The sequence below is a fragment of the Mugil cephalus genome, chromosome 20, assembly GCF_022458985.1.
Source record: "Mugil cephalus isolate CIBA_MC_2020 chromosome 20, CIBA_Mcephalus_1.1, whole genome shotgun sequence".
In the NCBI taxonomy this organism is placed as follows: Eukaryota; Metazoa; Chordata; class Actinopteri; order Mugiliformes; family Mugilidae; genus Mugil; species Mugil cephalus.
The window spans coordinates 10,745,127-10,802,660 of NC_061789.1; the positions used below are offsets into that span (position 1 = coordinate 10,745,127).

The following is a 57,534-nucleotide window of genomic DNA, read 5'->3' on the forward strand; positions in this document are numbered from 1 at the left end:
CAGGGGATTTTATTGTGCCTCTGTGAAGTTTGGTATCTTAATAAAGACAGATTTTTAAAAAAAGGAATGGATGAGACTGAAGCAAAAGTGAAACAAAAGAATTTTCCAGTGAGAAGAGTATTTCAGTACTGTTTCAGGAATGATCGTTTACACTGGTTTACACATTGAAATTGTGGGGTACAGGGTCAGAAACGAAAATTATTTTTCTTTGTTCATGCTGAATTCAAAAGTCAAGAAAATCCTTTTCTTCTGGAGAAGGGTCACATGGCATGGGCAGGGAAATTCAGGGAAAAGCTGGTGGTCGTGTTGTTTCTAAACGTTTCAGTTTTTTTTCCTCAAAACTAAAACTAAAAACATTCTCAGCTGAAAAGTGAAACAGGTGTGCCAAAAAACGCAGTTCTCAAAACGGCCACTAGAGGCTGTTCCAAATTACAGACCACCGGGTTGAATGTGCCAACTTTACGGCTGAAATAGACATGTTTACTGCACGGTTCAGAACATTGTTTTGGTTTTTGTAGCTAGTTTCCCTACAACCCTGGCTCCACTCGTGATCAAAATCTTTGCCTTGTTTTGAATTTGGTGCCAAGAGCCTAGGCAACAGCAGCAACCGCCATATTGACCCTAAACGCTGCACCACAGAAATTCGTCAGTGGTCCAGTCGAAGCTGCAAACCCAAACTGAATAGGAACAACACGTCTTTGCTAAAAGCCACTAACTTTAGCTGCCTCGCTTTTATTCTGTGCTGTGTGACAAGACAGGGCAAACAGTGGATATTTCACTAGAAGGAACCATGTTTTGCCTTTCCCCGTCCATCTCCTACATCAACTGCTACGATGGGCAAAATTATAGAAAAGCAGTAACCAAAATTCTAGCCTCCAAAATGACCATAAAGAGCTTTGCGGTACCTAGAAACAGTTTCTCATAAAGTCCATTCTTTAAATAAATTCTTGCATTTTGTGCAAATCCCAGTCAACTTCATCAAGGCTCGAATCTCCTGGATTCTAATAGTTTTGCTGTGTTACACTGATTCCTGTACTTTGCTTTGTAGGAAATTCACCTGCAGCACCGCCACCTCTTCTACGGGAGCATGTTGTTGTTACAATTGTGCTGGAAATTCATACATCTGAACATTTTTTTTTTTATAAGATCATGGGTGCTTCGGGTTGAAATGCAGCCTTAAATGAACTATCATTTGGAAAACACCTTCATGAGCACAGGATTTGTTTCAGGACTGATGTGTTAGGCTCCATTTCTTCTAGTTATACCTGCTTATTGAGTAATAGGTACTGTAATCAGCTCAAGTTTGCACAACACTCAATTTCTTCTTTGTACATTTGCAGGTTTCTCAGGCCGCTGCAGAACTGAAGAACTTTTGTTTGCAAAATGCCCACAAAGACCCGCTTCTCACAGGGGTTCCCTCCAGCGATAACCCGTTCAGGCCTCCCAAATCATGTGTCCTCCTCTGAGGTGTGAGGGTTAAAAGTTTCCGAAAATATCTTCTTTTCTTTCCTTGTGATGTTTGTTTCGATATCGTTTTCTGTTACTGCGCTGCTGCTTTGGGAAGCACAAAGACATCCCTGACAGAAAACAAAAAAAAAAAACTGTTCTTGTCTTTGTAGGTTTGTGAAGAAATGCAAAACACTCGAGCAGAAACCTGATCGCCGCAGTGTGGATTTCCGTCATGTGCACTGCTGCTGTTGAAGATGAAGAAGACCAAACTTTTACAAATGTTGCTCATAAACTATTCAAAACCCCGTTATTTCATGTATGTTTCTTTAACATAGGTTTGCAACACATGAAGAGAGCTTGAAAGATCTTTATAGTTCATCACGCCGGTATTTCCATCCAAGACAGCAAGCACAATCATCAAACCCTGTTTACCAACATCTGATTTTGAAACACACAGGAGCCTTAAATGACTGTGATCATCCCTTGTTATTTTCTTTATCAGCTGTTTCTGGCTTGGATCTTGCATCTTGTTTTTAATGTAACAAACTATATTAAGCTGCAACAGTGAGATATTATTTGTAAATTAGCAAAAGTGGTAACTAGTATGTTAATGGCTTCATCTCTTCAGTGCAAAAACTGCTTTAGTGTAAAGATTTGCTGTTTTTATGACTATAAACCTGAACGCTGGACTCGGGTTTGGATTGTTGGTTGAATGAAAAAAAGATGGGAAGCTATTACGTCATCCAGATTTTCATTTTGCATAATAAAAAAAAAGATATTTGACTTCCTGTTATATAATATAAAAACAATAAAATACACATTGTTACCAAATGTGCCACATAGCTTCTCTTGCACTTGTATCACATTATTGACGTGTTGCTTTACATGCGTTTTATTTGAACACATTAAATTATTCTCGCCGTGTTTTTGTTGTGTTTTTTAATCTCCTAGTGTTTATTTTTATGTACGTGTGTTTGTAGGAGGCCGTGACGTAGTCTATTGCGTACTTGTGTTTACGCCATAGCCGCTCTACGTCGGCAGGGGGCGCTGCTGCCGCGGCTTATCACGCTGATGCCCCGGTCTGCCTCTTCCAACAGAGAGCGGTGCGTGTGGATGTGAGCGCCTCCGACCTGTCTCTACTTCCAGATCGAAGATGGCGGTCTCGGTGTTCCCAGGCGTGCGGCTCCTCTCCATTGGAGACGCGAATGGAGACATACAGCGACACTCAGAGCAGCAGCCCTTGCGGTTAGAGGTGAAAACCTCACAGGACGCTGCCCTAATCAATCTCTCCAATGGTGAGTTCTCTCCGCGGCGGCCCCCTCGCATGGTCGGCCTCTCTCTTATCCGTTGATGCTATGCAGTGCTAACCTGGTTAGCCGCTAAAGGAGCTGATGCTATGCAGTGCTAACCTGGTTAGCCGCTGAGGATCTGATGCTATGCAGTGCTGATCCGGTCAGCCGCTAAGGAGCTAATGCTATGCAGTGCTAACCTGGTTAGCCGCTAAGGAGCTAGCTCATCTCGAGAGACCACGTCGCCTCCCCCTGTTTGTCACGAGGGAGACGTTAAAACCCGATTTTTCATTCGTACGTTGGTTAGCTTTTTTCCCCCCGGGTTTGCTAACTTCACGTTAACTGTATATGTTTTGGAGACCGCAACATAAATACGACTAAACCCAAACAACGTAGTTGGTTGCACCAGTGAGCATCGCAGCTAACTAATGTGTACTTTAATGCTAGTTAAACAATGCCAGGCTTCGGCAGTGATGCGCTAACGTGCGGCACCCGCTCACATCCAGCGAGTTTTTGCCCTTGAATGTTTAACTAACGTCTTATATTTCGTGTCTGTGAATAAAAACATCAGTACCGCGTAGTCTCATTTATGCGTCCAGCTTTTATAGTAGCTTTAATGAATTGTTTTGGAGCTCCGGAGCAGAGGGCATCCCTCCTGACCCGCCGCTGAAGCGCTGCGGTCCGGCCGGCGGCCGCCGCTCCGTGTGTTTAGCCTTTCACCGGTTTCAATGAAATAAAAACACTTTTTTAAAACTTTTAAAGCTTTTTTTGTTTTAATGAAAGGGGGAGTATACCATGTCTTGGGGTTTGGGGTGCCGTAGCGAGGCCGGGCCCTCATTACTTATGCATTCATCTTTGTTATCATTGGAACAAAGGCCGGGTCCCCGCCGCCCCTTCCCCTCATCAGAGCCGCTCCTCCGCGTCTTTTCACCGCGTTCAATGGGATGTCCCGCTGAATGGGGACGACCGCGCTGCTGGTCTCCTCCACTGTGATGCTAAAGTTAAAGAAAAGCGCACGTTTTTTTGAAAAGAATTCATTGCGGACTTTTGAAGTTTTTAGTGTATAATGCAGAGAGGAGGGGGGCGGGGGAAGCTATTAAACTGTACATTTAATACTCGTATTGGAGGGAATGGATTAGAGATGTGTTAAAATACTTAATCCACATCATATTGTGGGATCTTAAGAATCTGTACAAACTCAATTGCCAGTTTATTCAGATACACTATTAACTAAATCTTAGCTTCACGGTGGTCGGTATTTGTTTCAATGCTTTTCCAACATAAACTGAGCACAAGAACCTTCTTAAAGGGGGATTTAGTGCGTGATTGTTATATTAAAATGCATTTGTTTCCCCCAGTCTTTGTAATATTTTGGTAAGTGGTTGTATTTGCATTTTGTTTTTCCTTCCTGCAAATCTGTGTGGCGATTTCTGCGTTAGCCCCAACTGATTAAAGTCCCCAAATTTAAGTTCTTCTGTAACCAAGTTTGGTTGGTGTTTTTGTGTAAATGGCCGCTATGTTTGTTCCACAGATATTAGTATTATTTCTGTTTTTACAGCAGTGAACTGCATTATTCACACATCGAATATGTGGATGGTTTGGATGTTTGTACTCTCACAAACGCCACCAGACAATGTGTAAGAATGTGCTCCCATCTTCCCAGGTGTCAGAAAGAATTGCTGCATATGTGGAAGTCTAATAATTTCCTCAGATTATGTTACTTAAGTGTAAATTTCTAATGGAGGAATAATTCAAGAACATTCAAACTTGGTAACTCTAATCCCAGACATTTGCATTTCATGCCTTTTGTTATTCAGCACGTCGGTGCCCAAACAATCAGATCCTTCTTTTGTCATTTGTGAGGAAATAAAAAGAATTGTCCTGAAGGAAATCCAGCTTCCAGCTTATGTCTCTGAATAGTTGGAGTTTTTGCAGCGTTACTTCCTCGGCCGTAGTGATTTATAGACACGTGTGAGATTTCCTACGCCCGTACAACTTATTTCCAGCATGTTTTAAACTGGCTGTCATTTGAGATCCCAGCAGTGTTGCAGGAGCACAATCCTAAATCAGTGTTGTACGGTTTTCACAGAAGATGTGACTTCTTAATGCCTTGTCTTACACTTCTGTGCTTCTCAAGACTTCAAGTGATCAGTCTCTTCCAATTAGTTTCCCGATCTGTGCCGGACTAATCTTTGCAGCCCACTAGAATGACTTTCCACTCAACAATAAGGAAGTTAACATTAAGGACATACTCTGATGCTGCTTATACAACGTCAGATTCCAAGGTCAAAATGAATTATTTATCAGCGTGCGTTCGTTCTATAGACAGACCCCGTCAAATCATGAGCGCGCTGTGTGTAGGTGATGTCGAACCCCTTTTGTTGCATTTTCCCTGTTTGTCAACTGAGCTGCTGAAGTGAGGAAACAGCGGGAAAAAAAAACAAAAAAACAAACAAGTAATGATGATTTTGTTCAAAGACGACAGCTGCACTGAGTCATTTAGTTTGGGCTCCAGATATTGTTGGGACAGAAGGCTCATTTCTCTCATGGAAATGCAGAAGTAAAGGAGGAAGAGGGAAATGTGTGCAGGCCGATGTGTTAAATCTGTTACATTTTAGCTCGATCTAATGGCATTTAATAGAGATGTTTTTATTGTAATTGGATCAACTTGAAAATAAAGAATCCCACGTTGTCATTAAAGGGAAAGTCCACAGATTTTACATATGTTGGCCACTTGGTGTAATAGAACTGACATGTGACATGTTACCTTAGATTGGGCTTAAGATGACAGATTTATATCAGAAAGGCTGTGTTACAAACTAAAGGTGTGGGGATGTGAAAAACAACCTTATGCACACAGAGCAATTAACATTGGAGTCTACTATTTCCTTATTACACAGATAAATGTTAAAGTTTAATTGAAAAACTCTGCACCCATCTTAGTTTCTTTTCAAGCCTCCGTATAGTATTTTGTAATTATAATAATTTATACATCAGCAGCGACGAGGAAAACCCCATCCCTTTGTTTCTTCCCCTTTTGTCACACGTGATGAATAAATACGTCTGAAGAAGGCTTTTCTGGTTTGCGGCCCGTCGGGAAGCCTCAAGGTGTTAAGTCTGGCCCCCGGCTCGCTTAAACGTTCGCATGCGCGCTGAAATTCCTCGCGTTTTCGCTGGGATATTCACGGCGCGACCATAAAAGGCATAGCCCCCTTCTGGAAAGGGGGGGGGGGGCACCTCATTTAGAGCTACAGACGTCCAAACACCCCCCCATTTGGAACGGCGCTAAAACCTTTCACCATACTGGCGCGGTAAAAAACGGACCATCTGTTCCTTGTTTCGAGCTTAAACTTGAAAGACACATTATGGCGACACGTGAGACTTGCATTGAGTGGTTGAAAAAGCGTATAACGCCGCGCCTTTAACGCCCACCCTCCCGCAGTAAATCACCTGCCAGGATCATCGGCGTCTTCAATCGGGATAGATGTTTGGCCTTCATTGTTACGAATTGTCTTGTCACCTGTCCAGCAGCGTGTGGCTCGGAGGAGAACCCCGCTCGAGGTGCACGGTTGGCTTTCCTCCCAGAAGATGCATCTATCTAAATCTGAAAGCGCTGCTCTCAATCCCTTAATAGATGCTGGATTAGCTCGGGCTGCTTTATGAGCGCGCCGGGCCCGCTGCACGACCAGGATGTTTTCACTGCCTGGAGAAATATTTGCATAGCGCAGTTTTTCCCAAATGGGATTCTGTGAGATATGTTTAGGTGATATTTCCGTGTTCCGAGTTTTATTCCTCGGCCTTTCCTGTTATATTTGCTTTTTTTTTGTACGTATGGAATTTATAAAAAGATGACATAAGTGTTTTTTAAACTAAGGTTATATATATAGCTGTTATATCCGCTGCAGTTACTCACAGTCGTATATACTCCGAGCAAAATATTCCATCCCACTGAGCCCTTTTTATTTAATGCAGCAGAGTAGCTGACTTCTTCTGTTGGGTTTTCCTGTATAATTTTGCGCAATTCATGGCTGATTTTTCTTTGAGTTTGCTCTTTTATGTTCACACTGTGAGTCAATATCTCATCTTCTGCGAAACCTAGTCTTCTAGTATATATAGCGCCAGGTAGCGCACTAACTTGCTGAACAGCTGGTTAAGGACTGAGAGCCACAGATAGGGTTGGATTTAGACAACGTATATGCAAAGCAGTAACGGAAATCCGGACACTGAGCAGGTGCAGACTGATCTCACATAGACGTTTGAAGGACTTTATTTATAATTATCATATCATTGCATATGGATTCCTGTTAATTTGCCATTAATCAAGGTTTTTATGAGGCCACGTTACAGCGTGTGTTGAGGTCCCTCTGCAGCCTGCGCGACGAGCGGAGGGACATAAAGAAACCGAAGCCGCATTGTGTTCAGCTCTCCTACGCGGGAGGAGGCCGCGTTAAAGCAGAATTATCGGCTAAACGTGTGAATGGGGGCTGAAAAACACTCACTTTGGCTGTCATGCAAAAACGCCGGCAGGCATTAATCATTTAAAAATCATTTGTGTCCATTAATTAGCTCCCGCTAATGATTTCGCTCAAGGCACTGAAACGTTGTAATCCTCAGTGATTTTATCCATGAAAGCGCACTTTTATCAGCAGCAGCAGCAGCAGCAGCAGTAGCACACTGGGGTTTATTTTTGTTCATTTCTTTTTTTAATTTTTTTTTGTTGAGAAGCGCAAGTGTATTCTAACTCTTTCCATGATCTCCCTTTCTTTCCAGGAGAGGAGGCGAGTGTGTTCAAGTGTTCGGTTTCCAGGGATACGGAGTGCAGCCGCGTGGGGAAGCAGTCATTCATCATCACACTGGGCTGCAACAGCGTCCTGCTGCAGTTCTCATCACCTGCAGGTACAACACAGACACCCAAACACAATAAGACTGTTGCAAGCTGCAAAAAAAAGAAAAAAAAAAAAGAAAGACCTGTTCTCTTTGCAAAAACTGGAACTGGTCTTTATCCACAAACATGCAAATACACAAGCACAATGCACTTAAAGTAATAACACATGAAGAATTTGAATCTTTGTCTTTTGCTGAGCGCACACGTTAAACATTCACATTGCCGGTGGGAAGAGCAAGTGAAGCCTTTGAAATACGTGTGCCAACGGACGTTTGAACACTTTTAACAAGCGTTTCTGCTGATTCGGTTGGAAGCTGAGTCAGTTCAGCCATTATCTGAAGATTTCCTTTAAGCCCTTTGCTGCCACTCTGGGCTTTTTCAAAACCTCACTGAGAGAGTTCTGTGTATTACTCTCTTAGGATACCAGAGGTTTCTGTTTCTGGCTTTACACAAATCAATCATTCATAATGGGAAATTTTGTGGGTTCTCTTTCTTTCTTTTTTTTTTAAACAAGCTTCTGCTTCTTGTAAAGTGGAAACTCAGAATTACTAATGCTCCTTTTACTTTTTGTCAGGTCATTTACAAGCGGTTAAATTTCCATGAGGGTTTTTATACACTCGTGAAGCCGAGCCTGATTGTTTATAAGGCAGGCGTAGTCTCACTCACTCAGACGTTTTATCTCAAACAAACGGCCCGTCTTCTACATCTTCTTTTGTGTTCATCGGTGACTAAACGCGCCGGTGAACAGTGTGTCTTAAAAGATGCAGAGCCGTATCAAACTGTCAACAATTATAAAAAGCCTAGTACCTGCTGTTTGGAGCACACCTCAATTCACAAATGTCACCTGCTTATCCCAGGGGGCTATCAGCAACAACTCGTTTTTTAAAAAAAATTGCAAACAAATCAGTTAATGGTTAAAATAATTTACGCTTAAATTGTTAAAAGTGACCAATACTGTTGGAAACATATTAGCAATGCGACTTGTACTCTATATAAAGGCATTGGTTGCTAAAAACTTAAGGTGACATTTGATGACAGAAAAATCAATACAGACCCCAGGATTCAACAAAATCCACTTGAATTGAAGCCAAAACACTAAGAGTTTGTTTGTGTTCTGCTTTAGACTTTCAGTCCTTTTATAACCTCCTGAAGAACTGTCGTGGACATCTTAATGAGCACTCGGTCTTCAGCGAGAGGACAGAGGAGTCCTCTGCTGTACAGTATTTCCAGGTAAGACGAGCACATGCACACAAACCGGTCCGAGTCTCCACGATCCTCAAGGAAATAGTTTGTCTCTTCATGATCGAATCATTTTTGTCCGATAAAAATAGTTCTATTTAAAACTTCAAGGAGGCACTAGAAGAGAAATAAAACATGACCAAAATGATGTTCAATTTGAAGAAATGTATGCAGAGGTATCATCACTTTCTAATTCCCAGCACTGGTTTATTTGAATCTCACGTCGACTGTGCTTTTGCTGGATCATCTGTTAAATACTAGCCTCCTCCAAATCAGAGGCTCAGATTAGGTTTTCACAAGTAATTAACTTAGATTATTTTGATTGTAACGTTTCACATTGACTTTGAAACGTCTGAAACGCCCTCCTGTACTCATTACCTTATTGGCTTGCACAATATTGACTTCGTATAAATGCATGACAGATTTCTTTTATTGTGCCTCTATAGTTTTATGGCTACCTCTCCCAGCAACAAAACATGATGCAGGACTACGTTCGGACAGGGACTTACCAACGCGCTATTCTCCAGAACCACACTGACTTCAAGGACAAGGTAACCTCCTGCCGTACGCGTGCGCCCTTACATAAAGGTTCAGGTATGCCTGAAATTCCAAATCAGTTCTGCTGCGATGCTTGTTGGGTTAATGACGCAGCCGACCGTGACGCCAAACGGGGGAATACATTTAAAATTGACACACGTGCTCTTGATTTGTTCTTTATTACAAACAGAAACATCCCTCTTTAAGTTGATGCTCGGCATTTAAATGGAAACGGCGCTGACGGTGTGCTTCCTTCCTCTCTGTTCCCCAGGTGGTACTGGATGTGGGTTGTGGCTCGGGGATCCTCTCTTTCTTTGCAGCCCAAGCTGGAGCCAGGAAGGTCTACGCTGTGGAGGCCAGTACCATGGCGCAGCACGCCGAGGTACGCACAGCCTTTTTTTTACCGTTCATATTCATTCACAGTCGGAGCAGTGTGGTTGTCTGTTGTCTGCATAGACAGCTGTATAAAGGCAGAACTGCTCCTCAAAAGTGAAGCCAACGCATTGACTGTATACACAATGGACAACCCATTGGACCACCATTGGATTCTGAACCTCAAAAATGAAGCCCAAAGTGCCCACACTTAGATAGTTCAAATATGGACATGTTGGGGCGGAGCTTAAGCAGCCTGGATGTTGAGTCCCGCCCACCCAACTTTCTGCTATCTGTCACTCAAAGTGGGAACGCCCCTAATAAATAAAAAATGCTTTAAAGTTGGGCTTTTTAACATGGGGGTCTATAGGGTTTTGCTCCCGTTTGGAGCCAGCCCCAAGTGGCCACTCGATGAACTGCAGTTTTTGCCCTATTAATTAAAAAAAAAAATACGAGCAAGTCAATAACCCAACTCAAAAGATGGACCTCCCTGTTGTGTCCCCAGGAAAATACAGTCAGTTTGGATAATGCAAAGAAGTGGTGACACGTTGCCCGCATTAGTCTCTGCTTATAGGCAGTAAATGCACCTAGTAAATGTATCCTCTGCCTTGCAGGTGCTGGTAAACAGTAACCGTCTAGGGGAGCGTGTAGTTGTCATCCCAGGGAAAGTGGAGGAGGTGACGCTGCCTGAGCAGGTTGACATTATCATCTCGGAGCCCATGGGCTACATGCTGTTCAACGAGCGCATGCTGGAGAGCTACCTGCACGCCAAGAAGTTCCTCAAACCCAACGGTGAGTTGGAGATCAGCGAATGGGACTGTGCAATGTTTTAAATGTTCAGAGAGGAGGCGAAGCTGCTGAATCCCACGGAGCTAAGATTTGATGTCAGTGGAAGCGGAAGTTGTTGGCAGTGAATTAGTTTTATTGATTTTCCTCTTCTGTGTGGGTGCTTCAGGTAAAATGTTCCCCACTATCGGAGACGTCCACCTGGCCCCCTTCACAGACGAGCAGCTCTACATGGAGCAGTTCACCAAGGCCAACTTCTGGTAAGGATGGAAATGTTTCATGCAAATGTGTTACCAACAATCTTAAAATAGATTTGTGTTAACTTTATTTAAAACTCTTGAGAAATGAAAACTACTTAAATTTATGTGAATCAGTATTACAATGATGGTTATAAAATGCTTCTGTATGTGATTGTGGGGAGATGTCATTCTCGTATTCATTAAAAAGGGAGCTGAGAAGTCTCAAAATAGAAAAACAGACAAAGCTGGAATCATTAACAGAAGAACTGAAAAGCTAAATGAGCAAACTCCAACATAGAAACAACAGGAAGCATGAACCGGGGTATTTATTTATTAATATAAAAACATTTGAGCTCAGTTCTTCAGTCACTTGACAGCAGAAAAGCTAAAAATAGCTTCCTTTGTTAATGTTTCAGTTCTGCTGGAGCACACAAACATTTGAGGCCTTTAACCAAAAACAACGCAGCAACTCAGATGTACCTGCACTGATCCATTGAGACACAGTTTACAGGGCTTCACACTTTTTCACCAACACCAAATCACGTACTCGGGTCATGGATACTCGCCCAACACTCCCCCCGACAAGAACCCTCACACACATTCTCGGTTCTCATGTTCAGTTCTTATGTTGTCGAATACAGATTGAAAGCAGAGTCTCTTCTGCTGCATTTCAAACCTGTTTAGTCTTTCTGCTTATCGCCGGTTGACGGACTGGTTCCGTAACGTTACAAGCGGCTGAAATACTTTCGGCTCCGAGCAGTCGGCGTAAGGTGTGTTGCTTTACAACTTTGGGTGTATGCTGGTGTATGCAAACGCTGCCAGTCAGGCTCTTTGTCCCTCTGCTGTGTTTTGTGGACGTGGCTTTCAATGGTAACATGAACTACTGTGTGACCTGTTGAAGACGGGCCAAGTCGCGGGTGCCAACTTTATAACCTTAAGGACCAGATGAAGTGCATTTGCGGTGAGCGACAATGGAGAAAACACTGCCTCTAGATGGAGCGTATTAAGCTTCAGCTGTTCGGCTTCATCTGGTCATTTTATGTACGTGAACTTCCTGAGTTGGACTCGGTCAGAGCTCAAATGAACCACGCTAAATATAAGTGTGATTGACCAACGTGACGGACTGTAATTCACTTACTTAACCTACTTGCCAAGGTGGTCCGGGACACATTTGACACTATTCTGTAGCATAAATCCTCGAGTGCTTACATTGCGCCGATACAAGTACACACACACACGTACAACAGTGTTGCCAAGGCAGAGTTCAGTCCATTTCCCTAAAGTTATATTTGTGTTTTTGCCTAATATAGTAACAATAATGCAAGCAGCATGAACTTTAATTTGGCACCACTGCTAGCCAGCAAGTCTGTCAGTTTCAAAAAGGGAAGTATGCATGTAAATGATCTTGATGACTTTTATTTATAAATAAGTGTATTCACTTTCCTATTTGCCACTAAACTCGGCTTTTTTTTGTTTCTTTCTTTTGGAGTCAGTAAAAATGTACATTTGTGGCAGAAAGTTTGGTGCTTTTTTTTTTTTTTTTTTTTAACTGAAGATGCACATTTTTTTAGTTTTGTGTGCTGTTATTAAGAACAGCAGCTCTTCTCTGGAGGTGGAGCTAGTGTTGCTTCTCTACCACCGACGGCTTCCACTTATTATATTTATTATTATCTCAGTTATTGAGATTAGGTGAACATGTGTATTTGCAGAGACGATACAGAACACAGAAGCTAAATCTGACTTTCTTCTTCCCACAGGTATCAGCCCTCCTTCCATGGCGTGGACCTCTCTGCCCTACGGGGGGCAGCAGTGGACGAGTATTTCCGTCAGCCAATTGTGGTACATACTCCACCACACATGCATACATTCGTTTCTTATTAATTAATTACATATTTGAATGGTTGACAGCCTGACTGTAATGTTGGGTTCTCACGTTAGTACTGATTTTCCTTTCTAATTAGCACTGTAGTAGCAGGACCCGAGTGATGATTGATCTGAGTCGTGTGAAACGTTCTTTCCCCCCTGCAGGACACTTTTGATATCCGTATTCTGATGGCCAAGTCGGTCAAACACACAGTGAACTTCCTGGAGGCCAAAGAAGAGGATCTTTACAGGTGCGTGTAAACATTTTGTTGTACATCAGCAAGAATATGAGTATTTATGTCTTTATGTCTTAACGAGTGTTTTGCTTTTCGGTTGCAGGATAGAGATTCCCTTTAAGTTCCACATGATGCATTCGGGCCTGGTGCACGGCTTGGCTTTCTGGTTTGACGTGGCGTTTATGGGATCAGTGTAAGTCGTCCGAGATCTCTGATTTTTTAGATCTACGAACACGCCGCATGTTAAACTGTTACCAGGCAGTTGTCTCCCCCTCATTCACCCCCCCTCCTCCTCGCGCGCTCTCTGCAGGATGACGGTATGGCTGTCCACGGCGCCCACAGAGCCTCTCACCCACTGGTACCAGGTGCGCTGTCTGCTGCAGTCTCCCCTCTTCACCAAGGCCGGGGACACGCTGTCTGGCACTGCAGTGCTGGTGGCCAACAAGAGGTACGCAATGTGTTGTGAGGCAAGGCGCGAACTGATGGAATCGAATAGAAAAGAGCGAAGGAAGCAAAGCATTTATGCATCATCCAGCTTTACAGTTTAGTTTTTAGTTGAATTTGGAGCCTATTTGTTGTTCTGATGATGATGTAGAGTCTTTAGTTATAGTAGCTCTATTATAAGCTCTATTCTAACTCTTTATATTTTGTAATTTAATTCATTTATGTGTTGTTGTTTTTTACAAGTTTAAAAGCTTGTTTTGCAGCAACACGTCAGTCAGAGTTTTGAGATAAAGGAAGTGATTAATTGGAATCTTTCAATGTTCAAATCTCTCAAAATAAAGTATCACCTTTAGGTCTTTGTTTCATTGTTAAAATAAAACTACTACTACTGTATCGCCAGGTCAACCTTTAGCTGATAAAGGCTGCAGGTCTCACATGTCAGAATATCCAAATCAAAGTAATCATCATAATAATAATAAGTATTAACATCTGCTTCCCAACAGACAAAGCTACGACATCAGTATTGTTGCCCAGGTGGACCAGACGGGGTCAAAGTCCAGCAATCTCCTGGACTTGAAGAACCCCTTTTTCAGGTGAGCTTACGCCTCGACCGCAGCGAACACGTCCAGGAAACCGCGTCGCCGTTAAAAATGCGTGCTGTTGAGCGCTGTCTATCCGCCCTAAATTCCAATGTGCTTTAATGTACTTGCAGGTACACAGGCACCACCCCCAACCCCCCTCCTGGCTCACACTACACTTCCCCATCTGAGAATATGTGGAACACGGGGGCCTACAGCATGAGTCAGGGGATGGCTGTATCAGGTGAACACACAGTGACACCGGGAGATGAAATCCTCCGAGTATGAGGGATTTCCAGTTTCAGACTAGAAACGGCATGAAATCGGATTGTTAAAGTTGGAGATAGGTGGTTTCATAGACTAGATGTCCTTTTGACTGAATATAAATGTAAAGAGGGGAAGGATATTTTCAGGTAAGAACATGGAGTCTTTGTGGTTGTTTTTGCGCTCGAGTCTGGAGCCTGTAGCCAGAGGAGTCTTGATTTGTCTTTAGGAATATTTTTGGGGCATTTTTATTCTGTTATGATAGTGGTGATGGAGAGAGACGGATAAAAAGTCTAGAAAGAACTAGAAATTCCCTGCGCGGGGTATTTTCACCGCTGATCCCTCTGACCCAACGTTAGCTCTCCTCCACTGTGGAACTAGTAACGTGATAATGCCCATAAGTCTGAGCTTTGCAAAAACCTGTTAGATCTGGGGTCTTGGTTCTGCAGTGTTATGATTTAGAGTTCTCTATTGTCTGGCTCATTTTGTGAATGCGAAATCTCAGGACAGTCTCAAGGTCATTTTTTTAATTGTGCTATAAACGTCCACCTGAAGCCAAGGATGAACTGGTTAGATATAGGAGGTCAAAGGTCCCTGTCCTGTTCGGTTCAATGTGAACTCAACACCATGAGGGAGTTCCTTCAGAGTTGGCACAAACTTCTACCTGGACACAAGTAACTGGGAAATTAGGTTGTTGTGAATCAAGGCCGCTGTGTTCTCTCTAGTTATAACTAACAAATATCTACGATCGAATCATCACATTGTACGTCCAGTACGTCATCCTACCCCCCCAAAAACAAGAAGATGATGGATAACGTGTACATTTAATCCATACTGATCTTAACAGCCTCCAGGCTTCTGCTTAATTTAACGGTTGGTTTCCTCTGTTAGAGCGCTGTTAGCCGCTGCTAATGATGATCGCAGCTAACCCGAGAGTTTTGTATCCGCTTCCCCCTTCATACAGCCGTATAATGTCCCTTTAATTCCTTCATCTTCTCTCATTTAATGTGCTGCTAATGTGTGTGCTACTTGCCTCGAGCGTGTAGGTCTGACAAACCACTCATATCACATTGCAAACATTTAATTAAGTTCAAACTTGTGACCGCATAAAATACGTTTCCACTTGTCATTTCCTTTTTTTCTAACACTCAGTCTGTTATGCAGCTACCAGTGCTTTGATCATGACAGTGATGTTTTGAGGTTGCCCCCTCGCGTATGACTGTGAAGTGCTCACCTCCCTCCTAAACGCTGCTAACGTTCCCATTGACCCGAGCTGCAGAGCGCATGTGAGATGCATGAGGAACGGTCTGGGTTTACTGTAAGCGCTGATTGATCTGTTTCCTGTGTTCCTCCCCTTCAGGGATGCCTGCAGCTTATGACCTCAGCACAGTCATAGGCAGCGGTCCGTCAGTGTCTCACAACAACCTCATCCCCCTGGGTACGTATCGGCGCTTCTCAGAAGATATTAGATGCTCCGTTTATATTTACTGGCTTCCCAGCTGCATTAACTGCATCTTTTATTTATACCTCGGCCGACGTTTTACACTCTAATGGAGCTCGGAAGACTTAACCACTCTGAAGAGTTTTTGACAGATAGTTTTTGTGTGGTAGTTTATAGCTACTAGCCGAAGCTAAATGCTAAAATGTGTTGTAGTCACACGCAGTAACACCTCCCTTGACTGTGTTTTCCTCTGTGATCACAGTGAACACAGGGATTGTAAACCACACCCACTCCAGGATGGGCTCCATAATGAGCACAGGAATTGTCCAGGGTAAGTCCACCCGTAGAGAAACACAGACTTATCGAAAATCAGATGTCGCGTTAGCATGGTCAGCACGGATGTAACTCTGCCTCCCCCTCTTCCAGGAGCCACCACCGGCCAGTCGGGTCCCAGCAGCAGCGGTACTTACTATCCCGTCACCAACCAGTTCACCATGGGGGGTGCAGCCATCTCCATGGCCTCACCGATGGTCATCCCCAGCAACACCATGCATTATGGCAGTTAAGATGAAGACCTCGCAAAGACCTATTTGACCTCCCAAGCCCCCGCATGACAAGAGATCCCCCCACCCCCCCACCCCGAACCCTTTCGCCCTAACCCCCCCCAGCCCCGACCGACTCACTCAACTGCAGCCAAAACCAGTATACCAAAACCAGTGCCGCGCCGGCGCTCCCCTTCCCCTCGTCCGTCGCCCTCTTTCTACTCTGTGCAGCCCATCGCCCGACGAACGGTCGAAAACGCTCTCGCATCCGTCCAGACTCTTGTCTCGCCGAAAGCCGGTGAAAGCCCCCGTGAACCCCCTCCCCCTCGGATTCATCGGGACCGCGCCACACCCGAGACGCACAGCAGTCGTCGCCCCCCCCACCTCCCCTGGGTGTCTACCCTCCTTCGTTAACATGTATCTCAATCCCTCCACTCTCTTTTTCTTTTTTTTTCTTTTTTCTTTTTAAGTGTCATGACCCCTCCAAGTGTTTGTCCTTTCCTAAGACTCAGCTCTTTGCCAGATACCAGCATCGGTCCATTCCTGCAATCCTCCACACCTCCTTACCAGACGGACACTGAAGCTTTACATTTGTACAGAAGGACACTATTATTATCATCGTCGTCGTCGTCATCATCATCAGCGCTCTCGCCCGAGCTGTCTCCTTCGTTTTTCATATCGCATCCAGTCCTCTGCGCTTCTCTCAAGAGACAGACTCACGCCAGACAAAACATCTTCCAATCACAAAAAAAAAAAACACACACACACACACTTCACCAACTTACTTCTAGTTGGTGTGCTCATGCGCTCTGGTTTTTAGGCGAGGGAGGATATATCAGCGAATCAAAACATGGCTAAGGAGCACGTGGAAACTGTGCTTTCTTAAACGACACGGACAAACGCATCCTCTCCTCTTCTGCCCGTCGGCTGACGTGTGGCGTCGCTGTATTCCGCTAGAGTTCACGCAAACTTACGTTTTGGGGAGAGCGGCACAGGCGGGGTCACCTTCTATGCTGAGCGGTGAGACAAACGGGGCACCACACGGCGACCTGCCCGGCAACAGAGGGGCCGTTGGGCTCCGGTGGGTTTTGATGGTGGCTGCTCCTCTGCGTAATCATCGAGCGACGGTCGCGCGAAGCTTTACGTCGTCTGCCTTTTTAAAGTTGCTTGAATTTATATTTCTGTGGAAATCAATCTGGAAAAACAAAGCCGGTTGTGTCACCTCGTAGAGTCGTTAAGCCGACATATTCCTTCCTGTAGTGCGGTGTTTTAGCTACCGAACACTCAAGACGTTCACCAGGTAGTCGCTTACTTTGTTTGTTGCTGCAAAACCGGTAGAGCGCAGAGGGTTTATCCGAGCCTATTTACTAAGATCACTGCCTGCTGGGAAAAAAAAACATCCAAACAAACAAAACCCCATAGCCATGAAGGGAATTCATATGTACAATGGTAGGGTGCAGCATCTGCATGCATCATTTAACGAGCAACATCCAAAGAGAACCAACAAAACAATTAGAGTTGCTTGTTCTTGTCTAAAGTTCACGTCCTGTTTGCCAGTTTTAGCTCACACGTTGATATCGGTAACAATTCATGTGTCTTTTAATCTGAGTGTAACGGTGAACCAGTGTGTTTCCTGCAGCGTGAAGCTGCCGCAGGTTGCGAGCCTCTTACATTTTACATTATTCTTAGAATAGTTAAACCGACGATATTTAAAAGCTTCACCCTGACGTTGGCCAGTAAACGCTAAGTCACATGCTGCTTCTTGACGCGTCCGCGAGAACTCTGGGGTTTTTTTTTTTTTGTCGTCGCTGGTCACCGGGTGGTGTGAAACGTAAACGGGGATGGGCGATCGAAAGATCTACTGGGGGCTTACGAGCGTCCTCGTGTCCCCGATACTCAGCATCGAAGGAGACCGGCGCCATCCGCCAAAAACCCTCCGAAGCCCGAGCCCCTCGGCCCCGCCGACCTGAAACACGCCCCCTGCTGCTCCCGTTGCTCGTTCTCTTCACCCGGAACATGTTCCTACCTGAGAGGACATCGCAGCAGCTTCTCTCCAGCCAGCCGTTACGCCGGGGCCAGATTGCTCCAACGCAGTTGGAGGAGGAAGATTTGGAGAGCGAAACCAGTAAGGACCAATGACCCAGGAGGCAGCCAGCTGGCTGCAGGAAAAGGGGGGAAGCTGTGCTGGATCGGCAGCGTCCTAGTTTACATCCTCGCTTTTCCTCCCCTCGCTTCTACTCCCAACCTCCTTTAAGACTGTGAGACTGTCACAAAAAAAGACTTCGATGTCGAGGCGCGTCCTCCCGCCTCCTCGTCCGTTCACTATGTATGACCTCCAACATATCATCGCCCCCCCAAACGGACCCGACGCCCTCGTCCCGTTTTATCAGTCAAGGAATGAAAGACTGACACATTTATGCATTGCTTCCAGTGTCACAACTATTGGAATTTATGAGTTAGGGAGTTTTAAGAGTTGAGGAAAAATGTCTCTTTGTAGGATTAACCTTTTTTTTTTGTTGTCTTTATTATTATTTTTTTTTCTTTCACAAAAAAAAACAACAACAAACAATTAAAAAAAAAAAAAAAAAGAGAGCAAATTAAATGTGGTGGAGATGTTCCAAAAACCTATCCTGGAATCAGGTGTTGGAGTATTTTAATTTGTTCCCTCTAGTGTGTTACGTAGGCTGTGGACACGCCAGATGTTTCCCATGTGGTAGCGAGCCTTTAGTCGTCGTCGTGTCCCCCCCACCCCCCACCCCCCACTCCCCCTTTTTGTCATAGAACCGTTGCTCTGTGTAGTCGAATAGTGGCATCCACGCTGATCATGGAAAAGTGTTTGAGGAAGACTGTGTGTCGTGTTCTGTCATTTCTGTGTGCTGACCAACCAGTAATAACACCTTTCTCACTTGTCTCACGTCGACTCCTCTGCTCCAGACGCGGCTCGAGAAGGTCACTGTCCTAAAAACAAAACAAAAAAAAAAAAAACTGAAGCCGCAGCTCTTTTCTTTCCTAAAATCAGCTCGGTCGTAGGATTTATGTTGGCTGCTAAGCACCGAGGGATGAGGCAGTAATTATGTAATACACAGTGGAAATGACTAATACAACAAAAAACAGTTACTAGTAATAGTTTCAGAACCACTCATCATACTTCAGATTAAGACAAAGGTTTCTTTGCCTTTCATCCATATATAAAATAACATGAGGAAAAAGACACAGACCCCAACATGTAGCCCCTGGTTCTACTTTGTTTAACACTATAACATCCTGGTACTAAACATGGACATAGCTCTGGAGGTAACACTAAAAGCTAATAACGGGTACTTTCAGGGTTAGCTAGTGGTGTGTACAACAGAACATGTCACATCTGGATCATGTCAACAGCAGCAGCTGTGGGAGGCTTATGCTACAAGTAGCATCGTGACATGCTGTTAAAAGTGTTAGCATGCTAACGTTTGTATTGAACATAATGGGAAAGCCATTTAGTTTTTTCGTTCCCTTGCGTTAAAGTAATTTTTTTTTTTACTTGTTTCTTCTTGATATATTTTTCCATCACTCATCTTTTTTTTGCGTTACTCAGTCATTTTTTTTGTTCCCTGCCAATAAGGTTTGTGTTCCCTTGAAGTATGTTCCCTGTTTTTTTCTCAGTTAGGTTTTTTTTTTTTGTTTCCTCTCAGTCAGTTTTGCCTTCCCTTGCATTTTTTCGTCTCTTGCATTATTGCTGCATTGCCTTTTTCTATTATTTTTTCCTCCTTGCAACAAGTTTCGCGTTCACCACACAAAAGTATCCTCAATACTTTTTCTTTCCCTTCCTTTTTTTTTTTTTTTTTTGCCTTCCTTTGCGTTAAACCTCACAAACCCTTCACAGTATTTATTTTCCACTCCCCCATGATCCAGTAAAGAGTTGAGCGGTTCGCCCTGTCCACTTACACTTTAAGGCACAGGTCTTCAAAAAACATTGCTTTATGGAAACTGCACATTCCGCAAAACTGAGCGATGATGTGACGCTTTACATGATCATGATTTATTTAAAAAAAATCCACAAACGGGTGCAGCTACTGGCTGTGAGCACAGCTGCAGCCTCCCCCCCCCCGGCTGTGATTGCTCAAGCTGTGGCTGTTTATATGATTACAGATCACTCCTCAGCCGCGTTTCAGGCTCATTCGGCGAAAACATCAGGACCGAGCCGCAGCTCGACCGATCGTAGCGTTACAGCCAGTGTGAAGTGAAGGCGGCCGCAACGGGTCGGAGGGTTGGGTGTTAATCTCACCCGAAGTTTATTTATCGAATGTCAGTGTGAAACAATACAGGTAAACGTCTTGCACAGGTCTGGGGAGTTCACCTGGGACCAGGTAGGAGCTGTTCGGTCCATGTTAACGCTTATACAGCAGGTTAGAGTCACCGCCTGGAGTAGTGGCCTATATTTACAACCACAGGTATGAGTGACCCGAAAAACAAAAATCTTTCAGTATTGCTCCAGGATTTCATCCCATTTCCTCATGTTGTTGCTTAAATCGGTTTCTCTTAGAAAGCTTCTCTCTGAGTCATATGTGGTGGGAGTCGAGATGATCACGAGGCCGGCTTAGCGAGGGGAGGCCTCCTCGTGTGGAGACTTCGAGGACAGATGGGTAGTGAAAATCAGTATGGTGATACCAAATGTTCAGCCGAGAGTGATGTAGTCTAAATTATAACAAGACGGCTGAGTCAATGAACAGAAACCGCCGCCATCTGGTTTTGCGGGAATAACCTGAGAGATGTTGGAGCCAAACGTGTCAATCAGTGCTGCTTTCTGGGTGTTTCTCATACTTCACCTCTGTATTTCCACGGGCCGTAACCAGTCCATGTCCAAGGGTGTTGGATCAGTCAATCATTGACCAAGTACGGTCCCAGTTCAAAGTACACGTCAGACCAAGTACAGTCGAAATACCCAGATGTGCTCTTGGTACCCAGATATCCCAGAATGCATTTCACAGGTGTCATCGAGTGCGCTGCTGTTCCAGTTCCACAATGACTGTCTCGCGTAGCTTCCGTCCTCCAGAGTTCGTACTTCAAAATAAGACTTTTTAATATCTGAGCTACCAAGTATGGAAGTCTAATACGTGCATACGTGGTGTTGATACTCAGAAACTGCTGCCAATTCAAGAAGTTCTCAAAGTCTCCTGAATGTCACACTGGTGAAGTCTGTTCCAAGTATCGCGTCAATGGAGACGAGTAAAATTTCTAATTTCAAGTCATTTAAGATGAATCCAGAGTCGAAGCTAAGTTTGAAGTCAGTCAAGCACGTGCAAGGATCAAGTTAAGTTGGTTAAGTCTGACGATGGTGAAGTCAAAACCAGTTGAAGGTGATGCTTACAAGGAAAGCCAAGTTGGTCCATGAGTGATTCTTACGCCAGTCAAGGTGTTTAAAAAGCTAAGACAAAGCTTAGTTTAACGTCAGTGAAGTATTGAGTCAAACCTTAAATCCATTAAGTTCAGGCCAGTTGTCTGTCAGTCGAGTCTTGTCTTGTCTATAGTTCCTTGTAATAAGTCCTTGACTAAGTCCAGACACTGTGAAGCGGAGATTACAGGAGTAATAACAAACAATACGGATGAAATATTCTAGATTTATTAACAAAAACCCCTAAATTGCATCACAGTAGGGAATAAATACCATCACTTCACTATACATGAACCATTTCAGAAAATTTTCAAGAAACCATGATGCAAACAAAGAAGAGTGAAGGTTCAGTTCTGAGGAGAGGTGATGTGGTGCATCACACATTCATAACAAAGTACTAGCATCTGGAATGACTCCCGTTCTCACACATGTGGCTGACGCACACGGCGTTCATGGGAGAACTTTGACAAGGTGCAGTGTTTTGACTCTGAGCACTGATCTAGTCTCGACTGTAACAGCGGCTGAGTAACAGGACTAAGCGTGCAAACAAAATACTGACGACTTCGTTCACCTTCTATGGTCAGAATTCATGTCAGCGTCATCGTTTTTCTAGGTAAGTATTTAACAAGTGCTGGATGAGAATTTAAGGGACATTTACAATTTAACATCTGGAGACTTCGACTTCCAGCAATAACTTTCATTTAAGCACATAATGAATATGGACCGAAAGCGTCAAAAACTGAACCTAATAAATAAATTAATATGCTATGAAGAGGACCAGAGGTAGAAATATTTAAATTTGCTTCCATATATATGTAACTCTATATTAATTAACCTACTTATTTATTTTCCAATTTTTATAAACTGGACAATGATCTAAAAAGAAAAAGAAAATAGATGAAAGTAATTAGTGTAGCTCCAGTTGCACTGTCCAAAAGAAAGAGGTAATTGTGCAACTTTGATCATAAGAATAAACATCCCAGAAGTGTAGAAAATAAATTAGGGACACGCAAACAATAAATACATTTATCTTGCTAGGTTTCAAAGCTGAGGGACAATGTTAGTGTGTTTTCCTGTATAGTGTGTGTGTGTCTTAGTAGCCTTTGATTATTACTTTTGAAGTTGTGTTGCTGAAACTGGGGAGTCACGTCCGATGCACCACATCATTAAATGTCACAGTAGCTACTTCAGTGAACAAATGAAGTAAAAAGAAGAACTAGCTGTGGGTAAATTAATGTAACAACCACACACACACACACACACACACGCATCCCGTCGCTTCGTCACAGAAGCGCACGACAACTCATACAACGGCAATAATCAACATTGCCTCGGCCTGTTCGCACATGGTTTTAATGTCGATCTGACTCCAGACGTAACGAACCACCTTCCTCTGTGTTCGTCAGTGGGCTTTGGTGGATAAGTGAATCGGGGCGGGTGTTGTCGTCGACGGTTCTGATCCATGGGACACCGACTGAAAGAAGTAGAGCTGGAGAGAGGGGGGAAATAAATAAAAAAAATACAAGTTCAGTATTTGGTCAAAGCTAAAAGCGTGTGCGGGCAGTTCACATCCGTGAAGTTCACCGACCTTACAGCCGACTGCCAGCAGCGTGTGCAAAACCACGATGGTCGCCACCGTAGCAACCGCCATCACCTTGGTGTCGTCACGGACAACCGGCCAGAAAGTGATGACCAGGACTGAGCCGGAGATCACCATGGCAACCACGATCAGAGTCCAGCGCAGCCACTCGTACGGTATGATCCACAAAACCTGGAGGTGACGAGGCCATGTGTTTGAGATCACGGATAGCAGCACGTTGCACTTCATCCTCCAGGGGGCGCAACAAACATATTAAAGTTTATGTTTCGTTAATTGGCTAATCCGTTCGGCACAATCTCGGACAGGAGTGTCAAACTTATTTTGGTTCAGGGGCCACACTCCACCCAATTTCATCTCAAGGGGGCCGGACCAGTAACACAATAGCTTATTAATTTGTAAATAATTAAATAACTCCAAATGTTTCCCTTTACTTTAGTGTAAAGATGGACCCTCTGGTGTGCTGGTTTTGGCCCCCGGGCTCAGTTGATAATAATTATCAGTAAAATGGTTTGGTTTGGAATCTTTCATCACTGTAATGTGTGCTCTGCGGAACTGATTCACGGACTTCTGCTCTTAACAAATACACAATTTTTCATTTTTTTGCCCACAAAATCCTATTTCTTTACATTTCATCTGAAACCAGTAGGTTGAAATAGTAATAAGTGATACATGAAAGTAATAATCCACATCAAAAGTAGATTTATACAAATGAACAGAGCTAACAGGCGGTTTAGCCGTAGCCACAGCAACACAGACCTAACGGCATAGCCTGACGTGCACTAAGTCCCTTTAGTTAGTTGATTATGATAAAATACAGGACAAATATTTAGGCAAATAAACCTGTTTTTTCTTAGCTAATTAGACTATTAAACAATTTAACAGTATAAAATTTAAATAATTCCCCTTTTACTACGCACAATTGTTTTAGAAAAAAATGTCATTAGTGCAAAATAAGAAAAAGGAACAATGTAACAAAAAATATAAAAATTGCGAGACGTACAGAAGAGAGACTGTAACAAAAGTATCGATCTCATCGCCCTAGTATCGATCCGATACCGCCGTTGGTATTGATAATATTGATATTCAGATCGACATTTGTATGACTCGTCTTTTCGAAATTTCAGCTAAAGTTTCTGTCGCCACTGTTGAATGTGAAGCAGGGAGCGGAAACAAAAGTTATCCCGACTGGAAAAAAAAGACAAAGCAAAGACTAATGTCTGGGTGACGTTTTTACAGAACGAGTGCACAAGTTTAAATGTACCACACTGACTGGTGTAGGCTACGTGTCACAGTACAGCCTCACGAGACCTTGAGTGAGACTTTCAATCAAATTGAAAACTCAGAAACATCGATATACTCACTGAGGTGGGGATGTAGATGAAGAGGGAGTAGCCGTAAACACACACAGTCTCCAGGAATGAATAGCCGGTCATCTGCCTCTCAGCCCCTTGCCTCCAGGTTAGGAAACCCCACAAACCAACCGGCACCACCCACGCATACAAGAAAATCACCACTGCAGCTATCGTCACTGCCAGAGACAAGAACGGGACAAAGCAAGAATGAGCATGTCACATTAACACAAACTACTTCAGGTTACCCTGTGCAGGAGTTACCTCTGTGGAACTGTGGATTGTAGTGGTAGGAAGGGTTTTTCATTTCATGGATAAGAGTGGACAGGTTTCCGCTGATCGCTACCGAGAAGACCAGCGTCACACAAATCCAGAAAGGACCTAGAGGAAAACATTCACATGGTAGTAAATTAGGACTCTTATTGACTGCTTTCATTTAATTTTCCCCAAGATAAATCTAATTACAGCCTAAACCGAGTGTTGGAAGTTTCTCTTCTTTGCATTTCCTGGCAGCATAGCCGCAAACGTAAATTAATGAGATACTTTAAGTCTGATTACTTAATTCACTTTGAGAGCAGAGGATTTCAGATGATTTCTAGAAAAACTGGACGCCCTTTAACTTTGTAACAAACGCTGCTGGAGCTTTGTGGTTAGTGCCAGAGTCTTTGGTAAATGTGTGTTGATAAAAAAATAACCTTAAAGCCACTTTAAACAACCACCTGCACCCAAAATACATCAAAATGCAAACACAACATGACACACAAGCTTAGGAGGTACAGTGTCTCATCCCAAAGTTACCTATGAATTTAAGACAATTGTATAGTTGAACATGTGTGTACTGGTTTACCATATAAGTCTGGGTTACTCCTAAGGTAGTGTTTGATAAAGTTTCTTCCAGGCAATGGCATCACTGACCCCTTAACTCTGTCCAGGACCTGCAACACAACAGAGAGTCAAACAACAAATTGACAAAGTGTGGCTGTATAAAGAGCGTATCTGTCGACACAACGTGGCTCATGCATGTAAGATCATACCTGCATAGTGTCGACGTCGAAAAAAGACTGATAGTACTCAAAAGTCCAGAAGCCGCCGCTCGGTTTCTGTCCTCCTAAGAGCTGTGAGAAGAGATATCTCTGAGTTATCTCTCTACCAAAAATATAAAATGTACATGTCTGGTGGTCCAGACAATTCATTTTACCTCTGAACTCTCCTCCTGAGGCCCCTCGTCGTCTGACATGTCCAGTTTCACGTCCTCTCCTCCTCCTCCTCCTTCTGTGGTGGGGTTTGAGGCGGACATACTGAGTGTGGAAGCCCCCGGGTTTGCAGACAGCAGATCTGCAGCTTCCTCAAACTCTAAAGAAGCACAGAGGGAAAGGCACCAAGTCAGTACTGTAGAAGTGTATGTACTATAGATCCAGGCTCATTTTTTTTTAAAGGCTGAGATGTTGGTTTCTGTAGAAGATTTGTAACGATATAATACAAGTTTGGCAGAATAAAATAATTCAATTTAAATGCAGTGGTCAGAGCTGAGGAGCAGCAGTTGCCACTTCCTCACTGCATGTGACGCTTCATAACAATAAATCGAATCTAATCTGCTTTTGTCCTTACTAGACAAACAAAAACCACTTGACCAGAGTTACAGGGAGACACAACTCCATGTTAATGTCTGACACAACAAATAGATCATCTCTACCATGAATCCATCTACCAAAGATACATTTAAATACCCAGATTGTCTGATTATATTTATTTATTTTCAGTTTTTTACCTTGGAATTTCAGGTCATTGGGACTGGCCATTGCTTCAGTGGACATACAGCAACCTCAAGCAAGACCTTAGAGAAAATGAACACATGTAAAGGATATGGGAATGAAAAAGTCTGTCACTTAATATGTGATATGTATATGAAATAATCATTTTTAACTGTTTGTCAAAAAGACAAGCTACAATCTATAGCTACAGTAGCGTAGGGTAAACCAACCTGTCTTCAAGAGGATGTCCACTTTGCTAGCAGAGAGAGCTAATGGTAGCTAGGTAAAACGTACTTATTTGAAGGAAGCTAGCGTGAATGTGTAGCGATATCGCCTCTATCGATTAAAGTTATTAAACTGATAGAAAACAATGACAATAACCTGCTAACAGTTGTCTTTCATAGCTAACGCAACCGATGCTGAGGCTGCTGTCACCATTGACTGTCACATATGGCTTCCGGTACACGTCACCACGTAAACAAAGCCTCCACGTGACCAGTTTCTTAAAAGAAAAAAAAGGGAAATACAATTATTACCGTACTTCTGGGTGCAATGTCGCAGAATTCAGTGTAGATTTACACAACATGTATATATTTTATAAATTTAGATTTTTATTTCTGAAATTGTGTTCAAGTGATAAAAAGCGGAACGTTGGCGAGGATTCGAGATTTCTGGTCGGAAGCATAAAACCGAGTCACCCGAGAGACGCCATTTTGGCTCCATGTGAGCTCCCCGGCTTGACAGTTAGGATGTCAATAGCTGCCTGAAGGTTACCGTCGTGGTGAATAACGTGATTCCAAATGGCTTCGTTGCGTGTGTCCAGGAGGATGCTCTGCGCTGCGGCAGAGGCTGCAGCACCAGCTCCGGCTTCGGCTCCGGTCGCCACCAGCCGCTGGGAAAGACTGAAAAACAGTAAAGCGGGTGAGAATCGAGTTAGCATGCTAGCTAGTAAGTGTGAAGGGAGCAGCTCTAAAAAAGCTCAGGTTTGACATGGAATTTTTCATAGTTTATTATGTTGCCCAGTTAATTAGTAATAGTCTTTGAACAGGGTAACTTTTGAGACCGTGTCCTAATTATTTTAATGATTCAAGTAGCATGTGCGACGAAATAAAATGCCTATATTAGCCTGCATCACCAGATGTTGGTGAGAACATCCATCAGCTGATTATTTTCTAATCTGAAAGTGCAACCTACTACACACACAGTCTCAGAAGTTGATACATCCTTTCATTTTCATTTCGTTTTAATTATGCAAAAATGTCATTGCGCATTTATCATTTTAATAGTAAACGTGCCAATGTTAGCTACCTGGCTGATTTTCAACTGGAGTCCTTTTGGTAAGATGTTTTAAAAATCATTGCTACAATTACAAAACAAGAGGAGTCATTCATGACTATAAACTAGGTATTAGCCTTTAGGCTAGCTCAAAGCTAAAATAATTACCAAGTTAAAACAAATAAAGCAACCAAAACAATAGATGACAACATAAACAGAGCAATAGGCAACAACATGCAGATTCAGTTTCCCTGCTTCACTGCAAACTTAACACAGGGAGTTCTTGCCTCAGTTTACATCGGATCCCAATATAACAGTGCAGCTTCACGACTGTTATAATATTCAGTTTATGTTGAAACAGTGTCAGAAGGTGGTGATTTACTACCATGATCTGGTGCTGTTAAACAGGATTGAATTAAACACATATGTGTTCATAGTTGGAACCCTTTGAGGAGGTCATACAATGCTAACACAGATGTGTTGTCACCATTGAAATAAACAACATACATACGCTCTGATACATTTTTGCTTTTGACTTATAATTCCGACTGAGCTGCAAATCCAAAAACGAAAAGAAAGGTGAGTAAGAAGATGTAGTGCCTCCACATGCCTACATATAAATCGACTATTCACAGCAGAATTAGGAAGTCTCAGGGCGAACAGTTGCACATACCCTTACACCCCTACATCTCAAGTTTCTCCTTGTGCCTGCAGCTGTGTGGTGTCGCAGCCTCGTCTCTGACTACAAAGAGGCGTGCAAGGAGATTTTCGTCGGCGCCTGGGAGAAGCCGCTGAAAGCCTCGGCGTATGCGACCCTGCTGGCCGGGGCCGGGGCCTGCTTCTACACCAAACCCGACCGCTCGTCCTTTGAGGCCGACCTGCTGGACCGCTCCAACCAGCTCTGCCTGCTGTCGCCGTGGATCCGCAGCGGCACCTCCGACGGCCACGTTCAGACTCTAGTCAAGCTCCGCAACGAGGGCCGGCTCCACCACGCCAGCATGGGCCTTCTCTCCGTGATGTACCGCACCGACTACGACCCCGACGCCACGCTGTACGAAGCCCAGTGCTCCAATCTGTCAGTGCCCTGGAGAGAGCTCCCTCAGAGGGTTTTAGATGTAGGGTTCGCGGGCCGCTGGTGGGTCTTGGACTCAAAGATGAAGAACTACGACGTGAACGAGGAGGAGTTCAAGCATCTGCCTGCACACATGCAAACGACGACGCCGCCCAGCGTTCAGGAGGTGGAAAGGAACGAGAGGTTGCACAAGGAGTCGTGGTTGGCGCTGAAGATGGAGGACGAGGAGACGCAAACAAATGTGGTGGACAGAAAACAAAGCGTCAGTGACCTGAGTCAAATAAAACCTGTGGAGGAGCAACAGACTCAAGCTTAACAAGCTGAACTCAGTAGTATATATTCTTATAACCAGTTTCAGCTGGGAACTGTGTCCTGCTAAAACAAAAGAGGATCCCTGAATTTTCTTTGTATTTACTTCATGTTACTTCACAGAAAGTATTGGAAATCATTCGTACCATGAACCATGTGTCAATAAATGTCATTGTCTCTTCTTTTAACGTACAGACTTTCTCGTTGCATATATATAAATATCTATATTACACATACACACATCAGGCATAACATTATGACCCTTGTGCATCCAAGAGAGACTCATCAGAAAATGGACACGGGCCTTTTCAGGGTGAAATGATGACATCCATCCTCATATAAAGGGATATTAGGTCATAAACATTCAATTAAGTATTTTAATTGGTTTGGTTATAGTAATGTGTGGCTCAATATGCTACAGACCATAACTGCCATAAAACAGCCCCTAAATGTTTTATTTCTCTGATTCACTGCTTTATTCTCAATAACGCTGCTCCCTCTGTTCATGCTCTTATAGCTGACCATTGTTGAGTTCTCAGTTAAATTTATGAGCATTTAATTTATCCACATTGAATACAGTTTTTTTTTTCTAAACGATACAAAATTGCCTTGCTGTCAGAGGGATACGTAGTTAATCACTGGTTCAGTGTTGCAGTAGATCGTCTGGGAAGGGGTGACTCTGACCTCTAACACTGATAACCCGACCACAAGGAGAAGGAGAGTGCACCGTAATGAGGTCGAAGGTGACTCATGGGTGTCACTAATGTGACTCACTGGCAGAGGCTATCGGATGTCATGCGGAGGAAGTCACGGGTCAGGGGCCAGTGTGTGGTTTTCAAAAGCCGGGCCTAATTGTTTTATCGCTGAATTTCTGTCCCGAGGACAAATGGCAGGTTTATGTGTCGCCACCAGAGGGCGCCCTAGTGCAAATGCATGAGCGCAGCCCCGCCGGGGTTTATTGTACCAGTGTGGAACGGCAATATAGGCACCGTGTGAAGCAGCTCTCTTATAATGTATCCAGTTTGATTTATTTTTTTATAAATTTAAAGGTGAAGACAAACATATTCCAGCTTCAGTGCAGTTACAACAACTCTTAACGGTGTCCAGTCAAATGTAGCACAGCTAGAATTTAGCAAAAATCAATATACATCCACTAATGCATTTGAATGATGTTGATATTGGAAGTTGGTTATCTTTATTTTATTGTTATTAGTTTACACATACATAAATAATTCAGAGAAGCACCGTAGAAAACAAACAATGTGGGGAAGTGAAAAAAAACCCTCAAAAGAGTTTATTCTAGGCACCTTCAGTATGAGAATGACACTATTTAAGGAGAAAGAAAAAGAGAAAAAAAAGAGTTTTTTCTTCTCCAGATGCATAAACGAAAAAGAAAAGCGCATTGCTTTGAAAATTCTGTGTGCAACCACCTCGTAAGAATAGAATCACTGTGGATTATATTTCATGTGTAGTCTGTAGATTTTCTGCATGGCCATCTAAAGAAACAGTCCGCACCGACCCCCATGAACGTGGGGAGGGTGACGAGATTTACGTCGTGAGGGTTCACACCAGCGTCGAAACAATGAATTGGCACTGACCATATTGACATGCTGAGGTTGAGCATTCCCTCGTGAACTTGGGAGGACGTTTTTAATTAGCTGGTTAGCGTGATAAAATCTGCTAATTAGCACTAAACGCAAAGTACAGGTGAGGGCGAACACCATTCATTTTCTGAGTAAATGCTTGTGGATGAAAGATAAAATGTGCAAATGTGGACTGCTCTGCGACGTGCGAGGCTAACATTTTTATTAACATCTAACCCTGCTTCTGCTTTCAAGCGCTTGATCAGTCAAAGATCAGTTGAATTGTTCCCTGTCGCTGCACTAAACAAAAAAAGGGGGAACTTCCTTCAACAGTTACACAAACTACGGAAAGGTTCATGCAGTCCAAAGGCAGGAACCTGCCTTTTTCTTTAGTAAAAGACACTCGGACCACAGATGTAAACCTCCCGACGGCACTAGAAGAATGATCTGTGTGTCATGAAAGTTTGTTACAATTCAAGTTATGATGCATAATTTTTATGGCAGTCGGTTGGACTGACCAACCAAGGAATAGACAGAGGTCACACTAAAGCTCTTGGTGCTTATGTTCGTTAGTTATATGCTTCATTGTAAACGTCATCTCAAGTTCATACGCTAGTTTAGCTTTTATTCGAAAGAGCGCATCACAGTAGAAAAAGATGATCTTGCTTTGTGTCCGTAAAAGCCGCCCTCTCCACCCCATCCCCCTGTGTTGCATCCTTTCAGGCTTCCTCTGTCTGCATCTCCCTCCATCTTTGCCTTATGGCCTCTATCGACCCCTGCACTCCCATCCATCCTGCCCCCTCCTCCACTCAGACAGCGGGTCTGTCGGTCCAAGGGGTCAGCGAGGGCGGTCACTGTCAGGTGGTGTTTGCAAAACACGCTTGCTTCTTTTTTCTTGCTTCTTTCCGTGCAAAAGACAAGGCTGTTGACGGCGTTGCAAAAAAAGAGTCTTCACGAATGCCCCATTCTTACTTTCATAACTGATCTTTGGAGGTATTCCCTTTCACCTAATTGTTTGAAAACTCTTAATTATGTCCACTTTCCTCTGAGGAAATCTGGGGATTTGGGAAGTTCACTTAGGAGCTGCAGCTAAAGCGCTCCGTGCTTTTCTCTCAGTGCTACAACGTCAAGTTCTCAAGCGTGAGTTCGAGTGACTTCAGGAACGAGGCTGTCGCTGAGAGCTTCCTCTACCTTGTCTACACTCGAGCCCAGACAAACGAGAGCAGGAGGTGATGGAGAAGGCAGAGGAGGGGGTGGGGGGGGAGAAAAACAACAGAAAATGAAGGGGGTGGGGATGGATGTCTGGCCACCATGTTGACCTCATTGACCACTGCTGGACCAGGCTCTTCTACACAATGGCGCACACACGTACTGAGCGACCTAATCAATATGTAACTAAGGGTGGAGGGAGGATGATGGAGAGAGTGGGTGATACACGGCGGAAGATGGAGGAGGAAGGCGAAGGAAGAGTGTAAATGGAAATACATGTAGAGTGCAGCCGAATCAAATACAAGTGGGATAAAACTGTAAGGACCAGGAACAGCAGCCAAGATGACGGCGAAAGACGGCAAAAACTTGAACTTTGCAAGGAAACAAAAAATCTCCAGAGCCGCCGAAGTCCTGACATCAGTTTGAACGAGATAAAATACGCTGACATTTTCCAGTATTATTAAAAAGTAAAATCTTGCATGTGAAAACACCAATGTAGCATTTAACGAGGCCCATTTCACATCATATGTCGACATGACACAAACACCTGTGATTTTAAGATAAAATTCAGTCTTTCATGTGTGGAACATTTTATAATCTCCTGTGTGAGTTCATATTTCTCACATATTTCAAGTGGTTTTCAAATGATTCATGTTTCCACGAGATACAGGCGCAAATGATTTTGAGATATGCACTTGTCAAAAGGTCATACAGCTCTGTGTCAGATACATTTGTGTCACCGTTTCACAAGTAAGTGACTTTGTGGGAAGGCCAGCGTTCATGTATTGTGTCCTGTTGTTGTTGTTCTCAGAAATGGTCAAGGTTAATATGTTATTCTGTAAACATATTTTCTCATTATTTCATAATTTCTAGGTGGAAAATTATGATATTCACAGCCGCCTCATCCTTTTATTATGCCTTTGTGTTTCCTACGTTAGCTACGTTACTCGGCCGTTAGCATGCTAATCTCTTAGCCACAGTGGCTTCCAGACACCAACAGTTGATTGGCAGTGGTGTTTTCACAACTCAAGGTGGGTTTATACTCCTGCAGTGTGTTCACAAGGAGCCTATACTGGAGCTGGCTCGCAGGTGTAAGAGTTTATATTTGTGCGCTGGTTTGTTATCATCAATACAATTATGACCCTAAAATGTTAATCAGGATCTAGCCTAAAATGTTAATCAGGATCTCGTCTAAAATGTTAATATGGAGCTAGCCTAAAATGTTAATATGGAGCTAGCCTAAAATGTTAATAGGGAGCTAGCCTAAAATGTTACTAATGAACTTTCTTAAAATGCTAACCAGAAGCTAGCCTAAAATGTTACTAATGAACTTTCTTAAAATGCTAACCAGAAGCTAGCCTAAAATGTTAATAATGAACTTTCTTAAAATGTTAATATGGAGCTGGCCTTAAATGTTAATATGGATCTAGCCTACAATGTTAATAATGAACTGTCTTGAAATGTTAATCAGGAGCTAGCCTAAAATTATATAAAGCTAGCGTAATTGTTAATATGGAGCTAGCTTAAAATGTTAATATGGAGCTAGCCTAAAACGTTAACCAGGAACTTGTCTAATATGCTAACCAGAAGCTAGCGTGAAATGTTAATCCTTGCATTGGCCAAACTGACACTATTTTCACAGGGATACGGGTGGCGCCATCTTTGCAAATTTAGTCTGCAAAGTGCGGTCCAAGAGTGGAAAGGAGTGCAGAGTGGAGACAGAGTCTAGACTAACACGCGTTTTCGTTTGATTAATACTACACTCTGCTCTACCTGCACCAGTTACCTCTTTCTGCAGTATCAAATAACTAACTAACGCATCAACATTATCCAAACAAACAACTTTTTAATGCATATTTTACTGTTTTAGTTTTAGTTTGGCTTTGGCTTCACTTTTGAGGAACTGTTCTCATGCTGTATTTGTGCGGACCCTAAATCTACCTTCACATCTGATGCTGCCACTTGAACGCCAAACTATTTTGTGTACAAACTCCTACGTTGTGATCATGTGCTCCCAGCTTCAATTTGAAGACATGTTCACTTTTATTGACGTTAACAAAGGCACATGTACATTTTTAATACTGCGCATATGAAAATACTCTAAAATGTAAAACATTACATGTGAAGCGCATTTCAGTACAAACTGTGTAGTTTATCAAATGTGAACTGTAAAATATTCACATATTCCACCTGAAATAAATAGTTTTTATGCAAGAGGGCGCGCGGAATCGGTTTGATGTGAAGATTTAACTCAACATTCGAAAAGCCTGGAGCTGAACCTGTTGGTGCGTTTTTCACCTGCGGGTCCTGGACGTTTCACACGAGTTCACATGTGCAGACGTAAATTCACATGTGCTCTTGAGGTTGAGGTTTTAGAAAATGGCGCTGCAGTTCATGAACTTCGGGCAGTTATTCGAGGACGCCGTGACATGAAAACGAGCGGATGCGTCTGTGCATCTCTGTGAAAGTGTGCTCGACCGGCCCGGGGAAGAGCGCACGCTGGGAAGATGATAATAAATACAAACGGACAGGATCTGCAGCTGCATCAAAAGGGTTAACTGTCTGGGTCCCGGAGAGTGAATAGTGTGTGTGTGTGTGTGTGTGTGTGTTTGGGGGTGGAGGGTGGAGGGTGTCGGTAAGTGCAGCTCTATAATGTCAGTCAGTCTTGGAGTGTGAACATGTTTGAAGGCAGCAGCCAGGGAGGGAGGGGAGGGAGGGAGGGGAGGAGATAGCTAAGGAGGGCAAAGCGAGAGAGGAGTGGAGGAGGGGTGTCTGGCAGACAGAGAGTGGGAAGGAGGGAGAGAGAAAGCGAGGGGGAGGGAGGAGAGACAACAAGCCGAGTGTGCACAATATTCATTCAAACTGACAGAGGCTGTGTGTGTGTCCTGGTTTGCGCTCCCTCTCTCCCTCCCTCTCGCCAGACAGTCTGCAGTTTAAAGCAGCAGGAAGAAGACACCGGAGAGACACCGGAGAAGGAGCACGGGGGGGGGGGAAGAGTGTGTTAAGCGACCGTCAAAGGAGGAAGAGAAACAGGAAAAGGGAGGAGGGAGGAAGTGAGAGGAAGAGTAGGGATTCGGTGAAGAGCGGCGGCGGCGGCGGCGAGTGGGAGAAGAGAGTAGAGGATGAAAGAAAAAGAGAGTGGTTGCTCATCGGGAGGGGTGAAGGAGGTGTAGCGATAGAGGAATGCAGAGAAAGAGGGACGGAGACGCTACAGCTCCTGCAGAAGATGATGATGATGATGAGGGAGGTAAGTCAGTTTGCACTATCAATTTTTTTTTTCTTCTTTCTTTTCCACGCTGGTTGTTGTGCACGCGGCCGCGGGCTCCGATCCCAAAGCAGCCCTGACATCCACTTTCCATTGTCGCTCTGTGGGAGAGGCTGCTCGCCAGGCAGACATGAATTCAATGTGACAGTGTGTCAGCGGATGTTTGCTGACAATGATGGGCACGCAACGATGCAATGCCAAGGAGGAACGCCCAGAGAGGCTGGGGGGTGGGGGGGGGGTGAAGAAGAGGAAAAAAAAAGAAAAAAGAAAAAGTGCAGAGTTGAGCATGGAAGTGGATGTAGTAAAGGACGGCGAGGGCTGCATGCTAGCACAGCGGAGAGCGCGTTCGCACAAGGAGGATTTTCATTCATGATTTCTCATGTGATCGGCCGTGTGTGCAGGATGTGAGAGTGTATTTCAAGTCTGCATGTGGTTTTTTTTTTTGTGTGTGTGTGTGTGCATGCATGTGAGTGCTCATGTAGACATGCATGTTGAATGTGATGTGTGTGTGTGTGTGTGTGTGTTTGCCTGCCCCAGTGGAAGTGAATGACAATTAGATTAAAGTATTGATCCAGTCTGGGCCAGGTATGGAGATGCTGACTCGGACACATACCCAGCAGCCGACGAGGGGGAAGGGGCGTCAACGTTGCCGTTACCTCTGACATCACACACATTAATATCTTTATGATATATATGCATTAATAGTTTAATTGATACGCAAAAGCATACTCCTAATTCAGAACTAACACTTTTAAAGAAAACATTTACCGTCACACACACATGCACACCTCACACAGTCACCAGCGCACATTAATAATTTTATTGATAAGCTAAACATTCCTCGAATTCAGAACAGCCATTGTTAAGTTTAAACAAACACAAAGTCTATAGTGTTATCTATACTGGCCTTAAGCAAAAAATCTCCCATTCAGAACCCCCTTTAAAAAGATCTACATTTTGAAAAATGACAGGAATCCAGTCTGTAAACACACACACACACACGCATGTGAACTCAACGGAGGTCACTTTAAAGCGCGAGTTCTCCTTCTCTGACTCAAACACACACAAATATCTACACTATTGTTGGCCACGAGTGAAGCAAACACGTATGTGTGTGTATATATATATATATACACACATACGCGCATATACCAGTGAACTCAACTGAGGTCACTTCGAAAATGCACTCTCACTCGCCCACACCGGCAAACAGCGGTTTCCCCAGTAATGGTGGAGCCTCCCTTGAACTCATTCACCGGGGGGTCATGGGTTCAAGTCCCAGGTGGGGGAGGGGGAGCGAGTGGGATAGTGATCGAAGTAAGGGAAGGAGGTAGGAGGAGGAGGAGGATCGCCGCCCCCCTCCTCGCTCCCTTACTCCCTCGCTCGCCCTCGTGTCTCCCTTCCCCCCCTTTTGCCTTTTTTTTTTTTTTACCTCGCCACAATCTGTCTTCTCATTCAGACACACTCACACGCAACCGTGCACACAGATATGCAGGAAGTGGAAGGAGATGCGACACTGACGTAAACTCCCCCGTATGACGCCTATTATTCATGCTTGTGTGGCGTGTCTTACTCCTCAGTGTGTGTGTGTGCGCGCAGGTCAGCAGTGTTAAATGTTTATTTTGGCTGCTGTTACCTGAGCCGTGTGTGTGTGTCAAGACAATCTTTGTCTGCATGGCTTCTATTAGCATGTCTGTCTTGATGCGTCTGCGTGCACGTGTGCGTGTCCGGGTTCACGCGCGATCACGCTCCATAAATTGAAGCGGAGCCGCACAGGTGTGGAGGCATTGTACGCGCTGTTGTCGCCGCCGCTTACGTGCAACTCAAACAGACGGAGGAGTCATAAAAGTGTCCCAGGTTGATCCGAGCTCGCGGCTATTTTTAGCTTTTGACCAAGTTCCCTTGAGCAAGACACCTAACCACCTGCCTGGACCGAGTTCACGGGTTCAGAACTTCACCTGTTCCCATTAAAGCCACGGTTCAGCCATGTTTCACGACAGATCTAGAAGTTTACAGTAAAAAAAATTATAAATACTGCTTCTTCTAAAGGAACTGAATGAAAGAAGCTGAATGCAGCCACTCCTTTCACCAAATTAAATCCATCAGCCATTGTAAGAGTTTTGTATTTTAGTTTTTAGAGAAACTGCCTTCAACGCAGCGTCAGGCAAGCACACACGCATAATCGCCGCTGCACATGAGCTTGAAAACACACACACACACACACACACAGCCTCTCTTTCATAGGAAACAAGAGCGGCTGACCTTTGACCTTTACCATTCAGCCTGTCTGGAAAATACCAAGCCTGGAATCGATCAACACTCCTCTCGCCCAGACAGCCAGACCCCCCCACCACCAACCCCCTCTCGTTGTCCCCAACCACCTTCCTTATTCTCTCCACTCACCCTTGACTGCCCACCCTCCCCTCCCCTCTCCTCCCCTCCCCACAGACACGCACTCTCCCTCCCTTCCTCCCGCCTCGCCGCTCCTCCATCATCGCTCGGTCGACCCTGCGGCGCAGAGTTACGCCGCGAGCTTGTGGTGGGTCACTCTTTTAAGCTTTTCTGATAACATGAAAATGCAAACCGCACCTTGAATGCAGCGTTAGCGCAGATTTAACTGATTTGATTTCCCACTCTATATAACGATCTGATCGTGATTTCGATCTTTGAGTCATATGCAGCGATTCTGACCTGACGCTCCGGTCCAGTGCGTCGACGATCGAAACATTCTGGCCTCCGTCCAAAAACCTCGTCACAGATTAGACTGCCGCGAAGTGCTAATGGCAATGGATGCTACAAAGTGGGGCGCGCAAATCCGGCGTCGTCGCTCAATTGTCTGGGTGAAACTTTTTGGGCGGGCGATGGCGTTTTGGTGACGCGGGGCCTTCAGGGGTAGCGTCAATTAGCTTTCGATCCAACGTCACCTCATATTCTGCGCCACTACGAGACGTAGTTTGCGCTCATCTAAATGAAAAGTAAAAAACACCGGTGACTCTTCAGTGGAGATTAGCAACATGTTATGGTTCTATTGTTAAAAATATGTAAAGCTAAAAATAAAACATTCTTCATGGTTGGCTTAAACTTAGACATGACTAAAGGTCGTCATGATTTTGAGCTGTTTTCTGTCTTATTTTGGAATTCACTTGTGTCCTGTTCTGTTTTACTTCCTGCCTTTGTCTGTTCCCCAACTCCTTTTTTGTGGTCCCCTCTCTTCTGTTCTGTTCCCAGATTGTCACATAAAAGCCTTCCAGATATTACATTTCCATTTTTTTTTTTTTTTTTTTTTGCCTTGTTTTATTTTTGTAATGTTGCCTCTGTGTTTTCTGTGTTTGTCGTGTTGGACTTTTCTGTTGTTTTACCAGCTTGTGAGTAAAGCTCCCTTTTTGTTTTTGCAACCTGCCTCGTGTGTTCCCATGTTCACTCTCCCTTTCAAACACAACAATCATCTAGTATTTTTTTTCTTTTTCAGCATTATTATCTCACTTATTTGTTCCAACACTTCAAATTGCCGGATAAATCCAATATTTGACTGTTTAAAAACACAGTAAATAATCTGTACCACCTGCTCCCTCTTATTTCTTCTATTCCATGCCTATGTGCGTATATATGTGATTGGTTTCTACCTGTTCTGACCAGATATTATTTCTGTCTTACTGTGTTTCAGGTGCAACTGTATGAAGAGTCCTGTGCTTCCATGATGCCATGAAACAGTCCAGTCTATGGCAGCCAGGTAAGTCATTCAGACTCTTAACCAGCGATGTGGTGGCGAATAAAAATGAAAAAATAAAAATAAATAAACCTACGATATGACTTACAGTTGTTGTGAGGCAAATGGACACTACTGAATTCAAAATAAGATGCTGAGAAAACCCAGACTCCTCAGCTCCAGTAATTAGGGTGAGGTTTCCCAGCACTACTTGTCCACTCTCAGATGACTCTGCATTTCCTATTCGGATTAGCAGTGGAAAAAAAGGCATTGAGTGGTAGCAAATACAAAACAGAAACCGGTTGCAGATCCCGAAATATTGCACTAAAATGCACTTTATGTATAATATAATACTGTAAATGAGAATATGTTGTTTCTTATTCAACATGCACAGTGAAACCGTTCCGTGCATTTGTCCATATAACCGTATAAAAGCTGGTTGAGGGATAAAGAGAAAAAGGACTGTGCAGCAGTTCATTTACTTTTTTTATCTTCGCTTTTCTATATACAGTTCTGTCTTAGTGAAGTCTACTAACCATGTAGTCAAAACCCAAGGCAAATCAAGTCAAAGGAGAAAAAAGCTGAAGAGAGAGAAAGAAAAAAAAAAGGGGAGAAAATTAAAGGTGACAACTGAGAAAACAACACTGCACTAGGCTATGCCCCATTTAAGTTGGGCCCCTGGGCAAGGACGGCCACAGTGGCCTGCCTGCCACCATTTTCTTAAAAAAAAAAAAAAAAAAAAAATCTATGGAGAAGCGCCAGCTCTTGTTCAAAGAGGCAGTAGCCCCTTCTACTCCTCCACAAATAAACTATAGTTAATTATTTAAAACTGTGCTTGTCTATATTTTCCCTCATTTTGACCATTTTGACCAGGACGCCCTCAGAAGGTCCACGTCCATTCTCTGATGGGTCACAGCTGTTTTGGAGGCGTAAAGGAGACCTACACAATAGTTGGAAGGTGGTCATAATGTTATGCCTGGTCGGCGTATGTGTGTAAAAAACAAAGGAAATGATTCGTCCGACTTCTCTGGTCAGATCTCATGGCCTGGGCAACGATCCATACATGTTTAAAAACATGAACATTTAAGGACACATTTAATTGGAGCCAAACTTACAATATGTCCCAGAGTGCAGGATGAGTCATCTGTCTTTTTATAGCGTTTTCCAACTCTGCAGAGACTTCCTTTTAATGCTGGAGCCACATACTGGCCTGTAGGTCACATACCATGTAAGACATTTCTTCCAAATTTAAATCAAGTTTTTTTTTTTTAATTGAAACGATTCAATTCACAATCTCTGTTGCATGTCAGTGTCATGTTTAACGGCATTGCTCATGACCGGCCGTAGAAATGAAAGAGTCCTCTACTCCTTCCTTCAACCAGGTTGAAGTGATTTCTCTGTCCACTACATCGCTGGTTAAAGTTTGTGCGTGCACCTGCACAGCTCTTGTCTCTCCTCGTCTAGCATCCTCCCGGGTCGGCCCTGTCACGGCTGTCCACTCCTTGTAGCGGTGGAGGACAGGTTGTTCGTTAGCTCGCTGTCACATGGAGTTTTTCAAGTCCCGGGGAACATTCAACGCTGTCGGTGAGTTTGTGACTCAGAGAAAAACCATCGAGTGTTGAGTGTACCCTGGCACCTGAGCTCACGTCAGTGTGTAAAAAAAAACACACCGTAATGAGTGGTGTGCTGTACAGTTAGCATGTGTAATGGGTATTTTTATATTTGACGTGGTATCTTCTAATAATATAAACATGTTTCCACTTTTTTAAAAAAGAAAAAAGGTATATATAGTAATGTCAGCTAGTAAAAACACAAGCTAACTTTTAGGAAGACTTTGGCTTTCACCCGGAAAGTTCAAGTGAGTTTTGTACAATTTTATTGACAACTCACCTTTTATTTAATAAAAGAAAACTCTATAAATAAAGTTTGATCAGATATTTATCTATTTATTTATTTAGAGGGCATTTTGTTTGTTGTAGCTAGCTAGCTACTCCAGAGCTAGCTTACAGACATTTTGGTCCAGATTCACACCTTGTGACGTGTTTTCTGACATGTTCAAACTGTATTAATAATATTGTATAATGTACTTGTGTAATTGTGTTCATAGTATTACTATATGTCTGAGGAAAATGTTGATTTTGATTCATTTCCATTATCCATTTACCATTATTAGCTTGTCGTTAGCTCCGGTTGTGGTCCCCCGTCCTCCCTGTGCAGGGTTCCGGTTCACATTCATCGCTGTCGGTGGGTTGGTGATGCTGTCAACTCGCCGCTCGATGAATGACAACCGTGTCCGTGCAAAGCCACGTCCCCCTGAAGCGACGCCTTGATCATCCCGTTTGTGTCAGTGTGTGTTTCTGTATTGTGGGAAATAAAATCTCTCTCAACCAGATGGAGACATAAATAAAGACTTTGGCTCAACTGATTTGAAACTGTCGTTATTAATACGGTTCAAACTGTTCCGGAGAAGGAGAGACAAATAGAAAACCGCAGATCACTGTGTTGAAAAATGACAGCGAGGTGTGAAAATCAATCTGTGGAGAAGCAGTGTTAAAAAAAAAAAATGTGACAAATGGGGTGAGAGGGATAAAAAAAAAAACAAGGGTAAATACTGACAGAAAATAAGTGATACAAGGAGACAGCGGAGGAGGAAGAGGAAAAAAGAAAACACAGTCAGAGAACACGGAGATTGGAGATGACATGGAAGGAACATGGCTCCAAGTTGTGTGTGTGTGTGTGAGTCTCTGCGGTTGTGTTGCCTTCGGGCTTTCCGACAAGGTCGCTGAGCTAAAGGTGCAGCCTTACACAAAGCCAGGCTTTAACAACCCAAGAAAAAAACTGCCCTTCACTGGGAATGAACTGCTACTGAAATGTAAATAGCGCTGACTGGACCTCATGTTTGTCAAGTCACAGATAATTTGTGAAATATTTGTAGCTGCTCTGCACTGTGTTAGATAGACCCAGTTCACCAAATGATACCAGGTCTACTGGAGATTAAATTTAAAAGAACATCAGAAGGTGCTTCTGACACAGAGATTTATATATTTACATGCAGCAACGAGCTAAAGTACCTGACAAAGCTAACCCTTTCTTACTGATATGACCAATAAGGAAAACAATCACACTTTGCATGAACACTTTAATCAGACTAGTTTTAATTGATACATCTTTAAAGAAGAGTTGCTGTGCAGTTAGTTGTAAGAACCAATTAATCCAGTGTCCAGACTAAATCGGAAGCTAGGTCAGCTGTCAGAGCACAGTGCTATTGTTAGCTAGCAAGCTGTTCGTAGAGGGGGACTGAAAAGCAAAATAGTTCACTGTAATTTATTACCTTGAGACCCACTAAGGTAAAAAAAATAAGCACCTTGGTAGGACACCTCGGATCATTGAGTGGATTTATGGCACCGGTTTGACTGAAGGGACGGGACCGAAGATGGATCAAATTAAGCTTCTTGTATGTACATGTCCCATAGCAGGTCAGGTAGACTCATATTTACTTGGCATAGTGTCTTTGGGCTACTTACAAACTATTCTGTTGGGATTTTTTTGTTTGTTTTTTACTGCAGTTTGACAGTAAAGTATAAGTTTTCCCCAAAATTAGGACTGACACTTGTATTGAGCCCAAGTTCTCAGACGTGTTGGTTTGGATCTACTGTTTATCTGACCTGACATCTACTCTGAATGCTGTTTTGTAATCGTGCATTTTAGAAAGCTAACACAGAACGGACCCCTAAAACCTACATATATTGTGAGATTAGATGAACCTACAATTAGGTTAGTATGTTGGATACTTCCTCGTCCAGACCATAACTATTTGGACAGGTATACTTTATAGTCAGACACAAAATAATGGAGATACAATGTTGAAAGTTAATTATAATTGTTTAAAACATAGTGCTCAAAGCAAATGTAATTGTCCCACCCAAATTAAAATTTCTTTAAATGCACATTAACATGAATCCAACATATTTTAGAAAAGAAATAGCTTAATACTATAATATATATTTATATATAAATAATACTAGGCTGGGTTTAATATAGAACACATATAGTAGGTCGAGGGTCCCTACTTAATCTCTCCATCAGTTTGTGGATCCTTACCCTGATGAACATTGAAGACCCCTGTCCTAAATAACTGGACAAATACACATTAAGTTAAACAAATCCCTCACACATTACAACTCACATGCTTCGTGTCTTCTCTAATGATGCTCTTCCTTCACTTCCTTCTTTTAGTTTTTAGTCTGGTCTCCAGCAGGTGGACAGCAGCTCAGTCAATTGACATCATGCGATTGTCTCAACCAGACACACCCCACGAGTGCGTGAAGCATATTTTTTTATACACAGTATGATTCCTTCCGTCTCATTTTTGGATGTTTGTTTTGATTGCGTTTTTGAGGTTTACCAGGGGTTTGCATCATGTGTTAAATCCTTTGAGGTTCTGCTCTTGTTGTTGACAAGGCAAGATGTCCGCCCACACCCTGGAGAGCAGCGTAGCAATAAAGGGATTTTATTTACCGTTTTACTCTCACCCACAACAATTCCGCTGTTTGCTTTTAAATTTTTGAGTCTTGCTCTCCAGGAAATGGAAATCAGTCCCTTCATTATTATGTTCTTCTTGTGCATGATCACCTCAACACACAGCTGCACCAGACACATTCAGTGTCCAGTTACTTTGAAACCTTCCACCTACCTGAACTCCAATTAAAGCTTTGTGCGTAAACTTACTGCCAATTATTTCATTTCCGCTGTCATTTGCTAAAAGGCTACAGAGGGGAAAGTGAAAAGGGCATTCTCATGGTGCATCTGCCAGACACAAAGAGCGCTGCTGCACAGTAGTGGCTGTGGGGTCAGGTTTAGGCTTGAGTCATTTCCTGTGCCGAGCAGAAGACGTTTTCTTTGTCACCTTTGGCCCCATTGCCTGATCCTCAGTAGCTTGTTGGTTATCTGCCAGACATCTCTAATCAATGACCGCGTTTGGACTGGAAAGTGGCAGACAGACAGAGGAAGGGACAAACTGTGAGGGTGGTGAAAGGAAAGGAAGCGGCAAAGACAAAAAAGGAAGATATTGTGGAAGGATGACTTAAGACTCAATGGGATTTTTACTCCAATTCTTACTGGGAATATGCTTTTCCACACGTAATAACAGACAAACTGTTCCTTTTGTACAAAGAAATTAATTACAAACACATTAAGCTTTAGGTTTTCTCGCAGCTTATTCTGCTTCATTTAAACCCGTTGTCCTCATTAGTGGACGCTTTAGTCTGCCATCTAGTGGTTGCAAATAAGGGTCATACTCAGTGTAAAAACATGATAGCAGATTCATTCTATAGATGATCATAGGACAAAAGTGGGCGATGTAGCAAACATCATTGAAACGTATTTATTTATTTGTTCTTATTAATGTTTCAAGTTTGATGTTTCATCAGCAGCAACAAGCTACAACATCGCTAATTGGCAAGTACTCGTTTGAGAACGTTTGGGCTTCATTGCTCTGTCTTTGCTCAGCCATGTTCAGGTGTTAAAAATGTTTTATGTTTTGTTACACATCGGGTGACTTCATTTAAATATAAATGATGAAATAATCCCACATATGAGAACATGTTTTTTTTTCTTCACAAAGTACTACTTCCTGTACAAAGATGATGCTAAGCTTTTATACATTGTAGGTCCTACCAATACCGTGGGGAAATTAAAAATGCAGGCCAAATAAAAGCTCGGGTCTCAGGAGGTTAAATTCAGTTTCTTAAATTAGCCTTAAATGGCAAAGCTACACATTTGTTCCGAGGGACCAAAAAATGCCCCATTGAAAACCATCATAAATACACTTGTTTGTCCCACGTTTATCTTAACCAAAATCAATGCGTTACTTTAGGTTAAGACTTTATTGTGGCCTACTAACCTTCTATTAAACATTTTATATCTGTCTATCAGATTGTGCTTCTATTTCCCCTGAAATATATGAGGTTGTGTCACTATTGATGTCAGATAATGGTGTGTGTGTGTTTTTAGGAAGAGGCCATTTTTTTGGCTTCAGGACCTTTTTTGCTAAATCTGACACAGTGGGAAAAATTAATGATGCATCAAAATCTATGTTGCTGTGAATCATCGACCCATCACAGGCCCTTAAAACAACAATAAGCAAATATTTACTGAAATGCGTTTAATGGAAATTATTTGAATTTTAATTATTATTTTTTCGCTAAAGGATCTGTGGAGTTTGGTGAAGATATTGGCCTTCAAAGGGTTAAAACACATAAATTATATTGTTTTATATGTATAGTTCCAGCTGAAGTAGTAGCTGAAGTTGAAACAATAATTAATATATGGTAATTTTACAGCCATTTTCTGGGAAAAGGCCATTTTTTGTGACCAGGGACAAATCTCTGAGTTTTTTAAGGAACTCCCAAGGGTTGGATTTATTGATTAGATATTGATTTCCATCATCTCAGTCTTGGAAAGACAAGAAACAAGATACCAATGTTCCTTTAAGGCAATAGGGATTTCAGGGTCTCTGCCCCTGAGTAGTAATAGTCGGAATTGTTGAGTAAAAGTGATTTATATTCACATATGCATATTTTATTGTTTTTTTCTTTACATGTATATTCGAGAGCAGCCTGTGACCACTTCTTTTGTTTTAGTTTTAAATCTTTAATAAACTTCATGAAATGTGAAGGAACACAGTTGCAGTGTGGACAACAACAACAACAGGACTGTTATCACTTTTTACATGAAGTTTTAAAAAACAAACTAATAACACTGGAGAACCTCATACAAGTCAAACCATGGTGAACATATAGAGACATCTAGTGTTTCATTTGCTTTACTACACCCAGGCAATAGCAATAACGATGCATCGAACAACTCTCTATTCTGCAACGTTTTTAAGTTAAAATAAAGATCTGAAGTTAAAAAGAAAAAACAAAAACGAGGTCAGACTCTGCTGGATGTTTGTAGAAGAATGGGAAGGTGAAAGATGAAACTGAAAAGTAAGGGCACAGAAGTGAAGAAAGAGGAGGCAAGATAGAAAGATGAACAGTGGGAGAAGAATGAAAGGCAGAGATGATAAGACTCATTTAACCCTCTTGTATTTCTCTCGGCGGACAGCAGCCTTCTTTATCTCCTTCCGCAAAATCTTCTTGTTCCTCTTGATGTTATTTTTCGCCGTCTCCAACAAAAACTCAAACTTGTCTTTGCTGAACGAAAGATCGAAGGTGGAGAACGCCTTTATCCTTGTTTGATACTGCTCCAAATCTGGACCAGAAATAAAAGCACCGATGAACATATCTGACCATTGAGCATATATTTGTGTCTCTATGTGTGTGTGTGTGTGTGTGTGTGTGTGTGTGTGTGTGTGTGTGTGTGTGTGTGTGTGTATTTGCGCGACAGACCTTCGCAGTTCTCTTTGTTGAAGATCGGCATGTAAATGATGGTGGGCTCCTTCACTTTTCCTGCAAATATGTAGAGGTCTTTTGGCCACTCGCTGTCCTTCAAAATCACGTCGTCTATCTTAGGGAAAGGCTTCTTGAGCTCAGCCGCGTAGTCTCTGGCCAGAGTCAGAGTCTGTGTGGACAATAAAATCATATCAGGGACTAAGATTGTCAGTCAGTGACTGTAATTACAATTTGTGTAGGACTGGACTGGGGTCACTCTCATTGGTTGCTTGCGTACCAGACTGCATGAGAAGACCCAACAGAAAGTCACAAATACAAGAGAATGTCAACTCATCAGAGAATGAGTGTCCTGTGGTGTCTGGCAACAGAACATTGGTAGTAGGGGGTTTTGGGTCCTATTCAGATTCACATTCAGAAAACTTAATTTGTCCCCAGGGGCAAATAACAAAAATAGAACAATACAAAGCATATGCAAATAACTGTGCAAATAAATGTTTTAACTCTCCAAACACTCCATGGAGGATGTAAACTAGTGACAAAAGTGTAAACAGTAATTACAGGGATTATACTGTATATTTACATCTTATCGTAAATTATTGGCAAGGACTACACGATACGATACGTATCACGATACTTGAGTCACGATACGATACATTATTGCAATATCATGATATTGTGATATATTGCAGTATTTTACATAGTTAATTGAGAAATTTTAAGTGCAGCCTAAAATACACATCGCGTATATGTACATCAGATGAAATCAGTGATAATTGATTGGAAAAAAAACAGTCAAAAAACAATATTAATCCAAATGATCCGTTTCCAATTTATTGCATTTGTACAGAAAAAGTGATGGTTGTATCGGTAGAAAAGGTATTGCGATATATTGCCATATCGATATTTTTTACCACCGCTATTGCAAAGTTAGTATGGGTAATAGACTTGTATAAAAAAATTAAAAATAGGTCCGTTCAGTTGTTATTATTGTCAATATTATTTACTTCACCTGTCCGTGGTTTTAACGTTGTGGCTGATCGATGTATCTGCAGCACACACCTGTTAACACAATGTTCTCCCAACACGTGGCTTTACCTTGAAGGTGCCATCAGCCCCGAAATCCAGAGCGATGAAAAGATCCACGTCTCTCTTCTCTCCCAGGAAGGAAGGGAAGGACAGGTTGAGCATCACACCAGCGTCCATCAGCTGCAGATTCTTTTTATGCGTAATGCAAGGCGGCACCTCATCATCTTCCCAGCAACAACAAAAAAAAAAAAAAAAAAAAAAAAAAAAAACACTCATTCAACTGTTTGTTGGCCATCTATCTAGTAAATCGCATTACTGCCAACAATAAATAAGAAACGTAGCTCGGTAATGGTAGTTCACCTGAGTATTCGTAGAGGAAGTTTTTAATGGTTCCCCAGTCCAGTTTCTCAATCAGTCCGAAGGCTTTCTTTATCAACCAAGAGACTGGGAAAACAAAGCACACCCACATGAAGCATGTTATTATTATGCGTAAATAACTAATAACTTACTATAAATAACTCATTTGTTGCCGTCCTAGTGCCATCAAATTATCAGAGTTAGCAGCTTTGGTTTAGTAACCCTGGGGGGTCCCCAGAGGTACTGCAGGGGGGGGTCGCAAAATCGTTGGTTGATTGGACATTTTTCATACTTTTTTTTTCTTTTTTTTTTAAATTGTCCCCCACAAATTTAAATTTCTTTAAATACTACACTTTAATATAATCAACGTATTTTAACAAAGGGATCATTGGAGCAGACAACTTTCAGTCAACACGTAGGCCCCGCCCCCATCGCTTCTGAGCCAATCACAGGCTCTGTCAGGTTCCCTGCAATTGGCCGAGAGCCTCCTCAGTCCCCAGGTGAAATCCACATATAAAGCAGCGTTATTATTATGCTTTAATGACTAATGGCTTACTACTAACTCCATGTTAGACGCGTCAAGTTATCATGAGTTAGCCGCTTTGGTTCAGACTGAAATAAATAACAACAGTTCTAGGCACTGAAATGAAAATTTTCTCAAATGTTCATGGTCCCCACGGTGTGAATCTGACTTTGGAAGATCAAGCTTTTACCACGTATCCTTTGAAGGATCTCAACACAATATTCAAAAATAAATTGCATCCTTCCAAAACTCCAGCCCTCAAGAGGTCAATAATTCTATTAATGCAGCTCTGAACTTCAGTGATTATAAGATACAATAAAGAATCAGTTCTTTTTTATGTCCTGTGTATCCTCTGATCAATAATATAATAAGACACGGTAATAAAGGATGTTGAAGAAGCGTCAAAGACAAGCAAACAATGACGTGACTCACCTTGACTTTTGAGTGGTTCTTTGTCTAAATTCTCCAAAGAGGCCAAGAGTTTCTGGTGCCACTCTGTCAGTATACTTTGTTCCTCGTTTGTCTTTCTAAATGGGTTTATGTTCAGTTTATCTGAAAAATTGTGTAAAACAATCCAGAAACAATTAAACCTGCTTTGATTTCTGGTAGTTGCAAAATCTATGTACTCTGCTACGGCCTGTTTCACAAGTGGAGCAGGTTATTTGAACTTATCTGAATGAGTTCTGCAAATGTTTTGCTCATTACAAGACATTTTAAATGTTCTACCTTGCAACCAGTTGGGTATGAAGATCCCTCGATCATTCTTTTTTGTACCTGCAAAACAGAGCAGACACAAGATGCACACAGTGAAGACATCACAAATACTGCATGCACTGAGCAAGTAGCTCCGTCTGTGGGTTTTTACCTTCTTCTTTCTGCATTGTGCTGCGCAGATGTGCAGTGTCAACGTAGAGGCCGAGATCCGTGAAGCCAGCCTCGTGAGGACTTATCTCGAACCATTTGGCTGCGACAGAAACAGAAAGTCCAAGGAAAACAACACTCAGCGATAATCCTGATTGATTTGAACTAAATTTCTGCTGGTTAACAATGGAAATCAGAAGCCGGTGCTTGCCTGTCATCCTTTGAGGCATACACTGAGGCGGTTTGTGTTTGTCTAAGTATTTGTGCGCGTTCCGTACCTTTTTCTGGGCCGTATCGCAGACAGTCTCTGTTCACTGCACTGTAGAGGGGATACGGATTGTTGACGTTCATGCTATCCCCTGGAAGAGGTAGATGGTCCAGCTATTAAGACAAAAAATCAGGCTAGTGAACTACAAATATAAAACTATAAACCTCCATAAAAAAAAAACAATAAGAAAGAAAGACCTTTCAGAAACGTATTGTAAATATTGAAAATGGCTGCGGGCTACGCTATTTCAAATCTAATAATTAATTCACTCAACAGCGCTGATTGATATTTCATAAAAGCCATTATTTCTCACATTATTGCACGTTATTGCATTAATCCTCTCGTGCCTGACTTCAGTTGCAATAACCCGAGAGTGACCTGAGTGCAACCGACACCAACTGCATTGCAGAGCATTGCGTCACTTCACACTCATCAACGTTTGCCCCCAGAATCCATCAGACAGAACGAAGAATTAGCAAAGGGAAGCAATGTGTGCCGTTACCCAGCAGCGCCACTACTGTCATTTTATCATTTCAATTTGATTCTTCCACACTCCATTAAGCCGGTAAGTGTAATGACATAAAACAGTGATGCCTGCAGCTTTATATTTTTAAACATTTGTTTTCATTTCTAAAAAAAACAAAAAAACACAGAGATTACCCTCCTGAAAGGACCGTTTTGCAAAGAGCATAAAGGATCTGAATCTGGGTAGACACGCTGGCTGACTTCATGTTACGACAGTAAAATCCATAAAGGCCATAATAAATTAATGAATAAAACAATAACCTGTCAGCTGTCACTAATGACACATGACACATAGACTTGCTACTTTTAGGCCAAAATTTTGTAATGTTTATTTAAATATTTGTTTTGTAAATCATTTAAAACATAGAAAGAGTAAAACAGCCATTTCAGCAGTGCAATATTTGACCACAATTGCGTCAAACTGTGTAAAATATTTTCTTGAATTGATGTCAGATAATCCAGAGGAGACTCATAGCTTACTTCATAACCACATCTATGTATTTTGCTAACTTTTACCTTTTTCATGATCGAACCAGAAGTTAAGTCTCCCCAGATTTCACTGAGAAATGAGTGCTTCTCTTTTGCCTCGTCGCCCATCCAGGAGAGAGCCTCCGTCAGCCCACTCACAGGATCTGTGAGTGTGGACACTGCCACGTCCATGTGGGTGGTCCACTGGGGGTCCAAGTACAAGGAGGACATAGTCCTGAAAGACAAAGAGAGAACATAAAAAAATCCTGACAAGCCCTCAGAAAACCAGCAGCGCAGCCCACAGGGTTAAAAACCATGCCCATTAAAAAATAAAACATACAGCTTTATGCCTTGAATGTAGGACACTTTCTGCATTTTAAGAGAACAGACGTACAGCTGCATTTACTCGTGTTGTCCCATGTAGCAGGGATCCCTAAATGTTGGTGGAAGCTTCACATTTTCCATCATTTTTGTGCAAGTAAAGGTGCACAAAATGGACAATTTTAACAAATTTCTAGTTTTAAACCAGTAACTTCCTTTTTTTTCATTTATGAAGATGCACAATTGACCCATAATGAGAAATGATGCAAAAGGCCTGGGAGAGGACAGAGTCAGTCTAGAGCAGGCATGTCAAACATACGGCCCGTGGGCCGGACCCGGCCCGTTGGGTCATTCAATCCGGCCCGGTATAAATTTCTGAGTATGTCAAAAAAAGAAGCGAGTCTCTAGCTAATTTCTATTAAAAGTTGTGATTTTTTTAAAAAAATACAAACCAAATGCTCCCTCCGGCCGCTAGAGGGCAGTAAATGTGTAAAAGCGCTCACGTCAAGTATGCGGCACTGACACGAGTTAGTCACAGGAAATAAACATTCGCAACGTGATGTGTCCAAGTAAAAATAAACCGGCAATCTTGCTTCACCATTCACCACTACTAAACAAGTTATCGGTCAACACACCCTTCCCAAAATGGCACTGTCAAAAAAAAGAAGAGTGGACACGGAGTGCAGAGTTTTCCAGGAGAAATGGACCGAGAAGTATTTATTCACAGAAGTGAATGCAAAACCAGTGTGCTTGGTACGTAATCGGCAAGTTACAGTGTTCAAAGAGTTTAATATTCGGCGCCACTCATCATAAAGACAAGTATGTCATATTAAAGACAATTAATATTGTGCAGTATATTCTCAACTTCAGTAGGCCCAGCCTAGTAGTTTGATCTGATGTAGTCTAATCCTATTGCCCATGCACTGCTATAACTTTTTTATTTATTTATTTATTTTATTTTATTTTGTATTTCTTTTTTCATTTATTTCAAAGCAGTATGACAATTAAGGCGAAAATATTTTTTTATAGCTCCCACTTGAGTTTGTTTAGTGTGGTGAGTTGGTTCAGGTGTAAAACTGCATTCACTCAACTGTTAAAATAAACCAGTTGGCCCCAGAGCCAAACTGAGTTTGACATGCCTGGTCTAGAGCATATGTCTTCAATAGGGGTACGCGACCCCTATGGGTTCTGCAGAGGTACTGCAGGGGAGTCGCAAAACCTTTGGTTGATTAGACATATATATATATATATATATAAGCTAACAGTGCGCCTTACTCCCATCAATATCCATTCATCCAATGTTAGATAAGTTGTGTGCTTCTCCTCAGGGTCAGTCATCTCACTGACGCGGCAGTATATGTGTTATGACATTGGTGATTCACTGTCCCTGAATTCCAGATTCTCCAAACAGGGTAGTGTACATGTTATGTCGCTGTATTTGTATGTCTTTACCAAGCAGATGCAGCAACTCCTCCCAGGTAAAGCATGGCGTCTAGAAGTCCTTCTTCTTGCAGCTGATGGAGGGAACCCAAAAAACTTACAACTGCCTTGTGACCACCGGCTGACCCCAAGAGTGCGATGTGTGGAACTGAATCCTGGACAGAAGAAGAAAAAGAGTTATAACAGAGACATAAAGTAATATAAAGGACACCGAAGGTGCAATCACCAATGCAGACATCTCAAGGAAACATTATTGCTGCAGCAAGGATTTGCTTGTTAGTTGCTGCCAAGAACTATTGGGTGGAACTTTTTAACTTTTTAAACTTGGTACATCTGCTGAACAGTAGAATATTAGCAACGTCATCGTCATGTTAGCATGTTAGCAACTCAAAGCTTACAGCATTTCATTATTTTTGATAGTCAGTTCACTTTGGTCTTGATTTATTAGGATGCAGAGGTATAAGAACAGCGATTCCTCAACTATCTGCTACTGAAAGATTTTGTTATCTTTGTTTAGGGACAGTGTTAAGAAAGAACAGACCTCTGAAGGACTCTTTATCAGTCTCATTTGGACACAGTTTTTTCTGCTATGTTGTGGATGGCCATGTTAGCATCAAACATCACTATACACAACACCTAGCCCAAAATATTTCCTGTTGATCTTAAGCACTTTAAAGATTCCGTTTTTTCATCAGGCCAAAGCTTGTGCAAATTTATTCACGGTTTATTGTTCACTTACCGGTTTACACTTGACTCCCAGCTTTTTGAGAGACTTCAGAGCGACTTGTTTTCTCCTCAGGACGAACTCTCGCTCCCCTTCACACAAGGACTGGGACTGATGCACATAAGACTGCAACACACACGGAATTACAGTATGAACTGTGCACACCACCAAGACGCACCAGACCCATTTACTGTATGATACTGAAACCAAGTGTTACATATTAAACGTTTGCATATAGAGCTTCAATTTATAGAATACATATGAAACAAATGTCATTACAACAGCCATGTGTGCAACCATTAAATGTCAGGCTCTCTTTAATTTTCTGATAATCGCCATCACCACAGGGTCCCATGAAAACCCAAAGTAAATTATTTTTCATCATGCACTACTCTGAAATGGAGATTGAAGCAAAGAAAAGTCAAATCTGTGGTTTCAGAAACACATAATTATTAAATTCCTAACATCAAGACTAATAGCACCAGTTCAGGCTACTCATATTCTGGACTGGAGCATTTTCTCCCTTTAGAGTCCTACCTTTGAAGTAGAGTCTATTTGAGATGCAAGGGTTAAATCTGTCTCCTTCTCGACTGACACGTCCTCTGTCTCAGGGCTGACTTCTATCTCACCCACGACGTCGTCCTCAGGTTGCCCCATTACGCCCAACATCGCAGCACAGACACAGACGAGTCCAACGACCCAGCTCATGCTTCCACACCGCATAGCGTCGGCTACTGATGACTCCAGCCTGGTAGGAGAATCAGAGATGTCCAAACATCTGAGCTCCCGTCCATTTTATATCCCGTCATATCGCCTCTCTGTGACTAATTGGGACAACGTTAACGTCACGTGGACGGACACATCAGATGGTCGTTCAGGGACAGAACAAAGAGAACATTGGTTCACAGTATCCGTATCTACATGTCCCTCTCTTTATCACTCGGATAAAGACGGAGGTGTTATCAGCACAGCAGAACACAACAAGACAAGAAGGTCCATTTCCATGATGACAGCAAATATAATGATCTCACAGCACAGATCTATGGAGGCCTCACCTCGCAACTTACAGGATCTGCTCCTAACATCTCAGGTCCAGATACCACAGCACACACTCAGGGGTCTAGTGGAGTCCACGCCTAATGTTATGTCTGATCCATGTTTATTAACCTCTTCAGCAAACTCTCGCCTCGTCTTGGGTTTGTTGACCTGATCTGACCCTCTGCAGATGTAGCCACTTGCAGTCTAATTTACGCTAATTTTATTTTTTGTTGTGTGGGAACTCGATTGGTAAAGTGTCGAGATGTGATGGACTCATTTACTCACCGATCAGGTTATGAAATTATGACCTCCTTTCTAGCACTGTGTAGGTTTTCGTTGTGCCTCCAAAACAGTTGTGACTCATCAGAGAATGGACATGGGTCTTCATGTATTTTGAGTTGTTCCTAAAGTTGTTTTTGGTCAAGGAGTGTTGTTGCTATGGGGTGGGGGTGTCTGGTCTGGTCTAGGTGGGTGGTACACGCCTAAGTAACATCCACATGAATGCCAGGTCCAGAAGTTTCCCAGGAGAATGTTGAATAGTCACAAGATGGTCGATGTTATTCACTTCTCCTGTCAGTGGTTTTAACGTTGTGTCTAGAGGATGTTTAAATAGGAACATCTAGGGGTCAACAGTTTCACATGCAGGTGAACACCACGTTTTGAGCTCTGTTCTCATGCACCAATCTCTGCTCGTCTATACGACCAGTCATTGACTGTTTGGTGGTCAAAAGTCGGCCCAGAGCAAATACGAGCTCCAACAAATAGAGGACAGAGAGAAGACAGGTTCAGTGATACTGAATCATTCAGGCCTTAGATCTTGTTGTGTTTTGTTGTGTGCTTCAGTCTCTTTGTTCTTTGTTTCTCTTTCTTTCACACTGGTTTGAATCTGAACTCTGGTCAGTGTTGGGAAACACTTGTTTGGCCAGTGAGTGTGTTCAGGCATATCTGTTGAGCCTTTTGGGGGAACTTCTTATTAAATGAACACAGAAAAGAGGACGTAACTTTTACGGCAGCATTTCAACAAGGAAGGCTGAGCGCCATGAGCAAAGGAAATACAGGTTTGCCGGCAGCAGCCGTTTGTCTTTGGCTTGTGATCTCAGGAGCTCTGTCGCAGACTTCGAGCACCGTGGAGGAAGATGAAGCTCCCTGTGAGGTGAGACATGCACCGGAACAGGTTTAGGTTGTGTGGTTAAAACAGTGTTTTAAATGCTCAGTTGTGGTTTAAGGGTACTCTTGCTTTAGTTTCAAATGAATGCTACTTTATTTCAGGGGCATATAATGGACTTTGTACTCTATTGTTTGTCTGCTTAACAACTATGTTCTTCACAGATTCACGATTCACTGCTTTTATTCTATTCATTTATTTGTTCAGTTTAACTGTTTTGTAATTGAAATGTTGTATGTAGGAATTTCACGGGTAATTCCTAAGATGTGTAGCTACCTTTACTTAGGTCACAGAGATTCATTAATTCCTCTGATGTAGTTGAGGATGCGTTCTACTGTATTTTCCTTTTTGATTATAGGCTATATTCTTATATATTTTTTTCTGCATTGTTTCTCTTTACTGTCTCTGTATTGACTACAGACGCCTAGGATTTTACAGTTGACCCCTTGATATTACCTCGCAGCAGCATATACATATTATAACGTATAATATGTCTGACATTGCAGCACATTTCAGGGTATGAGTGACCTCTGGATTAATATAAATGTTCTCCTGTCCTTGATTCCTTGCAGAGTTATATCCGCCAGTCCTACTCCATGTGTGACGGTGAACGGGAATATATCAACATGAGGAAACAAATAGTTGTGGAGGCACTTAGCAATCTGGGAATCGACTGTGATGAAGTAAGACTTAAACATCTTCCTATGTCCTCTACGTAATTCAATGAGAATATTTAGTTGACTAATAACCAGTGTTGGGCACATTACTTTTAAAAAGTAATTAGTTATAGTTACTAGTTACTTCTCCCAAAACGTAACTGAGTTAGTAACTGATTACTCCACTATAAAAGTAACTAGTTACCAGGGAAAATAACTATTGCATTAAAAGTTTAAATATGTCTAATAATTTGTATTTTTTTTCTTAGCAGGTTTCACAACAAGGTGCATGGAGTACAATTACATAGACATAGACAGAACTTTTAATATTTATTGCACCTCAGACCCTGACTGGTAGACGTAGACATAAATATCTACCAGTTGTTGTTAGTGTTATATACCGCTTTCTCTCCTGCTTGCCCTCCCGCTGTGAGAGCTGCGTGCCTGTTTTTTCCTCCTTCATACGTCATCGCGTACATTGCGGAAAAAGATGGAAATAGTAATTAGTTAGATTACCCCGTTACTGAAAAAAGTAACGCCGTTATTCCCATCACTGCTTATAACGCTAAAAAACAGCTGTTAATCAAAATAGGTGTTAATTAAGTAACACAATGAGCCCCAGGCGTATAACCAAAACATTCAAGTCTGTAGGCTACATAGGCAAAGCTTGTGCTACGTGCTAATGTTAGCATGTTTGTTGTAGTCACCAGCTTTAATTTTTGGTTGCAAATATTTGCTTCACAGCACTAAAAGCAAAGGGTCAGTGTTGGGCATGTTACTTAAATAAATAAATAAATAAAACGTTCAAAAATTAACTGCGTTAATAGTTAGTCGTGATTGGCTCAGCAGCGATGGGGGCGGGGCCTACTGTGTACAGTAGATTGACAGGTCTGGGCTAGTGTTTCGCTCTGTGTGAAAGGGTGTGCAAGAAATTTAAATTTGTGGGAGGAAAAATGTCTAATCAACCAAAGATTTTGCGACCCCCCTTGCAGTACCTCTCCGGACCCCCTGTTGAAGACCTGGCTTACAGTTGTTTTTGTTTTCCTGCCTCTGAATTTGATCCATGAAAGGACTTTTGTGGCTAAAACGTAGGTAATTATTCTCGTGTCAATTAAAAAAAATAAATAAAAAATGAGTGCATCTGTTGCTACGGGGGGTATGTCAGTCTCTCTTGGTAAAATTTGTTTCGTTTACATATCCCTGAACCCCAGCCTCCTCCATACTGTAATTTTGTGACTCTAAAATAATCACGTATTTCCTGCTTCGCTTCTACCATAGCCATACCATCACCATCATAGCACAGCTTAATTAATCCTCATTCCTTTCTCAATCTTCCCTTCTTCTAGGAGACCATTCCCCGCATCGCCTTCTTGGCGTCAGGGGGAGGTCAAAGGGCGGCTGTGGGTCTGGTGGGTTCCCTTTATCAGCTGAAAAAAGCCAATCTGTTGGACACTGTGCTCTACCTAGGAGGAGTTTCAGGGTCAACATGGTAACAGTAATCACACCTATACACACGGTGATCAGAGTCAGTCAATAACTGTCAGGTTTTAGTATTAACTTCTCATGGAGAAATTTTCTAGAACACAGTTTTATCCCATTTGATAGGTCCATGGCCACTTTGTATGGTGACCCAGAGTGGAGCAACCGTATGGACGATGCAGTGCGTCGACTGTCTAGTCCTGGGGTGGAGCTGAAGCAGGCGCTGGACTGGTTGACTGAGAGGAGAAACGATAACATCTTCTCCCTCTCTGATATCTGGGGCGTCTTAACTTCTGCAGGGATTATGAAACAGGTACCAGGTCAAGCACAAGAAAAATCTGATCTTTCTCCTTTGACGCTCTGCTGTAAAGATTTTGCTCTTCAGAGAAACATATTTTGTTTCATTAGCTGGACACACGGCATCTTTCAGACGAATCCTGCAGGAATGCCACCAACCCTTACCCCATCTACTGTGCCGTAGAGAAGGAGTGCCTCCACAGCGGGCCAACAGAAGGTACACACTCATGCAGACGGACGTTAAACATAGTGAGTTAATTAATTAGTATTAAGTGCGATGTGATCTCTCTTGTCTCTCAGGGAAATGGTTTGAGGTTAGTCCTCACGAGGCCGGA

General features: G+C 42.6%; 5 protein-coding genes and 1 long non-coding RNA gene across 8 annotated transcripts in view; 4 read left to right on the plus strand and 2 right to left on the minus strand.

The window, feature by feature from the left end:
• The first annotated feature begins 2,518 nt into the window (after positions 1–2,518).
• Positions 2,519–19,078, plus strand: carm1 (coactivator-associated arginine methyltransferase 1). Its single transcript, XM_047570828.1, has 16 exons — positions 2,519–2,744; positions 7,509–7,634; positions 8,747–8,853; positions 9,309–9,413; positions 9,671–9,781; positions 10,386–10,563; positions 10,727–10,817; positions 12,554–12,635; positions 12,825–12,910; positions 12,999–13,088; positions 13,206–13,343; positions 13,843–13,932; positions 14,052–14,161; positions 15,542–15,619; positions 15,885–15,953; positions 16,049–19,078. The coding sequence occupies exons 1-16, from the start codon at positions 2,603–2,605 to the stop codon at positions 16,186–16,188; spliced, it is 1,743 nt and encodes a 580-aa protein (XP_047426784.1). The 5' UTR covers positions 2,519–2,602; the 3' UTR covers positions 16,189–19,078.
• Positions 19,079–21,750: 2,672 nt separating this feature from the next.
• Positions 21,751–27,141, minus strand: yipf2 (Yip1 domain family, member 2). Of its 3 annotated transcripts, none has more exons than XM_047570830.1 (10): positions 27,013–27,141; positions 26,620–26,740; positions 26,256–26,321; positions 25,686–25,840; positions 25,522–25,602; positions 25,335–25,422; positions 24,752–24,868; positions 24,500–24,666; positions 23,127–23,309; positions 21,751–23,027 (listed from the first exon to the last, which is right to left on the minus strand). In XM_047570830.1, the coding sequence occupies exons 3-10, from the start codon at positions 26,299–26,301 to the stop codon at positions 22,941–22,943; spliced, it is 924 nt and encodes a 307-aa protein (XP_047426786.1). In that variant the 5' UTR covers positions 26,302–26,321; positions 26,620–26,740; positions 27,013–27,141; the 3' UTR covers positions 21,751–22,940. The 3 variants fall into 3 exon arrangements, with proteins under 3 accessions (XP_047426786.1, XP_047426785.1, XP_047426787.1); XM_047570829.1 differs by having other exon boundaries at positions 26,469–26,740; XM_047570831.1 differs by lacking the exon at positions 26,620–26,740 and having other exon boundaries at positions 27,013–27,125.
• On the plus strand, positions 27,012–29,086 carry timm29 (translocase of inner mitochondrial membrane 29). The gene is made up of 2 exons (XM_047570832.1): positions 27,012–27,159; positions 28,228–29,086. Exons 1-2 carry the CDS (start codon positions 27,039–27,041, stop codon positions 28,899–28,901), a joined length of 795 nt encoding a protein of 264 aa, XP_047426788.1. The 5' UTR covers positions 27,012–27,038; the 3' UTR covers positions 28,902–29,086.
• Positions 29,087–34,516: 5,430 nt separating this feature from the next.
• On the plus strand, positions 34,517–38,727 carry LOC124998096. Its single transcript, XR_007111021.1, has 2 exons — positions 34,517–34,933; positions 38,616–38,727. It is a non-coding gene; the product is annotated as an uncharacterized LOC124998096 (long non-coding RNA).
• A 6,576-nt stretch (positions 38,728–45,303) lies between these two features.
• LOC124997845 (cytosolic phospholipase A2 gamma-like) lies at positions 45,304–53,221 on the minus strand. Its single transcript, XM_047571853.1, has 12 exons — positions 53,102–53,221; positions 52,580–52,690; positions 51,853–51,995; positions 50,128–50,314; positions 49,097–49,199; positions 48,823–48,921; positions 48,684–48,731; positions 48,390–48,509; positions 47,438–47,521; positions 47,147–47,301; positions 46,049–46,220; positions 45,304–45,911 (listed from the first exon to the last, which is right to left on the minus strand). The coding sequence occupies exons 1-12, from the start codon at positions 53,219–53,221 to the stop codon at positions 45,730–45,732; spliced, it is 1,524 nt and encodes a 507-aa protein (XP_047427809.1). The 3' UTR covers positions 45,304–45,729.
• A 1,154-nt stretch (positions 53,222–54,375) lies between these two features.
• Positions 54,376–57,534, plus strand: part of LOC124998015 (cytosolic phospholipase A2 zeta-like) — a 6,091-nt gene continuing 2,932 nt past the window's right edge. Inside the window, exons 1-6 of the mRNA XM_047572130.1 lie at positions 54,376–54,755; positions 55,340–55,450; positions 56,770–56,912; positions 57,029–57,215; positions 57,311–57,416; positions 57,500–57,534. The exon at positions 57,500–57,534 is cut by the window's right edge and continues 106 nt beyond it. Of these exons, the coding sequence (XP_047428086.1) occupies positions 54,642–54,755; positions 55,340–55,450; positions 56,770–56,912; positions 57,029–57,215; positions 57,311–57,416; positions 57,500–57,534 (696 nt within the window). The 5' untranslated portion in view covers positions 54,376–54,641. The remainder of the gene's footprint in view (positions 54,756–55,339; positions 55,451–56,769; positions 56,913–57,028; positions 57,216–57,310; positions 57,417–57,499) is intronic.

Excerpts from the sequence above, each read along its gene's own strand:
- yipf2 (XM_047570830.1), bottom strand. The coding sequence starts at position 26,301 with ATGTCCACTGAAGCAATGGCCAGTCCCAATGACCTGAAATTCCAAG. Across the intron at positions 25,423-25,521 it reads TCGACGTCGACACTATGCAG|GTCCTGGACAGAGTTAAGGG; the intron begins GTATGATCTTAC and ends GTTGTGTTGCAG. Across the intron at positions 23,028-23,126 it reads TGCTGGCAGTCGGCTGTAAG|CTCTACTTCTTTCAGTCGGT; the intron begins GTCGGTGAACTT and ends CCCTCTCTCCAG.
- LOC124997845 (XM_047571853.1), bottom strand. The coding sequence starts at position 53,221 with ATGGGGCAACCTGAGGACGACGTCGTGGGTGAGATAGAAGTCAGCCCT. Across the intron at positions 49,200-50,127 it reads CTGGTTCGATCATGAAAAAG|CTGGACCATCTACCTCTTCC; the intron begins GTAAAAGTTAGC and ends TTGTCTTAATAG. Across the intron at positions 45,912-46,048 it reads CAACAAAGAGAACTGCGAAG|ATTTGGAGCAGTATCAAACA; the intron begins GTCTGTCGCGCA and ends TTTCTGGTCCAG.
- carm1 (XM_047570828.1), top strand. The coding sequence starts at position 2,603 with ATGGCGGTCTCGGTGTTCCCAGGCGTGCGGCTCCTCTCCATTGGAGAC. Across the intron at positions 7,635-8,746 it reads GCAGTTCTCATCACCTGCAG|ACTTTCAGTCCTTTTATAAC; the intron begins GTACAACACAGA and ends GTTCTGCTTTAG. Across the intron at positions 13,933-14,051 it reads TTGAAGAACCCCTTTTTCAG|GTACACAGGCACCACCCCCA; the intron begins GTGAGCTTACGC and ends ATGTACTTGCAG.
- timm29 (XM_047570832.1), top strand. The coding sequence starts at position 27,039 with ATGGCTTCGTTGCGTGTGTCCAGGAGGATGCTCTGCGCTGCGGCAGAG. Across the intron at positions 27,160-28,227 it reads ACTGAAAAACAGTAAAGCGG|CTGTGTGGTGTCGCAGCCTC; the intron begins GTGAGAATCGAG and ends TTGTGCCTGCAG.